The 67676-nt window shown below is 43.2% G+C and overlaps 1 pseudogene; it reads right to left on the bottom strand.

Annotated features, from left to right (window-relative positions):
• Nucleotides 1-31535: 31535 nt before the first annotated feature.
• On the bottom strand, nucleotides 31536-58439 carry LOC147728365 (uncharacterized; annotated as a pseudogene).
• Between the last annotated feature and the right edge of the window lie 9237 nt (nucleotides 58440-67676).

Genomic DNA, 67676 nt, shown 5'->3' with positions numbered 1-67676 from the left:
AAGGTTTTTTAAATGCTAATTCCTAACTATATAAGGCCTGAAACCTATGGTTTTTTAAGTGAACTTGCAAGGTTTTTTAAATGCTAATTCCTAACTAAATAAGGCCTGAAACCTATGGTTTTTTAAGTGAATTTGAGAGGTTTTTCAAAGGCTAATTCCTAACTATATAAGGCCTGAAACCTATGGTTTTTTAAGTGAATTTGCAAGGTTTTATAAAATGCTAATTCCTAACTATATAAGGCCTGAAACCTATGGTTTTTTCAGTGAATTTGCAAGGATTTTTAAATGCTAATTCCTAACTATATCAGGTGTGAAACCTATATTTTTTTCAATAAACTTCAAAGGTTTTGTAAATGCTAATTCTATTAGCGGATAACGTTTATATATGTTATTATCCTTCTGGGACCACCTGAGCAGACATCTTGTTTCTCAGGAGAAGTGAGGCACAAGAGAGCATAAAACAAGAGTGGAAAATGCGGAAAGGGGGGCAGGGTAGAGACCCCCTGACCCCCTAGCCCTTCTCAGGTTGTCCCAGAAGGACCCCCAAAGGCAAAATTATATATATATTTTTTTATAAAATCGTGTAAGGCCTGAAACCTATGGTTTTTTAAGTGAAATTGCAAGGTTTTTTAAATGCTAATTCCTAACTATATAAGGCCTGAAACCTATGTTTTTTTAAGTGAATTTGCAAGATTTTTTAAATGCTAATTCCTAACTATATATGGCCTGAAACCTATGGTTTGTTCAGTGAATTAGCCAAGGAGTCACAGAGAGCCTGTGATGGAATTGGAGCTATATCTGCGGACTTCCCAGCCAGTTGTTTTACTACATCATATAATTGTTTGCTAGAGTTCTTTCCGTTATTGATTTGATCTTCAAAAAACTTCTTTTTGGCCTCATTAATCATGGTTTTATAAATATGCTGTGTCTCCTTATACTATAATTTACTAGCCTGGTCATAGGACCTGCGGCAGTTTCTTTCATGCCTTCTGCATTCTTGTTTTTGTTTACTTAGTTGTTCTGTGAACCAAGGTGCAGAAGGCACAGTCCTGTTTCTCTAAATGGTCTTGGATGGAACCAATAAATCCATTGCGTTACCTATCCAATCTGAGAATTGTTTGGCAGCAGAGTTAGCATCCGTAGACATAATAGGACGGGTCTTGCCGAGCCGCTCTTTGAGAGCTGCAGTATCTATGTCCTTCCATATTTTAAAAGGCTCCTGAGTTGAGTAGGCCTGTCTGTACAGGGGAGCGTCAGTAGTGGAAAAAGACAAAGAATGGCATAGTGATCGGACCATGTAAGGGGCAGGATATTCTGAATTATTATCCCATTTATGTTAGAAAAAAATGCCATCCAAAGTGTGGCCGGCCACATGTGTGGGTGCTTTAACCATTTGAACAAGTCCCAAACATTCCAGGTCACTCGTTAGAGTTTGGGTGTCCGCATCATCCCTCTTCTCTAAATGAAAATTCAAGTCCCCCAGAACTATGAAGGAGTCCTCGGCTACCAATGATTCAATCAGTGAATTAAGATTAGCCAGAAAATCAGAACGTGGACCTGGGGGTCTGTAAATAAGTACTCCCTTGGGATTGTACGAGGGAGTCACCTTAATGGCGAATTGAAAGGCTTCGCAGCTTGTGAACGGTATTGGAAATAATATTCTGACCGAGAAGCTGTTTCGAGTGATTATCGCTAATCCACCTCCTTTCTTTCCCTGTCTGTCCAAACGATATTCCTTATATCCCTGCGGTACAGCAACCACTAGGTCTGGATCTGACTCAGAGTCCATCCAGGTCTTAGTAATGAATAATATATCTATATTCTTGTCTAGGATCAGATCCTGGATTTCCTGTCTGTGCCTTCCCAAGGATTTGGCATTAATAAATGCAGTACTCAGCTTCTTAGTTTTGTTATTAGCCCCTAAATTGGTACATGCTTTATTATTGATGAAGGGTAAAAAGGAGTTACAACTGGGACAGGTAGGGATTACCATTTGGGCGATGAGCCCTGGATCATATTGGGGGCAGATACTGCATTGGGCTGACCTCAGCTTCAGGAGATCAACCACCGAGTAGAGGATGCTATCTGATGATCTGTCTGGACCAGGGGTCGTGGCCCTCGGCCCGGTCCCGGCGCAGATGGGCGCTGACGGGCTTGCCTTTGGCGCGCCTTCGGCGCACCGCCGGCGCGCCCGCTGCGCGGGCAAGCTGCCACTGTCCTTATATCCCATGAGGAGGAGGGCGTGATGCGGCCATCAACTGGACCGCTACCCTTTCCTCCGCCCAGTATGGCGGCTTTAAGCACTCTCTCCTCCAGCGTCAGCACGTAATCTGCTGCGCTGGGAGGTGCGATATGGTCGGAAATGAGGCAGGTAGTTTAAAACTTTCCCAAAATGAAATAAAATGCCACAAACAAAATAAGAAATGCACACTTTAAAAAACTCGCTAGCATCCTGCTTTCCGCCTCAGAGGTGAGCCCAAATTGAAATCAGCGCGCTCGTGCTAAAGAGGATGTTTAAATACCTTGGGAGGGCGGGATGCGGCCATCAACTGGACTGCTACCCTTTCCTCTGCCCGGTATAGCGGCTGTAAGCACTCTCTCCTCCAGCGTTAGCACGTAATCTGTTGCGCTGGGAGGTGCGATATGGTCGGAAATGAGGCAGGTAGTTTAAAACTTTCCCAAAATGAAATAAAATGCCACAAACGATATAAGAAATGCACACTTTTAAAAACTCGCTAGCCTCTGGCTTTCCGCCTCAGAGGTGAGCCCAAATTGAAATCAGCGCGCTCGCGCTAAAGAGGATGTTTAAATACCTTGGGCTGCGCGGGCGAGCTGACACCGTCCTTATATCCCGTGAGGAGGAGGGCGTGATGCGGCCATCAACTGGACCGCTACCCTTTCCTCCGCCCAGTATGGCGGCTGTAAGCACACTCTCCTCCAGCGTCAGCACGTAATCTGCTGCGCTGGGAGGTGCGATATGGTCGGAAATGAGGCAGGTAGTTTAAAACTTTCCCAAAATGAAATAAAATGCCACAAACGAAATAAGAAATGCACACTTTTAAAAACTCGATAGCCTCCGGCTTTCCGCCTCAGAGGTGAGCCCAAATTGAAATTAGTATTGAGTTACAATGGGGTATACCCTAAGAACTCTCTGACCTGGGTCAGTAAAGGTAGATACAAAAGTAGTGGTCAGAGTCTATCGATTGGTTATAACATCAAATGTAATACGTGCGTTGAATTGTGTATAAATCAAAGAGTGTTACATCCATGGTGTGCTTGTGTTTTTATTCATTATTTTAGCACAGTATTAGCAGGGTACTCAATTTCAATCAATGAGTACCAAGTTTTTTGAAATACCGATTATTCAAACAGAAAAGTATGTCATTCAATTACTTCATAGAATCACATAAATGCCTGGTGACACAGGTCTCGTACAGATATAATGGTACAAAGCTTCATATGGAAAAATACAAATGATATCCTATTCACATTTATAACGCGCTCAAAGTGATGGAAAAAGGAAGTAGTTAGGTGGGATGGGTGTGATGGGAAGGAGGTGAGGACTGGGTAAAGGTTGTTGTGACCTTAAAACAATCACAGTGATGTAAAATACGCCCTTTACAGTCTATGTTTTGATCTGTAGTTCCAATACACTCGTTCACATAGGATGAGTTTTACTTCATGAATTAGTCCTATGTTTAGAGGATAAATATATGCTGGTCAGCATATATTTAGTCCTATGTTTAGAGGATAAATATATGCTGGACTATATATACCTACTGGCGACGGCCAGTAGGTAATATATATATATATATATATATATATATATATATATATATATATATATATATATATATATATATATATATATATATATATATATATATATATATATATATATATATATATATATTACCTACTGGCGGTCGCCAGTAGGTATATATAGTTAGGATTTTTTCCCTATGGGATTTCTGAAAATTCTATGTCTAATAACTTTGGTGTTTGTGGACGGAATCGGCTGACATTTTCAGGAAAATGGCACATTTTGTTTCTGAGATGCTCCTGGAAATTTGGGGGGGGGGTCGTCAAGGGGGGGTCGAGAAAAAAGGGGGGTCCCAAAACGCGTTTTTCCCATGTTAATTTCCATAGGGCGGTTGGCCTCACTTTTAGCTCGAACGGCTGAATGGATTTCCACAAAACTTGGCAAAATTGTAGGGACTGTTAGCCCGATGTGCCTTTGCTAGGTCTCAATATATGTGCTTTAGTGGATTTTGAGAAATTAATGTTTAAATCAAGATATATATCTGTAACAGCGCTCCGGGCAGCGATCCGGTTAGCGAACTTTTCGCGTATCGGAACTTTGCGATGCGAAGCTGATTGGCCCTCTGGTGTCTGTCAACATTCTAAACAGTCCGGAGCGGCCGCCATCTTGTCTCTCGGTAGGATCGAGAGACAAGAGGAGGCCAAAACAAAGGGGGAAATTACCATAAGGGGGCATAGTAGATCGTCGTTGACCCCCTAGGTTTTATGTGGAGGTTTTAAAAGGGCCTAGGAGGGTCCAAAAAAAAAAAATTTTTTTTTTTGGCGTGGTAAGCGCCAAGTTCGCGAACCGGAAAGCGTTCTGGGCAGCGTACTATAAGGATAAAAGAATGATAGACTTTTCTAATACTGAATGTTAATTATTTGTTGTTTTTGTTCGGTTTTTTTTAAATTTATTTATTTATTTTGATTTAAAAAAAATTTATTTATTATTTTCATAGTTCATTAAAACTTCCAGCATTACATCATCTGGAATCTCGTCAAACATGGATGTTTCTGTGTCTTGTAAGCTTTCCATAAATTGTTCATCAAAAGATTCATCCATAAAATCTTCTTCCACATTTTCTTCAGTTAAAATGTCTTCTGATGTAATGTCGAAGGAAACATTAGTTTTTTCGTGCTCCCCTTCCATTTTTTTGCTGTAAATTGCATAAAAAAATAATTATATTAGAAGAGTTAGGGCACTCTTGGGTTTAAGTTCAGACATGTAGTTCTGTTTTTTTAACAGTGAAGTTAAAGTAAGTAAATTCATAATTATAGCAGAGAAGTGTAAGTCAATCAATAAATGAAACAGAGGAGCTTATCTGTATCTATAACTATAGCAGGGGGATAGTAAATAATTATCAATAAACGTTTTTACAAATTAATTTAAAGTGCCACTTACAAATTATCAATTTACTTTACAGGGAGGTGAAAAGGCTCTTGAAATGTAGTTCAGGAAGTAGCAGTGAAAATGGCTGTGTTTCCTTCTCTTCCTTTATATATATTCAGGTATATAACCAATCAAATGTCAGGTAATAAAAATTGTAAATGAAAGTAAAGTTTTCATTGGTTGTCAATTCCAATATTTTAGATGTGTTTTGTGAAGTAATTTACCTCAGGGTATTTAGATAGGTCTACAGGCTAAATGGCTAAATGAAATTTCAATCAAATTTGTGAGAATGAAAGGGATTGTTATGTAGTATGCGCTAATCTATGTTTGGTGAGAGTGTCTCTAGTCGTTTTTCTGTTAATTACTTTCCCACCTTTTTTTAGGACCGCTTTCCGGAAAGCGGCCCGGTTAGCGAACCTTAAGCGTCACGGGAGTCCACCATTTTGTGTTTTGGTCGCATTAAGATACAAGATGGAGGGCAAATAATGTTCAGAATGGGTAGAAGGGGGCACGGTAGACTTATCTTGACCCCCTAGGTTTTCTGAGGGTGGCTGAGGAGGCTTATATGTGCGGAAAAAAAACATTTTTTTAAAAAATTCCGCGAGGTTAGCTTTCGGTTAGCGAACCGGGGAGCGTATTTTGAGGAAAATTAGTGAAAAAAGTTAGAAAAAAATAATAATTGTGAGTGATTAGATGAAGGGTAGCTCTGAGAAGAGCTTTTGGGTTTATGGTACATTTAGGTACTTATAAGTAGGTACCAATGCACATTCTTAAATTCAGAATGAAAATTCTGTTGCCCTCATCTGAGAAGTGAACTCCATCTCCTCTGTAGATATCTTGCATGTAGTAACGCAGGTTATTGTTGTACAGGGAGCCCATTCCATGGTCTCTCATGAAAGCTGAAACAGATTTGTTTACATGCTTCCTCGACTTCTCAATTTGTGGACAAAATTGGTTGGACCACCTCCATTTCTGTCTTTGTCATATATTGGAATATACCAAGGCAGTTTGAGGAAAAAGTGCCATTAATTGCTCAAAGGTGTCCTTTAAAAGCATTTCCAGACCTACCCCTGTCAAAGTGCCCAAATCATTACCTCCACAGTGCACTATTAACAGGTCAGGTTTTGGCAAATGCATAAAGGTTTTCACCAATGGTATCAATTGGTGACATTTTAATCCTCTTTGGCCCAACCACTTAATTTCCACATCTTGTAAATTGAGGTTGTGTAAATTTCTGCTCTCAGCATACCTTTGAGCCCAGTGGATGTAACTATGTCCAACAATCCAGACGTTAAACATGGTGGGAGAAGGTTGTGCTGCAGTCAGATGAAGTGTGGTAATGAAAGGGCAATTGAAACAGTAGGAGTTTGTAAAGAAAAAAAACTGTGGATTTCCAATGCTAATGATTCATTAGCAGTGATTGGTGTATTTCCATTTCTGTAAAACAGAAAGTTAGGGTGCATGGATGTGTTCTTTGAAAGATGTAATTTGAATGGTCAAGGAAGAAACTTTTAATGAAAGATTGCACTGGATACGCAGGTGCACTGAGAGTTCAGAGTTCAATTGAAACATTGTTGTGTGAATTTGCAAACATGAGAGGTCTTCCAGGAGGTCGTTGCTATGGAAAAAAGGCAGAGAGGGCAGAGGGGGGAAGGGTTTTGATTTGAAAAAAGTGAGGGAAGAGTTATGATTGGCTAATATGAGAGATATGTGAAATGAATATCTGTATTTCTGTGCTTTCAATAGCTGCAGACTCTGGAGTGCATCCTTTTTCTTCTGCTGAAGACAATTTGGTGTATTTCTGAGACTGTTTTCAAAACTCAAAAAGTATTTGCTAAGGTGAGAAAAGATTTATTTATTTTAGATAGAGAATAGTATGAATTAAGGAGAAAATGATGAAGAAAGCTGTGTTTTTAAACTGTGGCTTTGTCTGTAGTGATATAGAAATAGATTTTGTTACTTTGAGAAATTGTAATTGCATATTCGGTGTAGCATTCTGGAATGCAGTTATACAAGTTATTGTTGTATATGAAGCCCATTCCATGGTCTCTTATGTAAGCTGAAACAGATATGTTGTTTATAAAAATAATTTTTGAAATCAATTACATTTCTGCATATGTACTGCTAGAGCTTCATAGGTTGTTTTGGGTCATATTTATAAGGCATTTGAGTGTCTTTGATGTTATTTTTCCTTTTTAAATGGAAAGCATTCCTCATGGGGCAAGTGTCTTGTAAATACGTTCCCACCTGCGCTTGGCAAATTTAGATTTTGATTATGGGAGTTACATAGCCATGTTAACCCCTTCAGCGCTGATGACAAGGCCAGCTCGTCATGGGTGTTACCTGCCCTGCGCTTATGACGAGCTGACCTTGTCATGAACAATGGGAAATGAGAGTAATCAGCGCCCAGCGGGAAAACCCTTAGCAGCCAAGGTGTTAATAATGTCCAAAAAATGGTGCTAGGGCATTCCAGAAAACGCTTTCATGTGTCTCAAGGATATTTTCAGTCATTTCCTCTTGAATGCAAGTATACAATTGATTTATATGTTGTGTTTAAAAACGATTCTTTTCTATAATGTTATTTTTTCCTTTTTAAATGGAAAGCGTTCCTCATGGGGCCATGAGCAGTTCTTAGCCATGTTATCCAATGGGAGGTGGATAACATGGCTAAAAGCATATGCTGGATAATGCATGAATATCGCTGACTTTTCAGCAATATTGATGCATTGCGGCCGCTTCTTATCGCATTTGCGAGCAGTTCTTAGCCATGTTATCCAATGAGAGGTGGATAACATGGCTAAGAGCATTTGCTGGATAATGCATGAATATTGCTGACTTTTCAGCGATATTCATGCATTGCGGCCGTTTTTTATCGCATTTGCGATAAACCTTGCTAATAGCAAGGTTTATCTGCGATAAAAATCGCCGATGTGCGGCGATAATTTTTGTCTCTAAACAAGTTATCGCTAGTGGTTGGTAATATTCCCCCGCGTTTTTGTTTGCAGGAATCGGGAGGCGGGAGAGTAGCACTGAAATCAGTAGTCTGACGCCTGAATCGGGAGGGTTGGCATGTCTGGATTCTCTACAGCTGGGGCTAGGTGATAGCCTGGGACCGGCCTGGCATCTAAAATGGCTGCCGTGCACGGCAAAATTGTGGCATTGGAAAAAAGGCAAGATGGCGCAGACAATGTTTATCAATAAGGATTCATTTATAACGAAATATTTTATCACACTGACAAATTGGTGGTCAACACTTCCTGATTTCCTTCGAATCGAACGTTAACAGACGTCACGCAGCAAAGAAAGAAAAAAAAGCTCACGCACAGCCGCTGGAACACATGTATCAACATATATGAGCCTTCTCAGCCACCCTCAGAAAATATAAGGGATTAAGATACGTCTCCCGCACCCCTTTATACTTAGTAATTTAATTAAAACGAAGCACAAAATGGTCTCCCGCACCCCCTTATACCTATTCCCGTTTCGCCAGCAGTTTGCGGCCCAGTTCGGTGTTCGGAAAGCGCTTCTACCGTGAAAAATATATTTTTTTTACTTTCCCCACGGGACCCTTTAAAAACCCCAACAACATTCCTAGGGGGTCAAGAGGGGTATACCTTGCCCCCTTTCATTAAATTCCCCCTTCGTTTTTCACCTCTTCTTCTCTCTCGATCCTACCGAGAGATAAGATGGCGGCCGCTCCGGTCTGTTTAGAATGTTGACAGACACCGGGGAGGCAATCAGCTTCGCATCGCAAAGCTCCGTTTCGCAGGTGGGAGCGTATTTATAAGAAACTTGCACCATGAAGAACGCTTTCCATTTAAAAAGGAAAAATAACATTATAGACACTCATATGCCTTATAAATATGACCCAAAGCAACCTATAAAGCTCTAGCAGTACATATCCAGAAATGTAATTGATTTCAAAAAATCGTTTTTAAACACAGCACATAAATCAATTGTATACCTGCATTCAAGAGGAAATGACTGAAAATGTCCTTGTGATGCAGTGCTGGTGCAAAAGATTTTCTATGTTAAATATTAAGTAGGGCGTTAAGTTTTTGATGACTGTTATTCATTTACTGTTTGGTAATAGTGGTTAATAACATTTTTTATTATATTTTTCCACAGATTCAACTGCAGATCTTTTTTAAATTTGAAAAATGCCTACGAAAAATAGAATTAGAAAGGCTAGAAAACGTCAAAGACAGCAGGATGATGTTTTATTGCAGCAGTCCTCTTCCCCAAATACTTATCAAAACACCAAGAAAGCTCCGGGTAAGAGCACAAAATCAATCTTAAAAAATATTTTTAGTAAAAAAAGTATTTCTCGCCAAAATGTTTCAGTTCAGAAAAAGAAGAGTAATTTAAATGGAAAGGAAAGACCCATCAAAAATGTTACTGGTAGAGGAAGAGATAACTCTGTGCATGATAGTAGAAGGAAACAACAGTTTAGGGACATTCGAAAACGAATGTTCCGTAACAGGATAATAGTTAATTTATTAAGAAATATTAAAAAAGGCCAACAGAAAGCGGCATTTTATAAGAAGAAGAAAAATGTAGAGAAAATTATTGATCATGCTTTTGAAATTAAGCGAAAGTTGTTTATTTTGGTAATCAATAGAATTAGGAAACTAAGCAAGGTAATTTCTGATTTCAAAACAAACAGTAGATGGAAGAGAGTAGTAAATCGTAGTAACTTTTGTGAAGTTTTTTCCGGAGAATGGATGCATAGTTCAAGTTCTGAGGCATTTTTTAATGAGGAGAGTTATTTTCAGGATAATGATTTGATGTTTGCAGTTGACACCAGTGGTCGAGCTTATGAAGTGAAGGATGGTTGTCCAGTTGAAAAAGAAAAACTTGTGACAACAGAGACAGAAGAGGTGCTAAGTGATGAGGTTTTAGGAAGACGTCCTAAGGGTCCTGTGTACATTTGGAAGTGTAGTTCTATTTGCAGTGTGCGACAGGTTTCCATCAATTTGCTTTGTGATTTTATACGGACATTGAATAAGAAAAGTTTGAAGCAGAAAATGAAGTTGTTGCAAGATTTAGATCCTTGCAGAGTGAGACAAATGACAGGTTTGCGTGGTCATTCACTGGCTTGTGTTTCCAGGAGAGTATGCCAGAGTGTTTTTCATCATTTCAGGATGGTAGCAGTGCATCATAATAAAGTGAGAACATTAGTGAGAATGTTGTATTATGCTAAGAGTCCAGCAATTATGCTTAAACAATTATGTGCTGCTCTTTTGCATGGTTCTGAAATAGATGTGAAGAATATTTGTGAAGAAATTGAGTTTTGTTACTTTAGTAGTAAAGATGAGAATGTTCAAATTGACCCTGAAGTAGAGGGTAATGTTGAAGATAATGTACAGGTTTCCAGTACAGATAATTTTCAGAAGGAAATTGCCACTTTTCAGATCAAATCAAGTGAGAGGCCTAATTTCACTTGTGTATGTTGTCGACGCACTTATTATAAGAATCAGACTAAGGTAGTGGATTTATATGCAAAAAGTGAAAGGGAAAATAATAGTGAATGGAAGGATTTTGCCACATACTTGATGGTAGAAAATTATTTTGATTTAGGATCGGATCAACGTGTGTGTACTTATTGTTGTAATAAATTAAACCAAAACCAGATGCCTGCTAGGGCAGTTCATAATAATCTGGAATTGGTTGAGATTCCTTCTGAATTGAAGGATTTAAATACTTATGAATGTATTTTGATTCAAAGTATCCATCCCTTTCAGGCTATTGTAAGAATGGAGCCAAAGACAGGGAAGTTGCCTCCAGCAGATTTACAGAGAGGATTAAAGGGAAGAGTTGTTTATTTGCCTCTAGATTTGAACAAAAACATTAACACAATTGGAATAGAAAAAGTGGAAGAGGAACCTCTGGTTATCTTGGTTAATGGGGTTCCGACAAAGAATAAGAAAATATGGCAAGATTTAGTGGATGTTAGGAAAGTCAAAAAGGCAACAGTGTATTTGAAGACAAATAATAAGTACTATAAGAATGTATATGTTGCAGAAGAGGAAGTAAGTGATGAAGAGGATAGCGATTTGTGTGCTGGCCAAATTGAGAAAGTAGAGGCCTCTAAAAGTGAAGAAATATATGAACATTATAGTGTTCATCCTTTGCATTCCAAGGAAGTCATGGGGAATGCTATTGAGTTGTTTCAAATGAAACAAGCTAAAGGGAGTCCCATTAGTGTTTGGGAGGAACGTTTGGAAGCTCGGTGTTTCCCACAGCTATTTCCCACAGGTCGAGGAGGAAGATATAATGAGCGACCTCATCAAATTCCTGCGTCTGAATACCGGACTTTACGATTGTATGCAGAAGATCCTAGGTTTCGTCAATGCATTCCCTATTTGTTTCATCTCCTGTTTGAAAGCGATCTGTCTGGACTGTCATATGCAGTGAACCACATCTTAAAAAGTGGTATACAGATGCGAAATATCTCGGCAAGGGACTTTATGCATAAAGTCAATGTCCAAGACAGTATTTTGGATTCTCACTTAATTAATCTCATGGCATGTCAGCGTGGTACTAATGAGTACTGGTACCGTCGTCATGGTGATTTAAAATGTATGCTGAGGAACTTAGGAACTCCGACATGGTTCCTCACTCTCAGCTGTGCCGAGTATGGCTGGGAAGACTTACTTGAATTTCTACGAGAGGCAAATGGAAATATTGAAAACATTGAATTCAAGACACCTGGAGAACTGTGTTCTTTGGATCCTGTGAATGTATGCAGGTACTTCAATCATAGATTTGAAGCTATGATGTCTTTCATCACAAATAAGAAGAATCCACCTCTTGGAGAGGTGTTGGATTTCTTCTGGAGAAAGGAGTACCAAGCAAGAGGTGCTCCTCATATACATATGTTGCTGTGGATCAAGGATGCACCTAAATTTGTTGCTGTGCACCTAAATTTGGAACAGATCCGGATGACTTAGTGATGAATTTCATAGAACAGTATGCTACGTGTGCTGTTCCAAACGCAACGGAGAAGAAAAGCCTAAGAGAACAAGTTCTACGTTTCCAAAGCCATCGTTGTGGAAAGTATTGTCGTCGTAAATTCAGAAACAAGGACAAGTTCTACACCAAATGTCTTTTCAACTTTCCACGACCGGTGATTTCTAAAGGAAAAGTGAACAGTTTGATGGCTTCACTGCGACATAATGTGACGAGGAAATCACCCAAAAATACATACAATTTGAAAAGGAATGAAGAGTCCAAGTACATCAACGACTACAACCCAGTGATTTTGTCCATGTGGAATGCTAACATGGATATACAGTTTGTGGGTGACAACTGTATGGCTGTGGCTCGGTATGTGACATCTTACATCACCAAAAAAGAAAAGACAGAACTGAAGGATATGTGGGAGGACATTTCTCATGAAAAGAGCCTCAGCAAGAAGTTGTACAGTTTCAGTCTGAAGATGTTGTCGCATCGAGAAATCGGAGCTTACGAATGTTCAGATCGATTGTCTTCCGCAAGTCTCTATGCCAAATCCAGGAGTATTGTTTGGGCGAGTCTTGGTCTTGCTGCAACGCGAAATCGGGTTCTAAAACCTGTCCGGGAACTTGAATATTTGGCAGAAAAGGAACCAAACAGTACCGACATTTTGAAGACCAACATGTTGGATACATATTATCCAAATCGAAGCAGTCACCTTGAGAATGTTTGTCTATATGAGGTTCTACAAAATTATATATTCAAGAGGAACATCAAAGAAGATATTGAGAAAGGAGTGTATGCTGTAATTGGAAGTGAGGGATGCCTGGTCAAGCAAAGAAAATGCCAATTAGTAAACCATCGAAAATTGAGTGGCGAATCTTCAGAAAAAAAGGAGTTTTTCTATATGGCTGAGATACCCGCCACCCCCTCTCAACACAATCCCCAAAAGGAGGGAAACCGGAAACAGTTCTTAAAGTTTTTGGATGTGGGAGGGAGTGACCCTCCCGGCCGTATTTATTAAAACAAAAAATTAAAACATTAAACGTTTCATGTTATGTACAATTTCATTATCACATTGCGATGTTTGGCTAACCTTAACATATTCTCTAATACAGAGGTTCTCCTAGCCGAACTAGCATCCTACAAAACATTCTCTAAAACACTGAAATTGTACATCCTAACGTTTAAGGGCCAACGGCAAGGTCATAACCGGTGTCAAGATCCCTAACCAGACTTACCCCTCCCACTTGGGAGGGGCGACAGCACAGAGGCTTACCTCAAGTGCAACTACTAACAATTTCCCTTGACTTGACGGGGGCACTTAAGACTCGACGCCATTTAAAGGTCGTTCTAAGACTTGTGTGTGGTATCTAGAAGGTATCGTGGACCTCCCCCCACCCCACACAACTTACCGCATCTGCCGTCGCAGATGACACAGGCCCCGGGAAATTCCCCAGGAGGGGGCTGTAACCCCTCCTACAAAGGAAGGGGCCTTGACCGCCTTTCCTTTACTTCCGGCGACCCGCCCTTAGACGGGACCGCCTCCCCATTGAGGGGCCAATGGCCACCTCTCCCGAGCGCTCCCATCCGTGTTGGGTGACGCCCACTCATAGGGATCTACCAATTAGTGCTCACCGATCATGACCTTACCGCCTACCAGAATAAATACGACAATTCTTAATCAAACCTATGACAACATTGGTCGCTACGACCGAAAGAACATGCTTAAAATGCAACACTACATCAAAACGTTTTAATCGTAACAACTTACAAGATATTCACCATACTTTATTATGATCTACAACAAACTGATACTTTCACAGCCTGTCAACGAAACGGAAAACATACTTATAAAAATCACTTTATTGCACAACAACTTGCTGTCCTCAGGGGCTGGTGGGTGGGTCAAAATTGGCTCTTCGTTCTGTCCCGAGCTCACGGGTAGCGAGGAGGTGCAGCTTCGGAGCACAAGAACAAGAGGACGTCTTCTGGTCTTGCGTCTCTTTTTATCCGTCTTCAGGGCGGGCGAGAACCCGCCCCTGCCTGCCCCTAGGGCGGGGCTGGCTACGTCGGTGTCTAGGCCAGCCCACTCTAGGGCGGGAAAAAGCGCGCCCTGGCTACGCCGCTTCGGGCATACCAGCCGAGACGCGCCTCCCGCCCAAAAATGGCTTCCCGGGGGGATCGAGGCACTCCGCCATACGTTCGGGGGGACCGAGTGGTCGCCCCTTTCCATATGGCTGAGATACCCGCCACCCCCTCTCAACACAATCCCCAAAAGGAGGGAAACCGGAAACAGTTCTTAAAGTTTTTGGATGTGGGAGGGAGTGACCCTCCCGGCCGTATTTATTAAAACAAAAAATTAAAACATTAAACGTTTCATGTTATGTACAATTTCATTATCACATTGCGATGTTTGGCTAACCTTAACATATTCTCTAATACAGAGGTTCTCCTAGCCGAACTAGCATCCTACAAAACATTCTCTAAAACACTGAAATTGTACATCCTAACGTTTAAGGGCCAACGGCAAGGTCATAACCGGTGTCAAGATCCCTAACCAGACTTACCCCTCCCACTTGGGAGGGGCGACAGCACAGAGGCTTACCTCAAGTGCAACTACTAACAATTTCCCTTGACTTGACGGGGGCACTTAAGACTCGACGCCATTTAAAGGTCGTTCTAAGACTTGTGTGTGGTATCTAGAAGGTATCGTGGACCTCCCCCCACCCCACACAACTTACCGCATCTGCCGTCGCAGATGACACAGGCCCCGGGAAATTCCCCAGGAGGGGGCTGTAACCCCTCCTACAAAGGAAGGGGCCTTGACCGCCTTTCCTTTACTTCCGGCGACCCGCCCTTAGACGGGACCGCCTCCCCATTGAGGGGCCAATGGCCACCTCTCCCGAGCGCTCCCATCCGTGTTGGGTGACGCCCACTCATAGGGATCTACCAATTAGTGCTCACCGATCATGACCTTACCGCCACAGGTCCGGATAGTTGACCGGCTATCCGGACCCCCCACAAAACTCCTACCTAAAGGTCATGTTTTAACGATTTTAACCAAGCTAAGAAGTCTCCTATGAGTAACTCATTCCCCACCCTCGACAAATGCACACCATCCCCCAAATACATACTGTCATCATTAATACAACTATGCGAGATCGAATGCAATGTCTTGGAACGGAACAACCTACTCACTTTGTTATTCAATTTTCTAACAGAATGATTCAAAGCAGGGATCGAGATAGCCCCCCGCCACACTTTTCGTGGGATCATATGAGACCACGCAATTATGCACCCCGGAACTCTCCTTGCTAACCAACTTACCGTGGAAAGCATAGCCTCGAGGAGAAGTCGTCTACCGGTGGTGACCAAATCATTGCCCCCCAAATGTACTATGACTATGGACGGCGGTGACCTCATCCGCTCTAACAAACCCTCAAAGAATGCTTGAAACTGGTCAATACAGAGACCGCCCCTTCCGTAGAAGGACACTCTGTACCCGTATTCCCCAGGTACGTGAATCATGTCACCTGCTTTGAATACGTCTGCGGCCCGTCTCACGTATGAGTGGCCCACGACCCACACCTCCTTCCTCACAGCCGGTGATGTGCGACCGCTGGCCTGGTGTTGGGTCGACTGTACAGTCCGCCCTGCCGCGTAGGCTTGCGCAACTGAAAACAAACAAAAGACAAGAAGCGTGAGTACATGATTACAGCTTCACAACATGTGCAATCGCACGTACCTCTTATAACAATTGGAGGACCAACGCCCCACTCGTTTCACTTGTTCTACATTAAGACCCCTGGCTGTAGCTTCAGTGGCAGCCCCTATTCGAAAGGAATGGGTCCCAAATTCGCCCGGGTCCAAGCCCGCTGCGGCAATGGCCATTGCAAGCACCCGCTGAAACTGAAACCTCGTCAGCGGGGTGGCGTCTGCATGCCTCAACAATGTCCCCCCCCATGATGCCACCCTTCGTGCTAGGTAATCTTCTAAGCACTGAACCGGACACATGGATGACCCGGGGGTCCTGCGAATGATCGTGCAGTCCCCCCTCCCATCTTGGTCGGTCTTGGACCTGAGAAAGGAGACAATCATCGCATCGCCCCTGATCTGAACATGTTCCCTGCACAAGCCCCCCGCCACATCCTGTTTGTTCCTTGCAACCAGCTCACTTATCCTCATAGCCCCGTGAAATGCTAGCGTAAATGCAGTCCGGAACAAACAGGTCTCGAAAGGAGACGAACATGTGTTAGGGAGTGTGGCCAGTAACAGGGACAACCTATCTAGACCTATCGGTCGTCTCACGTCTACTCTGCGACCCTCTAGGCGTTGCCACCCACGCAGCGCCTTTTGTACTGTAAAAGACGCTGTCGGGTCCTGGATGCCATGGGCCCTGGCAACAAAGGAAATGGCGGCACGATGCCTTTGGGCCGTAGCCACCGACTTCCCAGCCCTACGTAAGGACATCAGAAAATGTACTACCCACTCTTCCAGACCCCAAAGTCCCCTTCTCTCTGCCCCCAAAAAGGCTAAATAGGCCTGAAACGCCCCTTCATATGCCTTCCTTGTCCTGGGTGCTAGACTCTCTCCCACGAGGTGACGAAGTTCGGGGCACCGAGAGACCAGAGAGCTTCGGGGAAGGGTGCCGGCTCTGGGTCCGCTGAAGGAAGGAAACCCGAGAAAGCCTGCATGTGAAAACGAGACAGTGCATCAGCAGCCTGATTCATCACCCCCGGGACATGTTTTGCTCTGAATATCACGTTCAGTTGCATACACAGTAAGACAATTTCTTTGAGCAGCCTCAAAATCAATTTACAACGGGCTGCCTGGCTATTGATGCATTCTACAACGGTCATATTGTCGGACCAGAACACGACAGAATGATCTCTGAAACCTTCTGGCCATGTTCTCAGGGCCACCAGAATGGGAAATAGTTCAAGGAAAGCGATATTACTCGTCAGCCCCTTCTCGTGCCACCATGGGGGCCACCTTTGTGCAGACCATTTTGTGCCGAAGATGGCGCCAAAGCCTATGCTTCCGGCTGAATCTGTCCATAGCCCCAACTCTTCGGAGGACACGGCTGGCTTGTTCCAGACGACTCGGCCATTGAAGTCCGCCAAAAATGCTAACCAAATCCGCATGTCCTGGCGGACCTCAGCCGATAACCTCGTGCGATGATGACCCTCCTTTAGGCCAACCATCGCCTGGGCAATTGAGCGGGAAAAGGGGCGGGCCATTGGGATCACCCTCAAGGCAAAGTTCAACTTTCCCACCAATTGTTGCAACTGATGCAGTGTAACCTTAGATGCATTTAAACATACTTGGAGGGCTGCCCTGAATGTCAACACTTTGCTAGCTGGTAAACGGAAACACCCCTCCCTTGAGTCCAACTCGATCCCCAAAAACTCGAGGCAAGTCGTGGGACCCATAGTTTTACCCGGTGCCAATGGCACGCCAAAATGACCCATCAACACACAGAATTCAGCTAAGGCCTGGGGACATTCGTGATTTCCGGCGGGGCCAAGGAACAAAAAGTCGTCAAGGTAGTGCATTACATTTCGGAAACCCGTTTTCTTAGTGAACACCCATTGCAGGAAAGTACTGAATTTCTCAAAATAAGCACATGATATAGAGCATCCCATTGGCATACACCTATCCATGTAAAATGACCCCTGAAACCCGAATCCCAGAAGACGCTGGTCGTCTGGGTGTACCGGGAGCAACCGGAACGCTGACTCGATATCTGATTTCGCCATCAACGTCCCGGGCCCCAGGCGATTCAAGATGGCTACTGCCTCGTCAAACGATGCGTATCGCACCGAACAAACTTCTGGATCAATTGCATCGTTCACCGAAAGACCATGTGGAGCAGACAGATTATGGATCAAACGAAACTCACCTGGGTCCTTCTTGGGGACCACCCCTAACGGAGAACAGACAAAATTCGGTACCGGGGGTACACTAAACGGGCCAGCGACCCGTCCCCGGCTAACCTCTTTCTGAATCTTCTCTTGCACTACAGATGTATGTTGTAAAACGGAGAGTTGATTTTTGCACATCCCTACACCCTGAAAGTCCCCCACCGGGATGCGGAAACCGTGTGAAAAACCGTTCCGCAGCACCCCAGCAGAAGTACGATCCGGGTATTCGCTGAGCCAGGGGATCATTGCCAAGGTATCAATCGGGGTTGGTAAAGGCGCCCCTCGGACTAACTTAGACCTGTTTGGCGCCTCCCTTACCCCCATTCTCACTCGTTCTGGCTCTGCACGATGACTCAGGATGGGATGACCCACAAGTACTACATTCGTGTTTGAATTTACACGATCCCGGAGGCCTGGTACATTTCCCTTTGTTGAAATTAAAGCAGAAACCCTTTCTCCCTGTATTGCCTGCGGGTCTCGAATAATCGTCGGTGCTCGTACTTGGTCGAAAGGGCGTCCCCACATTTTGGCGGGAGTAATCAACAACATTGCTCCCAACCAATGGCATTTTTAACATTCCTGATTCTTTCATTTTATCCCATGTGACAGAATCGTAACAATCCCAAGTCAAACCCTTGTTATGCTCCTTTTCTTTCCTGAACAGATTGTCATAACAGAACCAATGGTTACCCTGATACGCTGTCGAGTAACCCATGATTCGTGATTGATAAATGGGAAACTCAGGAAGCAACTCGGGCCTACGTTCCCCCAAAATCGATGTAAAAATACCCCACGCATTGCCCCAGTTGCCAATATTCTCATTTACCTTAAAGGCGGCCATTTTTGCGCGCCAAACACTCGGGTGCATTAGGTCCTTCTGACTCTTAACATGCTCCACCTCATAATGATCAACAAGCAAGGAGAAAATATTCACATATTCCCCCGCCCAGATCTTTTCCTTTATAGCTAAAGGCACATGTTGTCCCAATCTCTCTCTACGAGAGGGTGCTGACTCGTCCCTTGCAATCGGCAATGGCCGCTTACCTGAACCGGACGCTGTTTCTGCCGCTTGCGGCTTGTCTATTCCCGCCAACGGCGCAGTCACTTTAGCTGCATCTCTCTTCTCACGCAGCCCTCTTATCAACGCCTGTGCCTCGGCAGCCGTGGCGCCATCACTACTATCCCCCAACCATGCTGCTAGCTGTGCTGCCAGCTCGGGGGGCATGTCTTCATTGGATGTCGGTGTGACGACAACGGGGATTGGATTCCCCTCCATCGGTACTGGGGTCGGCGCCTCGAGCGGGGCAGAGGGAACCGGGACGTCTCCACCGGCTGGAACCCTTTTTGGCCTCTTAGGTCTCCCTCCAGCCGGCGCAGGGCCCGAACCCTCCTCCCCGTCTCGCTCCGCCAACCGTTTCTTTATGTCGGACATCTCTTTGAAAAGGGCCCGCACCATCTGGTCGGTCGTCATTCTCTTTACGCCTTTCTTGGGCATCTCTCCGATGAAGTATCTAGAAGACAAAGAAAAAAGATCAAAACGCTCAAAATTGGCTCTTCGTTCTGTCCCGAGCTCACGGGTAGCGAGGAGGTGCAGCTTCGGAGCACAAGAACAAGAGGACGTCTTCTGGTCTTGCGTCTCTTTTTATCCGTTTTCAGGGCGGGCGAGAACCCGCCCCTGCCTGCCCCTAGGGCGGGGCTGGCTACGTCGGTGTCTAGGCCAGCCCACTCTAGGGCGGGAAAAAGCGCGCCCTGGCTACGCCGCTTCGGGCATACCAGCCGAGACGCGCCTCCCGCCCAAAAATGGCTTCCCGGGGGGATCGAGGCACTCCGCCATACGTTCGGGGGGACCGAGTGGTCGCCCCTTTCCATTTAGCACTTTTGCAACTTTTCAAGCCTTGGCGTGCAGAAGAGGAACTGCTTGGAGATTTCCTCTGTTATGAAGACTCTTTCACTGCTGCTAAGGATAGCATAGAATGTCCTGCTTTTCCCAAATATCAAGAAATGCTAACTTTGGAAATTGAGCAGGAAGCAACGATTGCAGCCGAGATTGCCAGAGACAGTTCTCAGGACAGTCAGAGTTCTGTTTCATTGAGTCAAGATCCACTTGGAGGACCTATTATCGAAAATGAAGCTGCCACTGCTATGAATGAAGTGGAAAGAGCCATGGCACATGCTCAGGAGGATTCAGTTAACTTAGAAGAAAAACAACTCAACGTTGAGCAGAGGAAAATATATGATGAAGTTACCAAGCAAATTGAGCATGGATTAAGTCATGAGAAGAAAGAGTGCTCATGTACATTGTTGAAGCCTGTCCTACTGTATGTGAGTGGAGAAGCGGGAACTGGAAAAAGTTTCCTCATTAAAGCAATTTCATGCTATCTGCAGGAAAGGACTGAGTCATCGCTGTCTTGTGTTGTCACCGCTCCTACTGGACTTGCAGCACATAACATTAAAGGTATTACTTTGCATCGTCTACTGATGCTGCCGGTGGAGCATGACAACAAATTACAATATCACAAGTTATCTGGGGATGCTTGCTGTAAAGTTTCAAGAGTCTTGAGGAAAATGAAACTACTTATCATTGACGAAGTAAGCATGGTTTCCAATGTCATGCTTGCCTTTGTGCATTTGAGAATGCAAGAAGTACTTAAAACTGAATATGATGTGTTATTTGGTGGCAAACACATCATTGTTTTCGGAGATCTTCTGCAGCTGACACCAGTAAAAGGAGAACCTGTGTTCAAAATACTCACGCATGAAGATACCAGGAAGTGCCTAGGGAGCATTGGCAACGTCAATATATGGTTAAACTTCAATTATGCTGAACTGCATGAAAATATGCGTCAGGCAAAAGATGAAGGTTACAAGAATATTCTACAAGATATTAGAATTGGAAAAGTGACCGAGCATGGAAAAGAAGCTTTAAATGCACGATTACTTTCAAATTTATATCCCGAACAAGAGATTGTGGCTGAGAATATTTTTCAGAAAATTACTGAGAAGAAATCCGGAATATGTTTGATGCCAACTCTTGCAGAATGTGCCATCTTCAACAACAAAATGTTGAATTTAGAAAAGCAAGAGATTGTGAAACTTGAAGCTATTGACAAAATAGAGCACATGGGATCAACAATTATTTTGTCAGAAAATTTGAAATCAAAATTGGATTCATTAGAGAAGACTATATCTAAAACAGCGGGTTTTGAAAAGACTTTGAATGTGTGTTTAAATTGCCGAATCATTTTGAGAAGAAATTTACATGTTGAAAGAGGTCTGGTAAATGGATCAATGGGTAATGTTGATTTTGAGAAGTACAGAAATAGAGATGGAATAGAATTTTTTAAAATTAAATTTGATGGCATTGAGGAAGTACAGCTAATTGGTCGTTGTTCTGCTAGGTTTTTGCTTGTTAAAGACTTATATGTTCGCCGTAAACAGTTTCCTGTTTGCTTGGCATATGCGGTAACAATTCATAAATCACAAGGTTTAAGTGTAGACAGTGCATTGGTGAATATTGGCAGTTCTGTGTTCAAGGAGGGTATGGCATATGTGGCATTGTCACGAGTTAGAACTTTATCAGGATTGTACTTGATTGACTGTGATGTCACAAACATTTGTGCGGATCTAGATTGTGTTAAGGAATACAATAGGTTAAGAAGAGAGTATGCGCCACATTTGCCTCAATATCCTTTGTTTGAGAAACGTGTGGTAGGCCGCAAACGTAGAAATATCAGTAATAATAGGGAGGTTGTTGCAAAAAGACTAAAAGTCAATGAACCGAAAATTGCTAGCAGAAATAAAGTGGATTCTGTTGAAGATGTTGTCGGTTTTCAATTTGAAAACAGTTCTGGTGTCAACTGATATGCTAATGTAGTGGTTAATGTTCTCTTTTCACTAGAGAGTTTAAAAGAACAGATTCTGTTGAATTCAGAACAAATTTTATGCTGTTTATTGAATTCTGTTTTCGAGAAATGTAGCACTGATCGAACAAAAGTAGAAAGTGTGTCTGAAGTTCGTTATCTGTTAGATGAATGTTCAGGGCAAACAGACTTCTCTGAAAATAATCAGCAAGATTGTCAGGAGTTTTTAATGTATATGCTTGATGTATTGCAAGATGAGGGTGTAGATGTAGATCACCTGTTTGGGCTTTCTTATCAATGGCAGCATGACTGCGAGAATTGTAGGGTATCAAGTACTACTAGTGTAGACTCAGAAAGATTTATATATTTAACTTTGCCAGACAGTAAATCAGTCTCCTTTAATAAGCTAGTAAATGCAGCGGATCACAACATGGAGTGTAGCCAATGTAAATCTGAAATGATGTCAACATTATTTATACGTAGATATGGACAGTATGTCATTTTAATGATTCAACGATGTAGGCCTGATGGATCAAAATTGTCAACTTTAATAAAACATTTTGTGACTTCTCAGCTTTCAATATCAGGAAGGACTTTTGTAACTGCAGCAATTATCTATCACGATGGTCCTTCAACAACATCAGGACATTATACAGCTTATTTAAAGTCTCGAAACGGCTGGTCATTCTGCAATAATTCCGTTGTAACTTTCACAAAAAAATTGCAGTTTGACCTTAAAAATTCTTACCTGGTGTTTTTAAAACCAAAATTTTAATGAAAGAATCTCGGGATTTCCTGTGAAGAATTGCAAAAGGTTCATGAAGTAGAGGGAATGTAAGTCTGCAATGCTGTCTAGATTATTGGTTCAAAACTTTTAATTATAATGTCAATTTAAAAATCCAACTATATAAACCTGATGCAAGTAAGTCTGCTTCATAGTAAGCAGTATCAGTGTCATAGGAAAAGGAGAACATGAGTGACAAAGAAGGGTAAGATATTAGTAGTCCAGGATTGTGAAAATAATCTTAAATGTATTCTTTTTGAAAGTTGCGAAAATAGAAAATGTCGGGATTTGATTGGAAGAATTACAAGAGTTGCGAATCGCGGCAACATGATTTGGCCTAGTGGAAACATGTGATAGAATGAGAGAAGTCTTTTCTTCTATGTAACATATTTTTCGTATCGATGGAGGTTTTCTTTCAGAAAGTGGCGGGCTGAAAATATTTATAGCACAACAGAGTGAATGCTGTTCATAGGAGATCCTTCGACGTCATTGAAAGTAAGTTAATTTTAAGGAGTTTTGAAATCAGATTTCTTAGGTTGTATGGGTTTTTTAAACACAGTCATTTTGATTGTGTTTTTTTTCCCCCGCTGTTACATGATGAATACCTTCAAGTCACTGATTTAAGTGAAATTTGATACATTCTGAGAACAGCAAAAATAAACCATATAACATGTATAATTAATGTTCTTCTGTTTGTACTTGTCAATTTTAATGCTTACAGTGCTGTATTTCTGGGTACTGTTTTTTTTTAAAAAGGGAATAGGCCTCACCTCAAAGAAAGCTCTTCAAAGCACACATCTTATTTGCATCCTGAAACTATCATTTAAAATATTACACACAATTTTATGATGGCTTTACATCTTTTTTGCGCTGCTATTGCATCACTATTGTGAGACATCAGCAGTGCAAAAGAAGTACCATGTTCCAAAATAGGTGTCAGTTCATCAGCATGAAGATACTGTTTATTTAAAATATATATCTTTAGGATTGTGTAGGGGACGTAGAGAAGCAGAGGCTTCTGTAAATGTCAAAATTGTTGAAAAAGTGTTTCTTCTTGAACCTTTTCCCTTTTCTTTTGTAATTTTTAAATACATGTTGTAATATTTTTGGAAATGTTTGTTCTCTCTTTTACAGATTGAAAGTATGAAAAAATATTTAAAAAAGGTAACAAGAATTATAGGGTAAATGTTTTCTACTCTTTTTACCCGCAATGCACTGCTGATGATGTCACTGACCATGTCATGAATGATGTAATAAGAGGATATGATTTACTTCATTGGTAGGCCTTCACATGCTTTATCTGCTCTGTATTCTTCAACAAGTGTAAAATTGATCTGTAACCCTGAGTAGGTCTCACCTTAAACAAACCTCACGAGACATCACACCTTATCGTCATCCTGAATTAATAAATAGATCTATTAAACACTATCTCTGATTTACTCCCTATAGCTGTCTTTCTTTTTACATTACTCTCTGTTTACTTCCCTTATACTAACTCTTCTTTTTTTTTAAAAAATATTTTTTTGGTTCGCTTCAAGTTCGCGAACCGGGCAGCGAACTTGAAGCGAACCAAAAGAAATAGAGCTTGCCAGAGTGCTAAACATTCTAGCAATTTTATTTGAAAGGGGAGGTAGTTCTGAAAAGAACTTTTTTTTAATGTTTTTTTTTTTTTTTTTTTTCAGAACATTTTTTGGTTTTTTTTGTATTTTTAGAACAGTTTTATGTTTTTTTTGTGTTTTTCATGGAGGGGAAACAACAAAAAAACAGGCATTGAAAAGGGCTCAACAGGAGCAAAGAAAAAATTACTGCTTGGGTGGGTTAGGGCAGTTATGGTTATCAAACACCAAGTTGATTAAGTTTACGCTCATGTTGCCACATGAGAGCATAGCACCACAATGTATGCACGTAAACTTCATGTGCTTGAAGTTTGGCTGTATGTTTGGCACAGTTTCCTGTGCCTCTCTTACAGTCAAAGATATATTTGAAGTTGATTTGGCCACAGGAATTGTCGGGGGATTATCTTGCAGGTCCCTTAACTCTGCCCGGCTGTAATTTAATGGATGCCACCTGACCATATGGCGATGCATAGTATAATTGCCCATACTATACTTTTTCTCTGTGCCTCGAGATAATCTTTTTTTGCAAATTAGGCAGGTGGCATATTTGGCATTAACCTTCTTCTCCCCTCGAGGAATTGAGAAAAACTGCCAAATAAAACTTGTTTTCCTTCGGGAAACACGGGGCAACTCCTGAATAAATTCAGGTTCATCAGTGTCCTCTTCTTCTAAGTCGTCCTCTTCCTCCTCTCTGTTGGAGATGAATTGAGATGGTGGTCCTCTCTTGTCATGAGGAGGTTGAGGTGGTGGTGGGGGTGCACCAGCTGAAGCAAAGATAGAAGCCATTGCAATCAAAATGGAAAATGGTCTTTCTCTCACCAAGATGAAAGTCAGAGTGAGGAAAGAAGAAGGGGTTTACATGATTTGGGAAAAGCAAAAGTTCTGAACCAATGAAAAGTGTTATTTTTAGGTCACATGACCTAGTCATACATCATTTGGAAACCAAAAGTGAAATGAACCAATGAAAACTTTGATAAACAAGTCACATGACTTGTTCCGCTTACGTTACGCGGTGCGCGCCGCGTCCCGCATCGTTTCCGGTTCGCGGTCCCGAGCACTTTCGGGAGCGCTAAAGCGGCGCGTCATAAGACGCATTACGCGACAATGATACGTTGCGCTTCCGCGACGCGTCACAGTTCCGCTAACGTAACGTTTACCAGTTCGCGTAGTAGATCGCGGCATCAAGATGAGCTAACGGAAAGCTTCCCGTTTCGCTTACCGGAAGCGAAGAAAAAAAATATTTCAATAAAAATTATCAATAAACATCTAAAATATATTTTGGGTTTTAAAGAAGAATACATTTTACAGCTACAGATGTTAGCTTTTAAAAAACCAATGAAATTCACAGAAAAAACCATAGGTTATAGTCCATATATAGTTAGGAATTTGCATTTACAAAACCTTGAAAATTCAATGAAAAAACCATAGGTTATAGTCCATATATAGTTAGGAATTTGCATTTACAAAACCTTATTTTACTCGCATAAAACCATTGAAATTCCATATATAGTTAGATGCGCTAACTATATATCGCGCACCCGCAATCCACTGCTGATGATGTCACATATTACATCATTCATGACATGGTCAGTGACATCACTGATGACATCACTGATGACAACTCAAATGACATCACTGATGACATCTCATTTGACATCACTGATCACATCACTGATGACATCACTCATGTGATAATACAATAAACCTCTTCAGACTCTAATATAACCTTACATACACTCAGTATAAACAGACACTCACAGACTGTCACTCATCCATGGAGTTACTCACACACCTAGTCAGTCATGCAAAGAATCAATCACACCTCCATTTCCTCAACTATACAGTTATACACACCTTACTCATTCAAACATATTCTAACACATATTTACTCTCTTATACAATCCCTGATACAAGCTCACAGTGATCCATACAGCCACTCACACATTCACTGGCTCTTATCCACAGTTATTTATATATGTCAACTCTCACATGTATTGTGTTTTACATACTTACTTACTTGCACATGTAGCACTGAGATATCCATTCACTCACCAACACACCCATGCAGTCAACCGCCCATATAGCTGTTTCCACATGCACTCTTGAACTCATACACCTAGTGAATCAACTGCTTACACATCTATGCACAGAGTCACACACCTCCCAGCCACCCACACACACACTCAGCCTCCCATTCAAATACTTGGGCAACCAATCAATAACCCATTTAGCCACTCTTATAGCTACTGATCAACACATGCAGCAGCTTACACAACAACAGACATACTGATGCACAAATTAAGACAGTTTAGTCACTAACCCATGCACTCAGTGAGACACATTTAATCACTCTTTCATACAGTCAGTCATGCACCTACTAAATTCTTCATCCAGACACTTATACATCCACTCATTCTTCAATATGTAAAACATATTTAAACTTTACAGAAACACACAGTCACTGGATGATGTCATCAGTGATGTCATCAGTGATGTCACTGACCATGTCATGAATGATGTAATATGTGACATCATCAGCAGTGGATTGCGGGTGCGCGATATATAGTTAGCGCATCTAACTATATATGGAATTTCAATGGTTTTAGGCAAGTAAAATAAGGTTTTGTAAATGCAAATTCCTAACTATATATGGACTATAACCTATGGTTTTTTCATTGAATTTTTATATATATATATATATATATATATATATATATATATATATATATATATATATATATATATATATATATATATATATAAATATCACTGATGACATCTCAAATGACATCACTAATGACATCACTGATGACATCCAGTGAATGTGGTTTGCTTCGTTATTTAAATATGCATTATATATATAGCAATTTGCATTGAAGAATGAGTGGATATATTAAAATAAATATTTGGATGGAGGATTTAGTAGCAGTGTAATTACTTGACCAATTTATAGTGTCTCACTAAATATAGTGGATAGTGACTAAACTGTTTGAATATCTGTATCACTTTGACAGTTGTGTAAACAGGTACTCCAGTTGGTTACTAGCTATGTGAAAGTCTGTATTAGTTATTGATTAGTTAACTGAGTATTTGTATGGGAGAGGGAATGTGTGTGTGGTTCGGTGGGGGGTTGTGACTGCCCAAAGATGTGTGAATAGTTGATTCACTAGATATATGAAGTTAAAACTACATGTTCTAACAGTTGTTTCGGTGAGTGAATATCTTTATGGGTGTGGTGATGAGCAAATATATTTCTCAATGGTACATGTCCTACAAACTAGAACAATAAAAGGCAGAGTATGTGTCAGTTGTTTTATATAAATAAGTATACATAAGACTCAATGATTGTGTGAGTGACTGTATGGATAACTTTATACTTGTAATAATGATTTTATTATTCACTAAGTATGACTTACTATCGAAATGAATAGAGGAAGTTGTGTTTGTATAAGTGTCTAGCTAAGTAAATATGTAAGTATGATCCATTGTTTGCATAAGTGAGTAGGATGACTTCATATGTGAATAGGATGTTTGCTGGTGTGTAATGTCGATATAGGTGTATAAGTATTTTTGATAGTGTTCTATTGTTCATTGACAGCATGTATGAGTGAATCTACAGGTAAGTGATTTGATGTGTGTATACATCTAGGAATCAATGAGTGGGTTTTTAGATACTTGTATTGCTGTGTCAATGGATTCAAATATGATACTCTGTATTTTACATTGAGTGATGAAAGATTTTACTAGTGTATGAAAAGGTGTATGTGATTGTCACGTGGATGATGTCATCAGTGATGTTATCAGTGATGTCATTTGAGATGTCATCAGTGATGTCACTGACCATGTTATAAATGATCTAATATGTAACATCATCAGCAGTGCATTGCGGGTGCGTGAAATATAGTTAGTCCAACTAACTATATAGGAGCAATTTCAATGGTTTTGTATGAGTGAAATGTCCTGCAAACTATAAAACCCCTAAAACTTTTTTTGAGTGAATTTCAGAGGTTTTTTTAAAGCTAATTCCTAACTATATAAGGCCTGAAACCTATGGTTTTTTCAGTGAATTTCAAAGGTTTTTTAAATGCTAATTCCTAACTATATAAGGCCTGAAACCTATGGTTTTTTAAGTGAACTTGCAAGGTTTTTTAAATGCTAATTCCTAACTAAATAAGGCCTGAAACCTATGGTTTTTTAAGTGAATTTGAGAGGTTTTTTAAAGGCTAATTCCTAACTATATAAGGCCTGAAACCTAAGGTTTTTTAAGTGAATTTGCAAGGTTTTATAAAATGCTAATTCCTAACTATATAAGGCCTGAAACCTATGGTTTTTTCAGTGAATTTGCAAGGTTTTTTAAATGCTAATTCCTAACTATAACATATCCTATGTTTAGAGGATAAATATATGCTGGTCAGCATATTTTTATCCTCTAAACATAGGACTAATTCATGAAGTAAAACACATCCTATGTGAATGAGTGTATTGGAACTACAGATCAAAACATAGACTGTAAAGGGTGTATTTTACATCACTGTGATTGTTTTAAGGTCACAACAACCTTTACCCAGTCCTCACCTCCTTCCCATCACACCCATCCCACCTAACTACTTCCTTTTTCCACCACTTTGAGCGCGTTATAAATGTGAATAGGATATCATTTGTATTTTTCCATATGAAGCTTTGTACCATTATATCTGTACAAGACCTGTGTCCCCAGGCATTTATGTGATTCTATGAAGTAATTGAATGACATACTTTTCTGTTTGGATAATCGGTATTTCAAAAAACTTGGTACTCATTGATTGAAATTGAGTACCCTGCTAGTACTGTGCTAAAATAATGAATAAAAACACAAGCACACCATGGATGTAACACTCTTTGATTTATACACAATTCAACGCACGTATTACATTTGATGTTATAACCAATCGATAGACTCTGACCACTACTTTTGTATCTACCAAATTGAAATTAGGTCTTCAAACTGCTCCAAACAACTGTATCTTGCTAGAGCAAGTGAAGGCATATTTATATCTTGAAGGTGTTTAGGAATGCCATGGTTTCGTAAAGTCAGGCTTATGAACATCAGGAAAGAACCCCTAGGGAATAGTTGTTCTTTGTAAAGTAACTGAGTTCTTCGACAAATCAACATTCAGGCAAAGGGAAGTCCCTGACTGCTTAAGCTGGCTTTGAAATGAGTCGTTGTGACGTTTGGTTCGGGTGGAAGTAGCCATGCCTGTATTTGGGTAGCATGGGCTATGCCTAAATAAGGGTTTGATTTCTATGCCTATATAATGGCAATGCGAATTGTACCTATATAAGGGCATGAATCGGGAAATTTCACTTGGAGCTTAAAATGCCACACAACAACAGAACATATCCAACAGCTTTGACACCAATAGTAAAGGTGATGGCCGCCCTGCATTTCTTTGCCACTGGTTCGTTTCAGTACATGGTGACCATTGTAGGTGGGATGTCTCAACCGATGTTCAGCATGGTGTTGCGTTATGTCCTTTCGGCATTGTTGACCTACAAGGACAGCTACATTCAATTTCCAAGGAGACATAAATTGGCAGATGTGAAGGGAGAAATTTATGGCTTTGGTCACATACCTAATGTTGTTAGAGCCATTGACTGCACACACGTTTGCCTAGTTCCACCACAGGCTCGTGAGCACATCTACCATAACAGGAAGCATGGTATGCCAAGCGGATATGATTATCTCCCATGTATGTGCCAAATTTCCAGGTTCTGCATATGACTCTTACATACTGCGTAACAGCAGCATCCCACAATTGATGGAAAATCTGTATCTGAAGCGTGCGTGGCTTGTTGGTGAGTGAGCTGTGTCAAGTAGTGTGCTGTGTGTGTGACATACAGTTCTTCTCCACTATTTCTATTACACACTTGATCTGTGTTTCTCACAACTAGGTAACTCTGCGTATCCCATTCGGCCTTCGTTGTTGAGCCCACTGAGGAATCCAAGGATACTGGGGGAAGTCCGCTTCAATGATGCCCATGGAAGGATACGTCGTGTAGGGGAGCGTGCTTTTGGACTTCTGAAGGCTAGATTTCGGTGTCTGGATAAGAGTGGTGGTGCACTACTCTTACTCTTCCCAAAAGGGTGTGTCAGATCATATTCGCATGCTGCAATGCTCAACAACCTGGCCTTGCGCAAAGAGATAGCCCTGATTCTGGACGATGATGATCAGCAGATTTTTCCCCTACTGAAAATCCACACATGCCCAGTGACGATGATAGTGGAGAAGAGGAAGGTCTTGACCTGCGTCAAAAGGTCATCGCCAACTACTTCCCTTGAGTGTAAGTTACCATTGAGCAACTATGACATTGTCTGTTTGCTTTGCTGTTAGTGCCGAAGCATAGATGATGTGTTTGTATGCTGGCTGTTGTTGGCATACTGATAAGGGCTAATGTGTGTGGCACCGTGTTTTTCTTTCCACTTATCTCATGTCTATGTTGATGGTGTTGGTCAGTATTATGTGGGATGAATCTTGTACAGTGTTGACTAGTGGTGTGGTGTTGCTGTAATGCCATCAACTCAATGTCATCCTCTTGTGTCTTTCTAGGTACCTCCACCCCATCAATGTATCATCACAATAAAAGCTTGTGGTACATTGGAATCAGAGTTGACATTGTACATACTGTGATAAACATGGAACTGACTCAAAGGCACAGGTGTGTAAATCATGCTTATGTTCTATTAGATTCTGTTAAATTTAAAGTGAATGAAAAGTTAGTTGTGCATAGTGAGTGTATGAGTTGTCAGTGATGGTAACAGGGACAAATAGAGTAGTCACGACAATAATAGAATTACACAGTCCAACAAACTCCTGCCACCAACATGGCAATGGGGGATTGGACACAAAGTCAATGTTCAGTGCAACACTGGTGCAATCTTGGCTGGCTCAGCGGCTTGGTTTTGGACTGTGCTTTGCCACATGATCCTCCTGTGGTGTTCCTTGGACATCCCCCTTGTGTTTGGCTGGGTTGCCTCTGCTGCAGGCTCAGAGGTGTCTGAGGAGTCATTGTCTTGCAGCTCACCCCTCTCTGTAGGTGCAGCTGAGGTGGAGGGAACATCAGCATGCTGGCCCCTGGAGGGGGGTGAGCCGTCATTTGAGCAGCATGTATGTCCCTCAGAACACCCACAAGCTGGCCCATGAGATGCACAAGTTGTCCTATTCATGTGTCCATGGACCTCTGCAGCAGGCAAAGCTCACGCAGTTCTTCTGCAACATTGCCCATCTGTCCCTGGTTCTGTTGGTATGCACCAAGGACTCTTGCAACGATGGCCAGGGCTTCTGTCTCAGTGTCCTCACATGAATATCTCCCAGTTGCCCTCCCACCTGCCCTGCTGACATGGACCTCTGGCGTTGACTGTCTACGCACCTGCACACTGTCCCCAGCATCCTCGGCTTAGGTGGTGGTGATGGTAACCGCTGAGCCAGGGACCGTGTTGCAGGCAACGGTGGTGACGGTGGAGGTGGCTGCAGCACAGGGCGTTGTAGCAGGAGTCAACATAGTTGTTGTCGCTGCTGTGCTGATAGTGGTGCTGGGGACAATGAGGCTCTGAGACGGAGTGCGCCCTGGCAGTCCTGAGGGGCCAGGTTGTTGGTCCTCATTCGAGAAACGTAGAGAATCAGCATCAGAGATTGTACGTTCCGAGTGGGGGGAGACTGGCTTTGTTGGTTGGTGGTGTTTTCACCAGCTGTTGCCTGAGAATCTCCTGTTGAACAGAGGTTAGATTGTCAGTTAAGTATACTCCACAACCTCGGTGACTCAGTTTTGGATATTTTAGTAGGTATGCCAAATTTTTTAAATTGCAATCACTTTGTATTGGTAAAAGATCAGCATCATGACATGAGTTAGCGGTACATACATTACTTGTTATTAGTGTGGTATGTAAATGACAACCATTTTACATGTACAAATAGTGTGTTTACAAGGACATGTCATCATCTACCAACTTGCTGCACATCCACTTTGGTTTATGCTTGGCTATTGTAGACTTTTCTGAGAATCTGTTTGAGCTATGCCAAAACTTCCTAATTTTGTATTTTAAATCATGAGGTTTTGTTGTTTGACAGATTGTCCATGCATGTGTTGTATTCATATGAGCCTTCATGCTTTCAAACAATGGGACGGTCCTTCTCCTACCTCGTCGCCAAGACATGGAACTACCTCCCCACCCACCTCCGCCTGACCCAGGACCACCTCGCCTTCAGGAAGCAACTCAAGACCTGGTTGTTCGAGCAGTAGCAGATCCCCCTCCCCCCCCCCCCCCAGCGCCTTGAGACCCTCTGGGTAAGTAGTGTGCTATATAAATGCGATGATTGATTGATTGATTGATTGACTTATACATTGTATTGTGTGCTTTGCATGATGGGGCCCTGAATTTATTTAGCATGAGACATTGTGATTCAAAGTCTAATTTCTGTGACATTTACATGTGCTTAGCTGTGTATGCACTGGATGTGACATTTGGATCTGTACAGAGTTGGCTAACAAGTGACTGATGTGGTGGTCATATGGCTCCATGCATTTTGAGAAGGATGACAGGGTGTATGCGCTGAATACCTACCTGTTAGTTGGAACTGTGGAGGGAGATGGCTACCACATGGTTCTGGGTGGGGGGAGTGTTCCATCCTGCTCAGGGATGATGCAAGTGGGCATGAGAAGGTACCTACCTGTAAGGTAAAGCAGAGCAATGGAATGGGTTCCACATGGTTCAGGGAGTGGGGAGCGTTCCATCCAGTTCAGGGGTGATGCAAGTGAGCATGAGGCTACCTACCTGTAAGGTGAAGCAGAGCGATGTAATGGCTGTCACATGGTTCAGGGTGGGGGAGCGTTCCATCCTGCCCAGGGGTGATGCAAGTGAGCATGAGAAGGCTACCTACCTGTAAGGTAAAACAGAGAAATGAAATGGCTGCCATATGGTTCAGGGTGAAACGAGTGTTCCATCCTGCTCAGCTGTGAGACAAGGGTGCCTGGCGAGAGTTGCAGTCCTGGCTGCCTGTCCACACTCCCCTCCCTATTGGGAAGGCTCCCTCCCTGTGAATTGGAGCAGAGGAAGGTAATAGGTTACACATGGCTCTTGGCTGGGGGGCGTGTTCCATCCTGCTCAGCTGTTAGACAAGGGTGCCTGGTGGGAGTTGTAGTGCTGGCTACCTCTACACATACCCTCATGGAAATATTGCAAGCTACCTTTGAGGTGAATCAAAGGAAAGAAATGGTAGATATGTGAGACATGTTTTGGTAAGAGTGGGTTGTACATACGTGCATTTAGGTCCAGCAAGTGGAGCTTTATAGTTGTAAAAGACTGTACATGGCATTGTGATGGGATACATTTGTTGTTACTTACCAGCCTCCACTCCCCCAGCTATCCCTGTGAGACTCTCTGGATGCAGGATGGCAAGCACATTCTCCTCCCATTCAGTGAATGTTAGTGGTGTAATGGGAGGGCCACCACCAGTCCTCTGAGCCACCTCATGTTTCCTGTTGGCACAGTATTTCACCCTGGTCTTTGGGTCATGCCAACTCTTCTTGATGTCACGCTGTGTGCGCAGGGTGGTCCCTAATGCATTGACTTTGTTGACTATCAATTCCCACATTTGATTTTTTCTGACTAGTGGGGTCTGTTTGGACCATGCTTCCAAACAAATGTGGTTCCACTCTAATTATCTCAGCTACCATCACTGACAACTCATTGTCTGTGAAAGTGGGCGTTTTTTCTGTGTCATGGTGTGCGATGTGCAAATAAGTGACAAGTGCAGGTAGGAAGGTGGTGGTGGAGATGTGTGAGGTATGTGTTTGAAGTGGTGGTGTGGATGGTTGTGATGGTGTGATGCATGATGTTTTGCCTCTCATTTCAGCTGTGGTTTATGGCCCTTCACTACTGGAGTTGTGCAAAGGATGATGGTCAGGGAAGGGGTTGGTTTTATGCTCAGCTATGTGGGTGTGTCAAAATGAGGTATGCCTGTCAGGTGTGTTTTCCATGTTGACCTGGGATTTCATTGGTTTTCAATTCCTTGGGGGTGTATCATTGGGGTGTGTCAGATGTGTTTGAGGGCAGCGGAAAGAACAGGCACACTTGAAGGCCTTGTTGTGTAGTTGCATTCAACCGCCATTCATCCTTTCGCACGACCACAGTGGTTGTAACGCAATGATCTTTCTGCCTGCTCCACCATCTCATCATAACTTCACTTGCGGTCATTCTGCATGAGGATCGGCCTCTTTGGTGCTTTCCATAGCATTTCCTTCCACTGTGGTCCGATTTTCAGGTTTTCCAGATGTGGCGAATGGTTCATTGTGAAATCAGTATGCCGCTGTCGGATTTTACATTTATCACATCATAATATCTCAGCCGGTTTTGCTGCGGAACATACACATACGCAGCCATCTGAGCCCAAGTTTACAGTGGCTCGCAGAGCCTAATATCCAAACCAGGAGGAACACTGCAGACTAGAGGCACGGACAAGGAAATGAAATAAGAACTTAAAGCTGATATGGCACATTTCTCTGTACAATAGACCACTGAATCTGATGAAGAATCAAATGTTTCGATAGACATGAAGGAAAAATTTGAAAGTATACACGCAAAGGAAACAATCACCTACAATCATGAACTTCTATGACTTAAAAGATCATATCAAAGAAAAACAAAATTAGTCTGAAAAATCAAGCACTACAAAGCTCATTTGGATATACCGCAAAAAGTTAAAATCTATATTGCAGAGATTACCAGTGGTATTTACCCATGAAGCAAACTGAACCAAGCTGAGGATTTGCACACATTAGAAAGTGAATGCTTGAATGCTGTTGATGCTGAATGACAACATGCATCAAACTGGAGAAATACATTAACAAAGAGAGCAACCTTTTAGGAGTAACCAGAAGAAATGATATTCACAATTTTTAGGAAAGCATGAAGAATGTCCAATAATTCTCAAGAAACACACGTCAAGATTAATTATGGATGAGGTAGAAGACTCTTCATGCCAGATCACTCCCAATGATTATCTTCAAATAATAAATTATATAAATACAATAGGTGCAACGGCAGATTTTCCAATTTTTCTACATTCCAGAAAATGTGTTCTATTCCCAAGTGTTAAAGCAAGTTTTAATTCTTGAAATAAAAGGTAACATCAATTGGAATGAACTGTGCAAAGTTTTCTTTTTTTTAATTGTGTAGACATATTTGATAGCTTAAACTGTAGGCTATCGAATTTGTCTACATTTGTCTGTATGTAACAAGCAGGTAGATTTCAAAATTCAATGGACAACATCATATCAATAAAAAGTTAATTCATAGTTTTCTTATTGCTATTTGTTCTTCCAATATACATAAATTGCTTTCCCATTACTCTGTTCATTTTGTCATTCTGTTCATTGACAGTTGGCGCTTGCGATTATATCCAGTACTGCACAATCAATAAATGTGCAACAGGCATGAAAATGTATATAAATATTTTCTTTAAAAGTTCTAATTTGTTCAGATCCATAGTTGAGCCTAATACTATTATACGTGGACCCAAATTAATTATTTAATTTCAACTCTGACTAATAAATTGACAAATTCCATCCCACAATCCAAATTATGTGCCACCAATTCCTATATCAATTTGCATCGACAACAGATGGGGGATGTGGGGGAAGTAGCACCTCAAAAAAAGTCTAACCTATATTTTACGAGCCACGTTTTATGAAATAAACGTATATCAATCTTTCTATCCCATTTAATTACTAATTCAATTAAATATTTGTCATGGCTGCTCTGCTTCAAAATCTGTATCAACACCCCAAAACGTTGGAAAAAATGTAAATGGTATTTTTACAATATCATTTGAATAACATTTAGTCAAATCTAAATAGGAGTTTACAAAAATGTTGACCTTTTTGAAAGACATCCAGTACCATTGTTTGATTTATGGAACTTCAAAAATGTAAAAATATGTGTTCCCATGTGTTTACATATGTTGATCGCTGATTCACATGTGGCGCACACTAAGGTAAACTATCTGCTAATGGAATTGGATGAGAAACAGTACAATCTCGTTTTCAAACTGGCTAACAAAATGGAAATCATTCGGAAGCATTTTATACCGAAACTCTCAGTTAAACATTAATGCCCACATGCATCAAACTCCCGTTTTGCGATTCCAAATTTGCGATTTTTACCGAATCGCAAATAAGGAATCACAAAACAGGATGCATCATTGAAAGTGCATAATATTTGCGATTCGGTAAAAATCGCAATTTTTACCGAATCGGAAATATTATGCGAATTCCAATTTGCGATTTCGCAATTCCCATTGATTCCTATGGGCCAAAAGGCCCATAGGAATCAATGGTAGTTGCGAATTCGCAAATTGGAATTCGCAAAATGTTGATGCATTCCATGGGTGCAGGGGGGGTCCAAAGGACCCCCCCCTGCACCCCTGAAATGTATTTTAAAATGGATGTTTCACACACACATGTCCTAAGGACATGTGTGTCTGTAACATGACAGTGTTTAAAATGCTAATTTGAGCATTTTAAACATTTTTCGCAAATTACCACGAGGTTCAACCTCGTGGTAATTTGCACTTGCAATCTTAAAATTCGCAATTTTTTTAAGAATGATGCATTGCATTTAAGGAATCGCAAAATTGCGATTCCTTAAATGTAATCGCATTTTAGAAATTCGCAAAATTAGCGATTTTCAACCAAAACAAATGATGCATCTCAAAAAGCATTTTTGGAATCGCAAACGGACGATTTTAAGGAATCGCACCGTTTGCGACTCCAAAAATGCTTGATGCATGTGGGCATAAATGATTGAGGCAGAAGAAAAAAACTGACAGAACTAGATAAAACAATGAGAAGAAATGACATGAGGCATTCATGTGAAAGTCTCTGATTGTTGTTATATGCAAGGGTAACACATTGCAGCTGAGCAATTCTAAACTTTGTAAGACTATTCAAATTAACAAGTTTAAAACATTCGTACTTGAAAGGGGTTCCATATCTTTACATAATCTATTCTTTGCTGTTAGTAGTTGACAAAAAATATTGACACAACTAAGCATACTATCAAAAACATGCTTAATTCTGGAAAACTATTTCTTAACTATTTATGGCAAGTCTTATCATTGTTACTAGTGCACCTTTTTTTCAATAGAAGGAAAAGCCTCTTTTTGCAATATGATTTTGTCATTTACCTTGAGCGAACCAAAGATCTGATTTCTACTTAAATATTCCCATGTAAAAAAACTAAATCATATTGCAACACTTGTGTTAAAAGCCAATTTTGCCAATGTTATATGTATCCTCTGTAAAGAAAGGAAGAAGACCTTTTGCGGCCCACCAGTTTTTTTAAAGATGGTTGAGAAACTCTATTTCCTTTATCAGATGCCATCCCCAAAGGCAATGATATCTGAATATAAATACATAACAATTGTAATCAACGGATCAAAAAGATGCAATTAGTTGGTATACAAAATAACTAAATATAAGAAATAACCATGGGAAATACCTGATGTAATTCACTAAGGATGTTAGAATTGTGTTCGAAATATCAGTCAGAAAGGTTAACTCTAATAAATCTCTTGAACTGGGAAGTGGAAGTAAATTGTATTACTACTGTAATCTATCTAAAAAAATGCTCTCCTAATTGCAGTACAACTAAATTCCATGGCTTTACTGGTGGAAGTCAAGGTATTGGCCACAGTGTAACAATGGAGCCATAACTGATTTGGTATAATAATAATAATCCACATTTGTAAACCGCAAACAATCACCCGTAAGGATCTACAGGCGATGTGGGCCGTTGGGAAGATTAAGCAAGCTATTGGCCAGAGTCACATGGTGCAGGGCTAATCTGCCCCGCAGGCACCGGGGATCGAACCGTGATCCCCAGATTCCAGCGACAGTCGCCCTGGCCGCTGCGCCCCACCTGTTATGTTCATTTAGGAAAACGATATCTATGACAATGGTAATGGATACGGTTGAAATGTGCTATGTGTCAGAACTATTAGTTTGCAGAATAAATGTGTTTATAATTTACAGAGCAAATTATGATAATTTTAAAATGCATAGTAAAATGTCAGTTTCTACAAGCTTAGACAAATATTGACAATATACATTTCATCAAGGTGTGAGAAGTGAATTTAGAGTTATTTTCTTTATTAAAATTATAATACTGATGATTACAGCTACCAGTTACATTGTTGCTATCCATTGGATGTCAGCCTCTGATACAAAACTTTGGGGCATATTCTCAAGGCGCTATCACCCAGTTAACGGCACTCTATTGCAGCCTAAGGTGCGATAAATGTATCGCCCCATTCACAAGCTGGTGCTAACAGCCCATAACACCAGTTTAGCTGCATTAGCAGCCTCAAAAAACATCGCCACAGATGAGCCCCATAACTATCGCTAATGAGATGCAGAGTAGGCGTTCCTGAGCAAAAATCTGTGACAACACCACTCCGCAAAATTCTCAACGACCAGACACATCGGCGATAAGACCACAGCCTGCACCATAAAAGGGAGCCCAGGCCAGAGCAGATGCCATGGAGCTACTCATTATGCAGCTCGGAGCCCCAACAGGACCACTACACCCACCGCCACCTCCCCCAGGATCCCCCCTCCCTGGATGAAGACATGCCACATCAATTACACAGAATCATGTACCAAATGTTCAGCCTGATGTCTCACAATCACTTCTGGTTACATGCATGTGTCAACACAAAAATGAGCATCACACATTCACCTTCGAAGCAACAAATAAAAAATGTATTAAAACAAACACAGAACAGAAATGAAGACACATGGCGGCACCCCTCGGACACTCTGTAGGTCACAGCCTGCAAAACAAAAATCATGATGAGAAGGTGTTTCCTGCACACATCAAGGGACAGAGAGAGAGCGAAGCAGAGAGAGAGAGATCGATGGAGAGAGAGAGAGATAGACGGACAGAGAAGGGGATGGAGAGAGAGATAGACGGACAGAGACGGGGAGAGAGAGAGATAGACAGACAGAGACGGGGAGAGAGAGACAGACAGACAGAGAGGGGGAGAGAGAGATAGACGGACAGAGAGGGGGAGAGAAACACAGAAAAAAGAAGAGACAGACAGGGAGAGAGAGTGCCAACACTGCACACCCAGGCCACACTGCTCACCTACTGCCACTGGTGTGTCTCCCACCACGTGCCGGTGTGTAGTGCAGTTCACCAGGTCCCACATCTGAAACAGATCCATCATCTGAAACAGAGTTGAGATACATGAATGGCACAGTACATACAATAGCATGCAACATCATCGCCTGTCCGCCCCTGGGCATCCAGGCAACTGCGCCACAGCCCCTCCCGCCACCCAGTGGAGCATGCCGGCCCCTGCCCACCCAGGCCACACTGCTCACCTTCCATCACCGGCATGTAGAAATGAGGGCCCACCATGTGCCGGTGCAAGCCCCGAGCCCGCACACATGTCACCCTCCACATCATGCAGCTTCACTTCGCGGGCCCCCAGATCTCACGTTTGGTGCTTGGTCTTGATTTCACCATGGAAAAGGACATACCATTGCACACGGCATCATCTCAGGCTGCACACCTGCTCAGTCTCCTAGGTGCCACTAACTCTGTGTTCCAGGAGGTGACACCAAACATGGTGGTAGGCCTGCCCTACCTGCTGGCTCAGGCCTCCACTGCGGTTCAGCAGGGCACACAAAACCTGAGCCTTCTGGACAACAGGGACGGGGCATCATTTCAGTCTACACACCCGCTTAGCACTTAAGGTGTCCCTACCTCAGTGCACCGGAAGTCACCGTCCCATGGCGGTGTGCCTGTGCCGGCCTCAGTGCTTCTGGTGCCACAAAGTCTGTGCCCCGCTAGTCATGGACTCTCTATGATTGGGTATCGTGGTGCAGCTGCCATCATGTCACCTCCTGCAGCATGTAATGTCGCAGGCCCCTGGGCCCCCATGCCTACATGCACACCACACAGATACACCCCGAGAGAGATTGGGAATGGCATTGTGCATGTGCGCCCGGCCCTTTTTATTGGTGGAGTCACATGTACTGTGATGCGTGTGCTGGATGGGTGTGGTGTGGGTGTATACTAGCCGTGAGGGAGTGACCGGGGCATGCTGACAACTAGACCTGTGAGCAGCAGATTGTAGTGTAGTTCCTATATTCCCAATAGGCTCTGCGCATTGGAATAATATGCACTATAGATTTGACATAGGACTGAGGTCGGTATGTCTCTATCGAGTACATTAAACTTAATTGTGTGGGCCAGCTAACTCAAAGGTCACTAGAAACTTTCTTGAATAAACAAGGTGGGATTAGTCTCTGACAACCGCATAAACATGACAACTTTGTTTCCCCTAGAACCGAAACAGTATCTTCAGAGTCCTGGAAACAATAGATAAGTATTTCACTCAGTCAATCGTACATGCTTCGTTTCTACAGAGTTGCACAGAAATAGAGAGACCGGCGTTTCAATAAGAGGATTTTTTGAACAGTCTTCTTTCTTATGCAAGAGAGGTGAACTGCTACAATCGTTAGACAGAATGCAAAGTATAATGCGTACAGCGTAAACAGTAATATAAAATAATACTGTAATAGCATTGTCTGTTGCTATGATATATATAAAAGTACATATGTAAATAACACAGGCTAAAATACTCAACTGGTGCTTCTAAAATACACCTACCCCAGTGTACCTAACCTTGGTCTAGTACAAGGGAAGAATTAGGTGTTGTCTTTAGTTATAGTTTAGTTCTGCCAATAATTGCCCAAAGTTTCTCTATGTTCTAATCAGCTCCATACCTTAGAATTAGAGAGATTGGTATCTCTTTCCCGGGACTCGATTTCCCAACACCCCGCAAGGGGAGTCAGAAACACTGGAGCTGGATTCTCGGCAGGAGGATGACAGCTTCTAGTCAGTGCGTTAGCTGGGTAGTTGGCTTCCTTTGGCACTTGCTGTAGCGAGCTATGTCGTGCAAGTAGGTAATCGAACTGCACCGAACCACACCGTGCTTTGCCATAGCAAGTGAAGGTATGGCAGTATTGACGTAAAAGTCGGCATATGAACGTCATGAATGAACCCCTAATAGATGTTCATGCATAATAAATGAGTTCTTGGAGAAATCAATATCCTAGCAAGGGGTAGTCCCTAACGGCATAAGAGACTGGTTTTCCAAGAACTCATTGGGATGAAGATGAACGGATGGAAGTAGCCATGCCTGTATTTGGGTAGCATGGGCTATGCCTAAATAAGGACTGGATTTCTATGCCTATAGAAAGGCAATGTGAATTGTACCTATAAAGGGCATGAATCGGGAAATGCATACGGAATCTAAATCGATACACAACAAGATCATCAGAGGGAAGTCCTGGCACATGTAGAGTTGTTGTCCCCCCATGGAGCGTAAGCATAGTGGACTGACCTGGTGTATGCCAGTCTAGCGTAAGGGTTCTGAACAATGACCCCAGGGCTCTGGGCGGTGTTCCGTGTAGGGCTGGGCAAGGAAGTAACGGATGCGCGTGTCGCTGTTGTTGCTTCGGTGCCACCCAGACAACATTCGGCAATATGTCACCCTGTGACCCAAGTCCAACGACATGAGCCCCATGGATGTAGGGGGAATTTAATGACCCTACATACATAAATACTACCATGCATGAAAGACCATAGACACAACACATCTGTGAGATTCAGAATGTTTAATGCACATTCAATGAAGTGTTGCATCTGGAGCAGTACAAGGCCATGCAAACCCCACTTTACAATGTTGGCCCATGGAGGGCCAGCGAGAGTCCTTCAAGGAATGACAAGTCCAAAGGAAGAGGAAGAGTTCAGGCCACAGTCTGTTTGTGTGTCATTGGCGATCAAACAGAATATGGCAGTCCGTTGCGAGGTCCAAGGTGAGTGTTGCAGAGTGTATCGGGGGACAGTGGTAGGTGATGATGCAGAGGTCAGAACCAAGCTGAAACCGACCATATGGTGGAAAAGAATGCTACTGGAGCCTTCTTACCACAATGGCATATTCATCCACAGCTTTGTCCTCTGCTGTTCCATGTGCCTCACATGTGGGTGGTGCTGGCCTTTCTCCAACACTCTGTGGCAGTGACACCTTAGGGGCCGGAGGTGGGATGTCTGCCGCACTGGGTGGCACTGACACTTTAGGGTGCAGAGATGTGGATGTAGCGGTAGTACCAGCATGCATCAGCACCAGGCCTTGTGGCAGCAATGCCATGAGGATGGTTTTGAGAAAATTGAGGAACCCAGCTACCACTGGTGTGCAGCCATGGTGTGCAGCCATGGCAGCCACTCTTTCTTCATTGGCCCGCTCCATGGTCTCCATGAGCCTCTGTTTGTTTCCCTTGGCTTTTATCCCGGTGGTCTGTTCACAGCCATTTACACCTTGACACGCGGCCTCTCTCATCACCTTACGTTGTTTGAATAGGGAGTCGAGTTTTGGACGCCACGTTCCACTGCCCGCGCCACCACTCGAATGATCTGAACAGACATCCTCCGTGCACATAGTTACACTCACCTGGCACGGTTGGCAATTCCAGCACTATATTGTCTCCACAACCTTGACCACGCGCACCGGCATGCATTTTCACAGGGCCCCAAGCTAGGGCACACCTTCATATGTTGTTTTGCTCCATAAATCCACTGGACAGTCACCTTTATGTTGTTTTGCTCCATAATTCCGCTGGACAGTCACCCTTACGCAGTCACCCATACGTAATCTCATCACGTGCCTGCTCGAATCCGATTATTGTATGCTGTTAACATTGACCTGCTGACTGACTGAACCTTTTTGAAATGTCTTGAATTTATTTTTATAGGGTATTTTCCTTTTGTTTCGCTGTCTTTTACCCTTACAGGCGCAAAATACTAAAACCAGGCAAATGTAATACACTGGTCCTGATGATGATCCCCTTAATTGTTGAGCATGGGATCGAAACGTCGACTTTTCTAGATAGTGCCACAAAAAGCCATTGTGATTAATTGTTATGGCTTCTATCTTTGGATCAAACTTGCTGTATTCTTTATTCCTTGATTGCAAGTTGCCATTGCTCCCAGTCTTTGCCTGTATCTGTTGTTTGTCTCAAATTGTGTAAATTCTTACTCCTTTTCCCCACACTCCCTCCTTGCAGGGTACAGGACTGTGCCCCACTGTATTTTTTCTATTCTATTGTGTGAACTATTGTTGCTACATTTTTTGAATTAAACTCCATGTCCCGCTGGGCATTCGAATGATATAGCTACCCTTTTTTGTCTATGCTCCATTTCTTTTTTCAGATATTACTGTTTGCTTAGGACCATTGTCTGTTTAAACTGTAATTGATACCAGTGGTCTTCAGTCATTTTTACGGGTTCCCTTGTCTTTGTATAAATTATGGTTAGTTGGAGAGCATGGAGCGGACGGTGGGTGTCCATTAGGGACTGTGAGTAGTCCCCGATTGGACTTAGACACCCATGTATGGCATCTAGTTTGTCTGCCATGCGGTTGACGCCCACCTGCACCTGTTCAGCCAGCTGCTCCTGGCATCCTAATACACAGTGTTGGAAGGCCATGTGTTCTTCGTGGGGGTCCTGGCAGGCAGCTGTGTTGGTGGGTGCTGCTTGCTGTGTGATCTGTGCAGGGGGTAGGGTGTCCTCGTTGCAGCTGGGCTGCCCTGCTCCTGGAGGTGGGCTGCTGAGGCTGTCAATGAACTCTTGGAGGGTGTCGGAATCAAAGCTGTGGTGGTCCCCTTTTTCATCAGAGAAGAGAGGTTTGGGCGTCTCTGCAGGAGTTGTTGATTGTCCCTCTGAAATGTAAAGGGGAGATGCAGTTTAACAATGTGTTCACATGTGTGTTGTCGCATTGTACATGCTTACATACAGACTGCATGACTGTGTACATTGTGGCTGTTTGTGAGGAGCTGCCTATTTGATGGGAGACAGTGGACAGTTCTACAACAGACAAGTGTGTCTTTGTACTCGTACATAGTCATCTCACATTTCCCTGCAATGCCACTTGTGATTGGCCAGTGTCTACACCCAGTCGGGACCAGTTGTGTCCTGTGTTCTGTTGAGGACGTGTTGTGGTTTGTGCCACATTGTTGTCAGTTTGCTGTGCTCTGCATGTCATGTGTGTGTGCTGCATTTTGGGGGTGTGGCCCCTGCTGCTCTGTTTTGCTGCTCCTTATCCCTTTTCTTCGGTGTGCCTTTGACTTCTGTGCCTATACAGTGCTTAGATGTTGCATACTTGTGTACATTGGTCTTTTGGTGGGAGTTGGGGTCTGGGGCATGGATTGTCCGTAGTTTTGCTCAGCTCAATTGTGCATGTGTGCCATTGTGCCCATCTCCCCCCGTCCCCAGGTCCCTGGTTGTTCCTCCCCCTGTTGATGTTGTGTCCAGTCATGTTGAGTGGTGTCCGGTCCCCCGACTCTAGTCACCGTCTCCCACTGATGACTGTGGACACCATTTCCTCCATATCGTCCAGCTCCTCCTGTGGCGCAGGACACCCACCTCCAGTCTGCATTGCTGCCTTCCGGTTGTTGGCGAGTTTCAGCTTGGTTTTACGCTTGACGTCATTCCAGCGCCTCTTGACCTCTTCCATTGTCCTCTTCAGCACTCCGACTGCATTCACCTTGTCCACAATGGACTGCCATAGTCCATTTTTGGTTGCCAATGACACCGTGAAGGTGATGAACAGTTGTTGAGGGTGTTCCACCACCTCCGTTATCAGGATCCTGTTTTCCTGCAGACTGAAGCGCTTCTTCCTAGTCTTCTGCTTGGCCTTCCCTGACCCCGAAGTCCCAGGCAGGTCCTCCAGGTGGCTTGTGGGGTTCTGGTTCTCCGCCGTACTTGCTCCGGCAACATCCATTGTGCTTTGCCGTTGTTTGGATTTTGTTTGTCAGTTTTTTTTCTACTTTTATGGTTATTTTTGTCCGCATGACACGTGTGATGCTGGTTTTTGCTGGTTTTAGTATCGCGATTGGCCTCATCGCTGCTTTTTTTGCGTTTCTGTTTCACATTTTTGATTCAGAAAGGGGGGTGGTGATGAACAGAGTGTCTGAATTAAGCAGACCACTCTCACCCAGTCCAAAGATCAGGGCTTGATCCATCACCGTTTTTTAGCTCACTGCACCATCCCAGCTCAGAACCTGGCTATATGCAAATTAGTCTGTTCCTGTCCCAGTGCATGATGGGAACAGGGCAAACCAAACTACCAAGCCAATTCTTATACTGGGACGGAAACAAGCTACCGGGGACCGGTTTCTGGCATTTCAGCCGTCGTCGGCCCGGCTTGCTTGAATCCTGATGGTGCAATGAGCAAGGGACTCACATCTGAGTATACCCTTCCACGCTTATGGTGGACAAAATGATTCAGAAAAGGGGGTGGTGATGAACAGAGTGTCTGAATTAAGCAGACCACTCTCACCCAGTCCAAAGATCAGGGCTTGATCCATCACCGTTTTTGCGCCGTGACATGGATTTTAATGCGGTCAGTTGACGCTTTATCTGGAGCCTATCGCATGGTACCACCGTGTTGAGAATGCTTGGATAACACAGTGAGCCTGATTCAGAAAACTAACTTAAGACAAAATCCTAAACTTACTATTTTTGGTATTCACAGAAGGCATTTAGTAGTAGTAAAGTTAGGATTTTGTCTTAAGTCTGTCCTAAGCTTGTCTTAAGTTAGTCTTAAGTGTGTCTTAAGTCTGTCTTAAGTTGTATTAAGTCTGTCTTAAGCCTGTCTTAAGTGTGTCCTAAGTGTATCTTAAGTCTGTCTTAAGTCAGTCTTAAGTCTGTCTTAAGTCTAACTTAAGACAAATTCCTAAACTTACTATTTTTGGTATTCACAGAAGGTATTTAGTATTAGTGAAGTTAGGATTTTGTCTTAAGTTTGACTTAAGACAAACTTAGGACAGACTTAAGACAGACTTAAGACAGACTTAGGACAGACTTAAGACAAACTTAGAACAGACTTAAGACAGACTTAAGGCAGACTTAAGACAAAATCCTAACTTTACCACTACTAAATGCCTTCTGTGAATACCAAAAGTAGTAAGTTTAGGATTTTGTCTTAAGTTAGGTCTGTGTATCGGTCCCGGTGTAATTTTCCCGCGATAGACTGCGATGATGGAAGTTGCGTTAAGTAACTTTTGTGTTGGTTATCACACGTTCTTGAGAATATGCCCCTTGGTCTGTATGAACCAGCTTCTCTTTGCTTTTTCCAGGATGGATGGAATGGTTTAGTAGTGTTCTGTTTTCTTCTACCCAGCGGTGCATTGGCCTCCCTTTCTAACAGCACTGCTGAGTACAGGGGTGGAGCATATTCTTCAGTGTCAGCCTGATCACAAGATGACCTTCCTGGAAGCCGGATCCAGGTCCAAGTTGGCAAAGGTGTACTCTGTGGGAGAGAAGAAAATGGATGCTTGAATGATACAGGATGCCGGGCACCATAGATGCTCTAGAGCAGTGGTTCTTAACCTGTGGTCCCAGGACCCCTGAGGGTCTGCAAAACCTACTCAGAGGGTCCGCTACTGCTTAGAAAATTAAATAATACAAACAGATTAATGAAGTGTACATAAAAAAAAGAAGCAAATTATAAATATTTCATCATTTGGGTATTTGTTTGATGGATCCTTGCTACCTGATGTTTGTGCATTGTTTTGTGGCACACCTTATCGAAATTGCTTAGGCAGGGGTCTCTGGATTCCAATAATGACTCAGTGGGGGGTCCCAGGATTCTAATAATGATTCAGTGGAAGTCCCTGGATTCCATTAATGATTAAGTGGGGCGTCCACAAAAGTCAAAAGGTTAAGAACCACTGCTATAGAGAGAAATACAGACATCAATTTGGTGGCTCCAAGGGTGCTGACCTACTCCCCGTGGACAAAATGTTCCAAGGTCAACTGGTAGAGGCCACATGGGCTGCAAGAGCCTGGGCTATCTGCTCAGTGGCTCCAGGGATTTCAGCTAATCTGGTCAGCAACTCTAGACATCTGGCCAGCTGGATAGTGCTTCCAGGGGCCAGGGTCATCTTGTCAGTGGCTACAATAGTTTTGATCATTGGGTCAGTGGCTCCAGGTGCTTGGGCTATCTTGTTAATGGTTTCGGGGTGACTGGGCCAGTTTGTTGTATGTTAAGGGCCAGATGATCAGATGCCCAGCAGAGTTGGCTAACTCCAACATTTTATTCCACCTTGGCTGCAAAGGTCCCAGTTCATGATTCAATAGTTTAAAAACTACTTCCCGAGGAGTTCCAGAGAGTGCATGGTGCTTAATCCATTTTAGCTACCCAGCTCTGGGTTCAGGTAAGATAACAGGCTCTCCCAGGTTACAAGGATTTAACCAATTTAATCTGGTGATCTCATTCAGGGATCAACCCAGCAAGCGCTTGAAGGGGCACTCCAGGTTTTCCCAGTACGAAGGACAAGATCTGGCTAACTTTGGGTTTGGGCATCTTGGACTGAGAGCTTGAGTTGCAAATCTTATGTTGTGACAATATGTGCCTCAGAATGTGCCACCTTAAGAAGGCACTTGGCTCTGCAATCAGAAGGGAGCGACTGGCTGGTGTGGCCCACCGATGAGGCAAGGCACTACCCTAGAAGTTGGACAGGAAGGGGGAAGATACATTTGACACTAAGTTCCAGACACTAAGTGAAGGCAACTCTGAGTATTCAGATCAGCTTCTCAAAAGCCCTATGAGGACTCCCAGCTCTTCCAAAATGAGAATCTCTGTAAATATGCAGGTATAAACACCCCCAATATCTCAAGTGCAGCCAGGATGCATACCCTGAACTTGACGACAGCCACCAACTTGGAGGTCTCCTCCTATGACCAGAGTGGAATTCCACAGGACTGAGGGTAACACCTGTACGCCTCTGGGGTGTCAAGATCAGGCCAAACATCAGACAAAACAACAGAAGGCTGTCCTGCCTCTACATTTGGACAAAGCCCCAGGAATGCTCAATTGACCAACTGGAGGGGACCTTGGCACTTCCACAGCACCATGGGAATTCCAGAACTCCGCACATTATAGAAGTTCATATTAATGCCAGATGCCAATCCTCCTCTGAAATTCCAGATGAGGAATAATTCCGAAAATGTTATGTTTTTGGAACTCTGAGGTGGTCAAATGCATTTAATGGAGTATCAAGAGAGAAGAGTTGTAAGAGGAGAGGGTGTTGAGAAAGTGGATGTATGCCAGCTTCGCAGATAGTAAATGTCTGATATAGAAAATCTTTAAATGTTAAGGTATGTTAAAAAGATTTCTAAAGCACATAGATGACCCCAGCAGTGGGCTTCCTTGTTCTGGACACAGGTATGACAACAGCAGTGGAGGAAATAGCAACCACTACTTTAGTTGCTTCTGAAAGCTTGTTAAGTTTTGAAGATGGCAAAGAGTTCCATGGGGTTGGGGTTAGGACACTAAAAGAACACGCAACAATACTTGATCTTCTGTGGTGGGGTACAGAGGCAAGATTCAAGTCTGCTGAGTATAAGGCTCTCATGGGGGAATATGATTGCATCCATGCAGCAAGACTTGGCAATCATTTTTATAGAGGATCTATGGCAGATGCAGAGTGCTTCAAACTTTGTGCACTTCTCAAAAGAAAGCCAGTGAAGCTTGATTAAGAGATTAAGATATGGGGGGACCAAAATGAATTTGGGGAGGGAGAAAAGAAGCCATGCAGTGGCATTTTGGATGACCTTTAGTCGATTCAAGACTGCTTTTTTACCGCCCAGGTAGAGACTGTTGCAATATTCTAGGCGTGAAATTACAAGGAATTGAAGAATCAGTTGGCAAGCTTGTAGAGTGAAGAAACCCATGATGGATTTAATGCTTCTCAGGATGCCAAAGCAGTGGCAGGCTAGGGTTTTAACCTGGGTATCAAAGCATTGTGAATCACCCATCCACACACTGAGGTTTTTAACCACAGACTTAGGTTTGCGAGGCAGTCCAAGCACTTCTAGCCACCAATGGTCTCCCCATAGGTGGTTGTATCTACCCAATAGAAGGATCTCCATCTTGTCGACACTGAGTTTTAAGCAATTTTCATGCATCATGTTTGTGACAGCTGTAAGACAGTTTTTAAAATTTTCACTTTCCTTGGCCGACTCTGAGGACAAGGAAATGATTAACTGAGTATCATTGGTGTAGGACCTTAATGAGACACTGTGTGCTAGCGCTTTATGAGAGGAAGTGAAAAGAGGGGAGATTACAGTGAAAGACCAATCCTTTAATAAGTAGGTGAACCAGGTCAAGGTTTTGGCCTGCAGCAACAAATAAATGATTGGAGAAGGTGGCAGACTGTGGAGACAAGATGAGGTAAATCAGGAGGAAGGGCCTCTAGGTCAGGAGCAGGTGAAATGCTAATAGTTGAGCAAATTGTAGATGGGCAGATGCGTCCAGATTAACTTAAATGCAGCCACCGGAACAGAAGACATTGGTTCACAATGTCATTGATTTAAGACATTAGTTCATTCATTGTTGCTATTTCCCTATACATTTGTTGTGTTTCCCATATCTATACCCTGGTTTCCCTCGCTCCTCGCTCCTGTTACTACTTGTTGCCTGAAGGATTTTTTCTAAACTGATGTTCTCTGGTCTTGGTTGGCATTCTGTATCTGTCTTAGCTGCTGGTGGTGCACCAGAGTGTCGGAAGGGTTCCTATAATGTTCCTGCAGTCATTAATTGCCCCTTCAATGGTGTATCAGGTAAACAGACAAAGGGCATCAGAGAAGTATACCAGTTTACTCACAGTATGTGAATGTTTTAAATAGTATTTGAATAATCATATTTCTAAACAGTTCGAATACATGAGAAGCCTGAGCCCAATATGAGCCAATAGATGAGTTGCCTAATGGCTGTGTGAACTTTAAGATGGAGCAATGTGTTATCCATTGTTTACCTCTCTCTTTCATTCTCACTTTCTACACCCATTTACCCTTGGTGATGAAGTGGCTGCAGAATTTTCCTCGCTTGTACACCCCCTTACCCTTTAAATAGATTGGTAGATTATGTTTGGTAAACCTTTTGGCAAAACATTATATATAGAGCTTGCTTTGTAACACAGTGGTACAAAAAATTCCAAAGAGTCTAGTTGCCATCCCCTGAATTGCTAAATAGATTGTGATGGAGAATGTCCCACCACCCATATATGCTTTCACATCCCTTGGACTTGGGCTGCAGTCACTCATCCAAGCATATTCTCCAATTCTACACAGTGTTCCTCATGCCACAGGAAAGCACCTTACAAGCTCGGACAGCAGGCACAACCAAAGGCATGGGCCATAAACCTTAACTCCAGTCCCTGACCATGGGCACGCTTCCTATCAACTGCATATTTCCACAAGTCTGATAAGGGATTACTTGTTCCTCTGGAGCATCACTCTCTCACAGGTCCCCAGTAAGTCACCCAGAAGGTCTGATTGGGACTCTGGGGAGGCCCCCAGTCCCAAGCTCTGTCCACCGATCCAGGAAATCTCTCCATAACCAGAGGTGATTTCCAAAGATCCTTTAAAGACACCTGTACATCTGACAAGGCCAGTATTCGAGCTCTGGTAGGCATCCCTCCACGTGGAGCCACAGCCTCTGATCATGGACTCCAGCCCTTAGCTCTGAGCTTTCTTTCACATCCAGGGCAAAATTGTTCAGTCCCAGCAATGGCTATTGTACTCCTTCAGGGTAGGGCTATGATAAAGGGCAGTATACAGCTCTTATCATCACCGACACACCTCCAGAGCACAGTGGACACATTTGGACTTTAGACAAAAGGCAGCTCTCCATATGCCAGGTAGAATTCAATAATGTCACAGAGGGCTCTCTTGATCACTTGGGGTGACACGTTCTAACAGAAAACCAGTTATAGTTCCAGACTGCTCTAGTGCATGACTGTGGAATCACACCAGTGCCTGGGCTCCAGTCATTGGCTCGAGGCAGGCCTCACACCCACATCAGAATCCTAGAAGGTCATCAGAGACTCCCAGATTCCTCCAAGCTGAAAAGCAGAATAAATCAAGAATGTTCTCACCACTAGCACGGTCTGTTCACAAACAAGCAGTGCCCCCAAGGACACAAGGCGGTCTCTGTGGGCCATGCTTTACATCAAAGTGCAAGAGCAGCTACCACTTAATTTTCTTTGAAATGAATGTTACCATCATGAGCCTTGCCTCTAAAGCCAGCTATTTGCTCTCATGCCTACGAATGTATAGCAATACCAAATGTTTGGGCTCCGAAGTTCTGATGAGGACTCCTTTGACATTTTTCTCCATTTGTGACAAGAAAAAGTTCTGATACTTTTCTTTAAGTGTGCTCATCTATCATGCTGGGTGCACTGATTCCTAGACACTGGTCACCATTCCTCAGATTAATATAGACAGGGTGCTATGAACTGTTAGGTCTTCTGGTCTGGTTGTTCTACCCATGGGGTGCAAATAACTCTTACCCCCCTCCTGGGCCCTTGCCTGTACCAGCTTTCAGTCATACAAATAGGTCAACTGGTTAGTGCTTTCTACACAAGGCTTACCTTCTCTGTAGTAGTCGGGTACATAAAGTTGCTATAACCAGATCGTGGCAAGAGGGTGGCCTGCTTGGGGATAGTCTATGCTCTGCTTGTTCGGGGGGCCAAGTTCCCTCTAATTATTTTTTCTCTCTGTGTATGGTAATGGAATGGTTGTGAGTGCACTTTTATTAGCTGTGCGCAGAATTGAGAATATATGTGACTCACTATCTGGAACAAATTACTGCAATGAGTGGGGTAGGAGGGGAAGAGTGAGGGAGAAGGGCGGATTCTGTTACAAATGGGGTCTCTAGTTGTGAGAGGGTTGCATCCTGTCCAAGTAGGGACCCTCACTCTGGTCAGGGTAAGCAAGTCACCCAGCTATGGTAAACCCTGATCACCTCCTTGGTAGCTTGGCACAGAGCAGTGGGGCTTATCACAGAGGCAATGTTTAAAGTATTTGTACACTCACACACACACACAGTAACTCAGTGAAACACTATAAAAAGGACTCCACAACAGTTTAGAAAAATAAAGTAGCCAATATATATCTGAATAAAACAAGAACAAATTGACAGAAATCCAACATATACAAGTCAAGGTATGAATTTTCAAAGATTAAAGCAAGTTTAGTTCATAGAAATCAATGATTGTGCTTCATCACAACAAAGTACCTTAGATGCGTCAAAACTCAGAGATGAAGTAAGGCTCAGGGGAGGTGAATTGCCAAAAAAGCAGGCACTGTGTTGGTTCCTTACTGCAACGGGGGGGGAGGGGGTGAGGTGTCAGTTCCTTGCTGCTTAAAAGTGATGTGTCGGTTCCTTACTGTCGCAAAGGATGTTTTGAGCCGGTTTCGGACATGGGGCCTTGGCTCCTTACTAGTGCAGTGTTGATGAAGAAAATGTCATTCAGGGACAATGTATCAATGATGTATTGAAAGTCATCATGCTGCGTCATTCCCACAGCATTTAAGCCGGTGCTGCATCAGAGTCAGGCCACTGCGTCACAGACTTCAGTGATGCAGTGCTCTAGACTCATGCTGCGGCAGTTCTTAGGAGGAGCTGTGAAGAAAGGCTGGGGTCTGAGCTGTAAGCCGCAGTCATTGCGTTCAGCAGGAACCACACTCAGGTGCAGGCAGTGGTAATGCCTCACGTTTTGGCAGTGCTGCACAAATTCAGAATGATGCTTAAAGTCGATGCATGGATTTTCCACCTGAAATCACCAGAATTCACTTCCAAGGGCCCGGGAACTTTAGTTGGCGCCACTTGGCAAGTCAAGAATGTCAGCAGAAGAGCCCAGGTACTGGAAGGTGAAGTATTTGATGGCCCTGAGATTTCTTAACAGGGGGCTCAACTCAAGCCCTTAGAATACCTTGGAAGCAGGATACTGAGAGCAAAGTCCAGTCCTTTCACTCCCAGGGCAGCAAGCAGCAGGCCAACACAGCAAAGCAAACAGCAAAGTGGCAACCCCGTCTGACAGCTTATCCAGCTCTTCTTCCTGGCAGAATTTCTTTAGTCCAGAAGTGTTCTAAAGATATGGGGTCAAAGGCCCAGTACTTCTACCCATTTTAGTCTCTGAAGTAGGCAAACTTCAAAGGAAAGTCTTTGTAGTGCACAATACCATGCCTTTCCCTGCCCTGGTTTCAGGCACACTACAGGGGTGGAGATCTCTTTGTATTAGGACAGGAACAGCCCTATTCAGGTGTCAGTGTCTACTCCTTCCACTACTCTATCTCAGAAAGAACCATCAGCCTGGTGATGGGCCATTGGGATATGCAGGGCACACCTCAGCTCCCTTTGAGTGATTGTCTAGTGTGAATGCACAAACAGCCCAACTGTCATTCTAATCCAGGCAGAGACACAGATTGGTTAAAGAAAGAAAATGCCAACTTTCTAAAAGTGGCAACAACGAGGGTTCTGGCCAAAGCAGTAAGGCTGTGCCTATATAACAATCAACAAAGAAATGCCAGTACTGCAATTGAGTTAATGATTTAATGAATTGAGTGACAATCCTCAATTCAATAAGACCAATAAATCCGTCTGTTGACTTCTATTTTAATTCTTTTTATTTTTCAACTTCTTTTATGTGTTTTGTTTTCTTAGGTTTAAATAACATACTTTGAAACAAACAATGTGATAAACAGAGGACTCATAAAGTGCATACAAAACCATCAATTATATACAATACCTACAAAGGATACAATCCTACAAAGATTATTTTGCAACACATTTAGAGGAGACATTGAACATTTCAAAAGACTACACTTAGTACACTTGGAGACATAAACAAACAAGACAAGACACTATTGACAATGAAATGTAAAGGGTTCACCGTTCCTAAAGACAAATGCACCCGCCCTGTTGTTAATAAAGTTTCCGTTAAGAGAGGTGCGGATACTGATGTTTAGTACAAAATGCTTTAGTTGAACTTGTTTTTTACAATAGACCATCCAATGAATCAATTGTTATCATTTGTAGTCATGACAGGATTGGTCTAATGGAAGGACGATGAATTTTCAAAAGGGCAGTGGTCGACGCGTTTCGAATCCCTTATATGACAGGGATTCTCATCAGGACCATGTGGGCTGAATCTGTGAATCAGATTACAGCGGTCTGTGTCCCCAGTTGTGGAGTGCTCATATAAATATGACTTTTTTGCCACGTTATTAGCTTGTATACACTTTTGTCTGGCGATTCGGTATTGTGGATTCAGTTCTCCTCCAAACGCGTCCTTGCCGTTTATATGAGCACTCCACAACTGGGGACACAGACCGCTGTAATCTGATTCACAGATTCAGCCCACATGGTCCTGATGAGAATCCCTGTCATATAAGGGATTCGAAACGCGTCGACCACTGCCCTTTTGAAAATTCATCGTCCTTCCATTAGACCAATCCTGTCATGACTACAAATGATAACAATTGATTCATTGGATGGTCTATTGTAAAAAACAAGTTCAACTAAAGCATTTTGTACTAAACATCAGTATCCGCACCTCTCTTAACGGAAACTTTATTAACAACAGGGCGGGTGCATTTGTCTTTAGGAACGGTGAACCCTTTACATTTCATTGTCAATAGTGTCTTGTCTTGTTTGTTTATGTCTCCAAGTGTACTAAGTGTAGTCTTTTGAAATGTTCAATGTCTCCTCTAAATGTGTTGCAAAATAATCTTTGTAGGATTGTATCCTTTGTAGGTATTGTATATAATTGATGGTTTTGTATGCACTTTATGAGTCCTCTGTTTATCACATTGTTTGTTTCAAAGTATGTTATTTAAACCTAAGAAAACAAAACACATAAAAGAAGTTGAAAAATAAAAAGAATTAAAATAGAAGTCAACAGACGGATTTATTGGTCTTATTGAATTGAGGATTGTCACTCAATTCATTAAATCATTAACTCAATTGCAGAACTTTCTAAAAGTGGCATTTACAGACCTACAGTTTAAAAATCAACTTTATTAAAAGATATATTTTTAAATTGTGAGTCAAGAGACCCAAACTGCAATTTTCTATCAGCTCCCAATTGGAAGATACACTTGCAAGATGTTACAAGGCAGCTCCAATGCTTATGTAAGGGAGAGATAGGCCTTGCGGTAATGAAAAACGAAACCAGCAGTATTTCACTACCAGGACATGTAAATCACAGCAGTACATGTCCTACCTCTTAAATACACTGCACCCTGCCCATTGAGCTACCTTGGGCCTACCTTATGGGTGTCTTACATTTACTAAAAGGGAAGGGTTGGACCTGGCAAGTGGGTGTACTTGCCAGATTGAAATGATAGTTTAAAACTTCACAAACAGACACTGCAATGGCAGGTCTGAGACATGTTTGCAAGGCTACTCATGTGGGTGGCACAATTAGTGCTGCAGGCCGACCAGTATCATTTGATTTACAGGCCCTGGGCATACACCGTGCACTGCACTAGGGACTTACTAGTAGTAAATCAAATATGCTAATCATGGAGAACCCAATTACCTTACATTTTACACAGGGAGCACTTGCACTTTAGCACTGGTCAGCAGTGGTAAAGTGCCCAGAGTCTTAAAATCAGCAAAAATGAAATGCAGCACACAGTCAAAAACAGGAGGTCAGAAGCAAAAAGACAGTAGAAATAATGTCACAAGATGCCAGGTCTAATGATCGAATAGTATTCAATTTAAGCGCTTTCAGCAACACAGTCCTGCTTTGCTTTTAATAGGTTGTATAATTTTTTACGTTGTTTGGGATCAGGTTATTTTATTGTAAATAAGTTGACAATTGATACTTACAAAGTTGGAGCAGATGTCTGATCAGTTATTCTGCGATTCTTGGATACAAAAATACATCATGGTCATCTGAATAATTAAATGTGTTTCACCTTCGCACTGCGAGAGTTGGAGAATCCCAATTGCTGACTCCAATCATGTGGTATGGATGTACGCGAATGACGTGCTCATCTATGTCCGCGATATTGCGGCTGATCTCTCCCCTATATTGCGCATATTGCAAGACTTTGAGGAGGTAGCAGGGCTCAAAGTAAATTGGTCCAAATCGATTATATATACCCTAGTACAAGCTGTACCCCAATCCCCAATAAGACTGGTTAAAGTCAACATCTCCTGGAGCCCCCAGGCGGTCAGATACCTGGGAGTCCGGCTATATCAAACGCCTCAGGACATCTACGCTACGAGGGCAATTACCGCAGGGGGATGGCTGGCATCAGATCCTCCATACACTTTTGGAAAGATCTCCCACTGGCTGTCACGGGGAAAATAGCAGTCGCTAAAATGATCCTCGTTCCACGGCTATCATATTACTTCTATAATCTTCCGGTGGTCCCCCCACGCTCCTTTTTTTAGAGAGCTTGACACCCTCCTCGGGACCCTCATATGGGAACCCGGACGCAGGCACATTGCCCTTGCCAAGCTGCAGTGCCCAGCAATCAGGGGGGACTAGCTGTCCCCTCCTTTGAGGCATACTTTCTAGCCGCCCAACTGCAATGGGTTTCACGTTGGACAGCGGGACGGGTACAGGGGGAACTGTTCACAACGGCCAGGCAAATCCAGATCCCAGTCATCAACCGACTGCTACTGCCAGGGGCGACGCCACCCCAGACCAAACCAGTCCAGGTGATGACAGCACACGCCTGCCTGATGCGCATCCACAGAATGGACCAAGCGGCACCCATGTACTCCCCTCTCCTGCCACTGTTGGGGTTTCCCAAGAGTCGGGCACATTACACAGAGCGGATACTCCGCACATGGACTGAACATTCATTGACGGACATGGGCACACTATACCTCAACGAACAGCTACAGACCTTCGAGACACTCATGAAAGAATTCGACCTTCCTAGGGGACAATTTCTCTTGCATAGGCAGCTTGTGGAATACTGTAGCAAATTGTGGCATACAATAGATACCGAACCTCCCACACACTCGGTAATTCACGTGTTACTGCAGATGGGCCCCGGGCGCCGCTTAGTCACTTGGATATATAAAGCCACACGGACCCTAAAGCAACCCACCCTTGCACCCCTCCGGGAGATATGGGAAACGGACCTTCGTAGGCCGCTTCATGATAAGGAATGGGCTCGTGCCTTAAAATTCCCCCAAAAAGTGCCTCTTAACTATAGCTTTAAAAACATAGAGCTGCACATTCTGCACCGGGCGTACCTTACTTCCATAAAACTACAGCAGTACTTCCCCGATGGCTCCTTCACCTATCACAGATGTCCAGAGCCCAATGCCTCATTCCAGTACATGCTATGGGATTGTCCAATTTTCCGCAACTACTGGGACATAGTTCACACCACTCTCAGGACAGTCACAGGAATCTCAGACCTATACAAATGGGAGGCCAGCACTCTTGGAGTCTGCAAACACAGTAAAAACATGAAAGTGGAAATGCGTTTTGCGCCCCTGGTCCTCCTACTGGCTAAGCGATGCATAACCATGCATTGGAAAGCCCCGGAAGGTCCCCCTCTAGCGGCTTGGGTGGGAGCAGTCAAGAAGTGGTGCGCAGCAGAAGAGGAAGTGCTCCGTACAGAAGAGGTTAAGGGAACCAGTAAGTATCCAATCTCTATGCCATGGGCCATGATACTCCATTCCTTTATACAGGAAACACTGATGGCGCAGGGGTCTCCAACTACCAGTTCTCCTAGGGCACACACAACTCCTGCTGCAACTCAGGGTAACTCTCAGAGGGGCCAGATGCCCGGCGAGTTACACCGGGCAAACGTGAGCGGGCCATAGCTAGTCTACCACATATGTGACTCAGACATTCCCCCCGCTCACCTGCGCATGCCTAACTAGCCACCATATCATACTGCAACATTCAGGTGGCTACCACCTAAGGGAGCAATATAAGACGCAGTGTACCCCAGTTCTACCTCCCGGGTTTGTTTAAGTTTATATTACTAGTGGCACATAACAACCCTTACGACATAGTGTTAACAGAAAGAGTACGCCTCATATCCCTACACACAACGTAGACTGCCTTACACGAACGCTGATACTGCCTTACCACTTCCTCCTTAACAGTATCACCAATTCTGGAACTGTACGGGAGGCTTTCAACCACGATGTTAACCCCTTCGATGCTCATGACGAGCTCAGCTCGCCATGAGGCACGGTTGAGCTGTGCTCATGACGAGCTGAGCTCGTCATGAACAATGGGAATAAATCGGGATCAGCACAGGAGGGGAAAACCATCAGCATTGATGTTGTTAATCGGCCTCATGTTAAGGTGTAAAATGTATGTGATATATCTTCTTATGTCACTGTCGCCAATACTGATGTGATGTATTTAATTAAATGAAAATGCAAATGAAAATGTTTTTTTTTAAATCTGAATAATTAAATGTGTATGAAGAGACTCAAGATCACACTCCAATGGTTTAGTATTTAATGAGACTCTGGGTGTTAAACTGGTACTACTGAGTTGCAACCAATGCCCAGACAGTGTTAACAAGTGTACAATTAACAAAATAATGAAGTAATACTATCACAAACCTCATTCTACTATTATGTCTCCAAAATAACCCTTTCCAGACTCTTCTCATCTCTATCCCTCCTCAGTTCAAACCAAGCCTCAGTTTACTATTGTAATCTCCCAAACAACCCTTTCTAAATTCTTCCTTTATGTATCACTTCTTTGCATCACCCTAAACCTCATTTTACTATGATTTCCCTAATCCCTTACTAGAAACTCTTCCCTCCTCCATCTCCTTTTACTCATCCCACACTGCTTTTTACAACTATGATTTCCCAAATAATACTTTCTAGACTCTTCCATTTTCTATCACTCCATTATCCTTTTCAATCCAGCAAACAGACGAGCATGTCCACCGCTCAAATTAACTCATATTTCCTTATACTAATCCACCACTAATCATTTTTGTGTTCAAAACCAGAGTGCTATGCACTGAAAAGCACTTTAATGTCTGGTCAAGGGTAGTAATCCCTTTATGAATACAATTTACAATAACGATTACAGTTACAATTAAATAGGTGCCGTATTATGCCACATAATTTGCCTTTTAATGCTGCATAATTTACGTAACCCTGCTGCATTATTTGGACCAATTGCAAACAAAACAGGTGATGGACAGAATGTGGATCAATGTCACACATTCACCCCAGTCCAAAGATCTGGGCCCAAATCCATCGTTTTTTTGCACTCCACACAACCCTGGGTTAGACAATGGCGATATGCAAATCAGCTCTGACCCTGTGCCCCATGGAAACAGTCCAGTCCGAACTACAAAAGCCATGTCCTTCCCAGAACGGAATCAAGCATCCGAGGACCGGACCGGTTTCAAGGTAACACCTCTCATCAGCCCGACTAGCTTGACTCCAGTGGTGTGGAGTGCCTGGGACCCACGTCTGAGCACCCCCAGCGCACTTATGGCGGCAATTGCAAACAAAACAGGTGATGGACAGAATGTGGATCAATGTCACACATTCACCCCAGTCCAAAGATCTGGGCCCAAATCCATCGTTTTTTTGCACTCCACACCACCCTGGGTTAGACAATGGCGATATGCAAATCAGCTCTGACCCTGTGCCCCATGGGAACAGTCCAGTCCGAACTACAAAAGCCATGTCCTTCCCAGAACGGAATCAAGCATCCGAGGACCGGACCGGTTTCGAGGTAACACCTCTCATCAGCCCGGCTAGCTTGACTCCAGTGGTGTGAAGTGCCTGGGACCCACGTCTGAGAATCCCCAGCGCACTTATGGCGGCAATTGCAAACAAAACAGGTGATGGACAGAATGTGGATCAATGTCACACATTCACCCCAGTCCAAAGATCTAGGCCCAAATCCATCGTTTTTTTGCACTCCACACCACCCTGGGTTAGACAATGGCAATATGCAAATCAGCTCAGACCCTGTGCCCCATGGGAACAGTCCAGTCCGAACTACAAAAGCCATGTCCTTCCCAGAACGGAATCAAGCATCCGAGGACCGGACCGATTTCGAGGTAACACCTCTCATCAGCCCGGCTAGCTTGACTCCAGTGGTGTGGAGTGCCTGGGACCCACGTCTGAGCATCCCCAGCGCACTTATGGCGGCAATTGCAAACAAAACAGGTGATGGACAGAATGTGGATTAATGTCACACATTCACCCCAGTCCAAAGATCTGGGCCCAAATCCATCGTTTTTTTGCACTCCACACCACCCTGGGTTAGACAATGGCGATATGCAAATCAGCTCTGACCCTGTGCCCCATGGGAACAGTCCAGTCCGAACGACAAAAGCCATGTCCTTCCCAGAACGGAATCAAGCATCCGAGCACCGGACCGGTTTCGAGGTAACACCTCTCATCAGCCCGGCTAGCTTGACTCCAGTGGTGTGGAGTGCCTGGGACCCACGTCTGAGCATCCCCAGCGCACTTATGGCGGCAATTGCAAACAAAACAGGTGATGGACAGAATGTGGATCAATGTCACGCATTCACCCCAGTCCAAAGATCTGGGCCCAAATCCATCGTTTTTTTGCACTCCACACCACCCTGGGTTAGACAATGGCGATATGCAAATCAGCTCTGACCCTGTGCCCCATGGGAACAGTCCAGTCCGAACTACAAAAGCCATGTCCTTCCCAGAACGGAATCAAGCATCCGAGGACCGGACCGGTTTCGAGGTAACACCTCTCATCAGCCCGGCTAGCTTGACTCCAGTGGTGTGGAGTGCCTGGGACCCACGTCTGAGCATCCCCAGCGCACTTATGGCGGCAATTGCAAACAAAACAGGTGATGGACAGAATGTGGATCAATGTCACACATTCACCCCAGTCCAAAGATCTGGGCCCAAATCCATCGTTTTTTTGCACTCCACACCACCCTGGGTTAGACAATGGGGATATGCAAATCAGCTCTGACCCTGTGCCCCATGGGAACAGTCCAGTCCGAACTACAAAAGCCATGTCCTTCCCAGAACGGAATCAAGCATCCGAGGACCGGTCCGGTTTCGAGGTAACACCTCTCATCAGCCCGGCTAGCTTGACTCCAGTGGTGACATTGTTCTACATTCTGTCCATCAACTGTGTTTTTTGCAATTTTCACCCCGAGTGTGCTGGGTATACTCAGACGTGAGTCTCAGGCTCTCCACACCACTGGAGTCAAGCTATCCAGGCTGATGAAGGCTGATAGCCAGAAACCGGTCCTTGGATGCTTGATTCCGGTCTGGGAAAGACATGGCTTGGTAGTTCGGACTGGACTGTTCCCATGAGGCACAGGGTCAGAGCTGATTTGCATATAGCCAGTGTCTAACCCAGGGTGGTTTGGAGTGCAAAAAAACGATGGATTTAGGCCCAGATCCTTGTACTGGGGTGAATGTATGACATTGTTCTACATTCTGTCCATCAACTGTGTTTTTTGCAATTTTCACCCCGAGTGTGCTGGGTATACTCAGACGTGAGTCTCAGGCTCTCCACACCACTGGAGTCAAGCTATCCAGGCTGATGAAGGCTGATAGCCAGAAACCGGTCCTTGGATGCTTGATTCCGGTCTGGGAAAGACATGGCTTGGTAGTTCGGACTGCACTGTTCCCATGAGGCACAGGGTCAGAGCTGATTTGCATATAGCCAGTGTCTAACCCAGGGTGGTGTGGAGTGCAAAAAAACTATGGATTTAGGCCCAGATCCTTGTACTGGGGTGAATGTATGACATTGTTCTACATTCTGTCCATCAGCTGGGTTTTTTGCATTATTTGGACCATCATAATTCCAGTGGCCCTAAATATTGATGTGTAGTGTAGACTATGAACAGTATGGTTGGCATTGTGTGATGTTCGAACGTGTTCTCTAATCATGTTGCGGGGAAGTTATTGCTGCACCTAAGATAGGGTCTCCATTGGGGAAGAGGAGCAGGGGAGGCAGGAAGTTAGTTTCATTTGATTTATTTTAAATATGAATTATTATATGAGGTCAGATAAAAGGTTTAATTTCAAAGGTGTTCTCAATCAAAAAATTGTTGTATTGTTCACGATAATTGTAACGTGTGGTAACGTACTGGCTAAACTGAATTAAAAAAATAAATTTTGAAGCATTGCTTCTTACTCTTATTGTTATGCACTAATGTGGGACCTCTGCCGAGATCTGAAGGTCCTAAGCGCATGCGCAACATATAATCAGGGTTCCATCCTTCAGAGGTTGGCATATTGAGCACAAGTGAACTGGATAATAATCATACCAAATTGAATAATATCTGATATTTACAGAAATGACCGCATGGGAAGTGCTGTATTTATAGATGAAAAAAAAAAGTATTTAAGCAACACAGACCACTTATCTTACCCTATCCTTGACACTTCACAACCCGCGCTGCTGCTGTGCGAGACACTTTGGTATTCTCATCCGTCACCGATCTTTCTTTGATAATATATTGAAATTGTGCAAGTCATGCAAAATAAAACATGAAAAACAAATACATCAACTAGGCTTCTTTACAGAAAGGAAGTTCAATGTGCCAACAACCCATCTGCTTATTTTGACACAAACAGGCCTCAAGGATGTATCTTGTTCTTCGTTTCTGAGAAAATGCTTTGAGGACAAATGTCACTATTTCCAAGAAGCCACAAAAAGGCTTTTTTTTAAATGTACAAATTTATATTGACATTTTGTGGAGCTGTTTTTGTCCTGTACAGTTCTTGAAACAAGGCATACTGCTTTGGATCCAAAACTGTAAAGAAGGGAAGTGGATCTGTAAAAAAAGTGCTTGCAGGTCAAGACACACCAGTAAGGGAAGCTTTAATTATTACCTTTCAGATACGTCTATGCGTCCACGATACAGAGCCACCTGTGCACGGCAGGGAGAAGGAAGCGCGCTTGCGAGAAACTAGGAGCCCGATGTAGGTCGGTTGGTAACGGCCGAAAATCGGTATTTTCGGGCGTTAACGATCGGTAAACTGGTGAATGGCATGTAGGGGGCATTATTTTACCAAATCGGTAAAATTACTGAATCGGTAATTTTACTGATTCGGTAAAATAATAAAATCGGTAAATTTACCGATTCGGAGCCACCCATATGTAGGTGGGACTCTTCAGAGTCCCAGGAGCCTTAACGAATCGGTATTTTACCATCAAATCCAATTTGATGGTAAAATACCGATTCCGGTGTGCATGCACATGTGTGCATGCACACCTATGCCATGTGACAGGCAGATGCCTGCCACATGGCACCCGTGCCTGTTTTGGGGGTGCCAGAGGGTGTCAAAGTGACACCCCCTGCACCCTTGTGAAAATCGGTATTTACCGATTCGGTAAATACCGAATCAGTAATGCCCATTCATTCCTATGGGCTTCAAAGCCCATAGGAATAAATGGGCATTACCGATTCGGTATTTGACGAATCGGTAAATACCGAATTCATCCGATTCGGTATTCCAGCACATCTGGAATACCTACATGTCGGACCCATTGATTTACCGATTTTAAATTACCGAATCGGTAAAATTCGGTAATTTAAAATCGGTAAATCGTTCCTACCTACATCTAGCCCTAGGGGCCCTATGTAGGTGGCAAATACCGGTTGGAAACGGCCGAATTTGGCCGTTTCCAACCGGTATTTGGCATCTTGAGATGTAGGGGGCCAGATTTTACAGATTCTGTAAATTTACCGAATCGGTAAATTTACAGAATCTGTAAAATACCGAATCGGTATTTTTACCGATTCGGTAATTCCCAGATGTAGGTGGGACTCTTCTGAGTCCCAAAGGCCCTACAAATTCGGTATTTTACCACCCAATCCAATTGGGTGTTAAAATACCGAATTCAGGTGTGCATGCACATATGTGCATGCACACCTAGCCATGTGACAGACAGACATGCCCTTAGGGCATGTCTGTGTGCCACATGGCGCACATGCCTATTTTTGGGGTGCCAGAGGGTGTCAAAGTGACACCCCCTGCACCCTTGCAAAATTCGGTATTTACCGATTCTGTAATTACAGAATCAGTATTGCCCATTGATTCCTATGGGCTTTAAGGCCCATAGGAATCAATGGGCAATACCGATTCGGTATTTACAGATTCGGTAAATACCAAATCTTAACGATTCAGTATTTACAGAATCTGTCATACCTACATCTCCCCCCTTCATATTTACAGACTCTTAAATACCGAATTGGTAAAATTCGGTATTTAAGAGTCGGTAAATATGAATTACCTACATCTGGCCCTAAGTGATTTGCCCACAATCACAGGATGTTCAGCGTCATTGCCAAGACTCGAACCCAGTTCCCCTGATTCAAGGTCAACCGTCCAAGCCATTAGGCCAACTCCTCTTGCTTTGTTGACCGAAACAATCTTCGGCTGATAGCATATCCCTGTGAAAGTGAAAATACATTTGAATATCTGCCAAAGTTTGAGGTAATCTGTCTACCTACCATATTGACCATGGTTACTGGAGAATCAGTGTTCAATCAAGGAAGCTTGATGGAGCCTAACAACGGATACAAAATCCAAGGAATAAAGCACGCATACAACTTACCTACCCCCCAAGCTAGTGAGGAAAACTAACTAGACAGGACAATTCTGTGCTCTGCAATTGAAATGTGTATACTTCAACCCCCTTAACAAGGGTTCTTTGGAGAGTAAGGGCCACATTTATAGTTTGGAAGATAAAGGATATCTGCCAAAAAGCTGTGTATGTCCCATCCTAATATATATAGGCATCTAAACACTCTATTGGGTGGACAGGACAGTTATCACTTTTTGGGTGGATGGCCCATATCTGCCAAACACTAATTTAGTCCTTAAACCAGCAGCTATGGGACTTTCACCTACAACCGTGTATATTAAAATTTCTGTAGTTAAATCCTTGTTGTTGGATTTTGGTGTCCATACTAGAAGTACTGGTTTACCTGGTACCTGCCCATTCTTAGGGTATTGTCCCTGAGAGGGCAGACGTGAGAGCAAAAATAGTATGTGTGCAACCTGAGGTTGTAGGCCCCCACTCTCTAAAACCTAAGATCTCGCATTCAAAGGTATCTCAGAAGTGGGTTACTCCACGCCAGTCGTAAGGTTGGAAGTGAGACCTACTACAGGCATAAGACTGGACCTTCCAACTGTCAGTGGCTGGCTAGGGCCCTGGTTCCTAACACTGATAGCTGCCACTGGACTTTGCTGGTTACTTGCCTTTGGGCCAGCATTGGACAGCTCTTGTGGACCAAAGCCTGAACTGTAAGGCAAGATGGGACACATCACCTTGTTAGTCATGGTGGTGCTATTCTCCTACTGGTTTGCCTTTGTGGGTAGGCTAGGGTTAGTTCTCTATCCCAAGTGGGCAGTGAAGATGAGAAGGTGAAGCTAGATTCAGAAAGGCAAGCAGATATTTAAAAATGTTATCTCCAAAACACAGGTACAAAGAATGCAAAGATACAGCACAGAAAGAAGGTCAAGGCACAAAATCAATGAAAAATCATATTGCAAAACAAAATCCATTGCGGACAGTGCTGCTGGCTGCAGCGCCATCCGCCATGTAAAAGTACATGCCCTGTATTTCCCTGCACTACGTGGCAGGCACCACGCGGTGCCTGCCATGCAGTGCATGGAACTGCAGGGGGTACCCTAGTACACCCTCCCCACACACAGAGGCAACAGGCAACAGGCCCCCAAAGCCAGTTTCCGTCTGTCTTTTTGCAGCAGGATATCCGCCGCAAAAAAACAGGCAGAGAGGGATACGTAATCCCTACGGCAATGTTGCCCTGGTTCCGGATTCCTCAAAGCGGGCAGAAAAGGACAACCTTGCTGAACCATGGTGGACGGACTTTCCGTCCGCCGCGGAAACATTGGACTTCCCACCGCAATACTAATTTGGCAGTGGGAATTTTCTTTATGATGGCGGAAGGACCACCACGCCGTCCCGGCGGTGGCAGTCCTTCCACCATCATAATGAGCACCTTAGTTTTTGCTACTAACAATAGCTTACTAATCCTCACACAATGCAAAACACAGGAGTGGGAAAGCTTTTGGCGAAGCATGTACATCAATGCCTTCCCCTATTTCTAGAATCCAATAAAATTCTGAATCCCACCAAGATAGGGTTTACCCCATAGCATGGGACATAATCGAAAGTTCTTGTGGTAGTTGATTAATTTAAGATGCTCCTTGACCAAGGAAACTCTGCTGTAGTTATACTTCTAAATGTTAGTGCTGGGTTTTATACCATTGACCACGGAATTCTCATTCAGAGAATTATCAATGTGGGAGTAAGAAACAGTGCATTACAATGGCTTACATCATTTCTTGGGGACAGGACCTTTCAAGTGCTAGAATTTTTTTTCCATTGAAATGCGGAGTGCCCCAGGGATCTGCACTCAGCCCCACTCTTTTCAATCTCTTTATGCATCCTCTAGCTGGGATTGTACAAGCATTTGGTTTTCAATTGTCTCATATGCAGACAATAGCCAAATAGTACTGTCCTTCTCACCAGAGTAGTGTTCAAAATCCCAACAACGTGCACCCTCCTTGAGGGAAGTGGCCAAGTGGAAGGCCAGTGGCTGCCTTAAACTAAATGGGGATAAAGCAGACATTATGCTGTTGAGCAACAAGCCTAACATTCAGACCCTGTCTGTCTGGCAAGACTGTCTGGGAGACACCCCCTCCTCAAAACTCCTATAATGAGTTTGGGGTTTGGTTTGACAACACTCGTTTGACTCTCAAGGAAGAAAACATTTGACCAGTCAATAGGGCCTACTACGAAAGCTTAGAAACAGATTTGTTCTGCTCCCTCAAAAAATAAATATAAATTACGAAAAAGCAATGATTTCAACAATCTAAGGCCCAGATTTACTGTCATTTTGCTCCAGAGTTTAATTGAAAATGTGAGACAAACCAGGTCAAAATGATGTGGTTAGGTTTTCTTTACAAAGCAGATCATGATTTGCATTGGAGAGTTGCCTAGATAAATGCAAAGTAGCACTATGCTCTACATTGAACTACTTTGCATCAGGGGGCATGGACGAACCCACGCAATTATTCATGGGTTTGATAAAAATCCCTATTTACTAACATTTGTAGACAGGCTCTTCACCAAAAATACATCTCCTCATGGCAGGCATAACAGTGGAGCAAGTTTTTCAATTCTTCACATTTATTCAGCTTTGTACATATGCTGCACTGTACACCATACATACAAAGCAGGCAAAGTATTAAAGCATAGCTTTTGGATTGGACGGGTCGCTTTCAAGTACAAAATGTATGCTCAACAGAATGGGGAAGAGGAAAGCAGCACTATATCTCAGTAGATATGGTGGTATGCTGCACTACATTGTGCCAAAACACTGTAAATCTTCCCACAACAGTGTACACACACAGTAATGCACGGGTGCTTCTATCA

Source organism: Lissotriton vulgaris, chromosome 3_1, assembly GCF_964263255.1.
Source record: "Lissotriton vulgaris chromosome 3_1, aLisVul1.2, whole genome shotgun sequence".
NCBI classification, from domain to species: domain Eukaryota; kingdom Metazoa; phylum Chordata; class Amphibia; order Caudata; family Salamandridae; genus Lissotriton; species Lissotriton vulgaris.
The sequence above is the reverse complement of the archived record's forward strand: the minus strand, read 5'-3'. Positions and strand labels throughout refer to the sequence as shown.